Source organism: Schistocerca gregaria, chromosome 7 (genome assembly GCF_023897955.1).
Source record: "Schistocerca gregaria isolate iqSchGreg1 chromosome 7, iqSchGreg1.2, whole genome shotgun sequence".
Lineage (NCBI taxonomy): Eukaryota > Metazoa > Arthropoda > Insecta > Orthoptera > Acrididae > Schistocerca > Schistocerca gregaria.
This window is the reverse complement of record NC_064926.1, coordinates 27,770,750-27,842,838: the sequence shown is the minus strand read 5'-3', so window position 1 is coordinate 27,842,838 and position 72,089 is coordinate 27,770,750. Positions and strand designations below refer to the sequence as shown.

Below are 72,089 nucleotides of genomic sequence, written 5' to 3'. Positions count from 1 at the left end.
AAAAAAGAGACTGACAAAAGAGAAAGGTGAAAGAGTATTGCTGGGAGACGTAAAACATCGACAGGGGCAAGAAAAGCATTCGCAGCAGAGAGGCTAGAGTACATAAGCAGTAGGGCAACATTGCACAAGGCAATCGAAGAAACGACTTTTGCAGGGCAGCCAGGTTCTTCAGGAAAGGATGTAACGTAAGGATAGATGCGATCAGAGGTCAAGTTGGACAAATGTTAAGAGATAAAAAGAAAGCTAGTGAGGAATACGAAAATTAATTCGAAAATCACCTGAGTATGGACGAAACCGTAAACAGTGTTACGAAAGTAATGGAAGAATGGTAGTACTAACAGGAGATGATGGATTGTTGAACAAGGAAGAGATAAGAAAAGCCAGAAAAATGCTGGAGAAAGGAAAGGCACCTGGAATAGATGGAATACTTGCAGTGATGCTGAAAGAGAAAACCGGTATCCTGCAAAAGATATTGTACCATCTAATCTGTTTAATTTGGAGGAGATAAACGATCCCTGAAATCTGTCGTATGCGTGATGTCTAAAAAATTATACATAGTGAGATGCAGTAATTATAGAGGAATTACCTTACTATATTAGATTTGTAAGATCCTGAGCATGCTGCTGCTGGAGCAGTTAACACAGGCGTCGAGGAGGTACTAGGATTCGTGCAAGCAGGGTTTAGAAAGGGAAAATCAGCTGTAGATCTACTGCATACCATAAGGTAAGTGTTATGAAAGAGCTAATTTCGGAGATATGTTGACTGTCTTTTGTGGACTTCCAAAAAACATATGGAAACGTGAATAGGCAAGAAACACGGCAAGAACTGGAAATGGCGAAAGTTCCGAGAAAACTAATATGACCAACACAAACATATAAACAAGAAAAAACATTCACAGTGAAAGGCAATGGAACTTTACTGGAGAAGCACGAGCTGGGGATTGGAGTACGGCTGGGAAACTACCCCTTCTTCCCTCGTGTTTAATCTGGTATGATAGTTCTGAGAAAAGCAACCAGCCTGGAGACGCGAATAGAAAGACCAACGTCCTGACTTGCGTGGATAATGTATTTTTAACAGCACACAAAGAGCAAGGTTCGGTTCCGATGGTAAGAATGTTAGCGGAAGAAGAAATGAGAGTAGGCGTGAAGATGAATATAGATAAGACCAAATAAATTCTTCGTAGTGAGCAGAGAAGTGACAGACGTTTAGATGTGGATGGTAAAGTTGAAAAAGGGTAAATGAGTACCTTGGGACGGTACTCAATGAAAATAATGATGCAGACGAGGAAATAATGGAAGGAATTCGAGCACGAAACATGTCAAGGTTTGCACTCGGAAAGCTGCTCAAGTCACGAGATCCACGAAGATTAGGGTCTGGTGGTCCTATACGGAGCAGAGACCTGGACTCTCACCGAAAGATAGAAAGAAAACTTGTGACATTTGAGAATGCTCTTATGAGACAGATTTTTGGACCAGCAAAGGATAGAGACGGCTGGGAAAAAAGAGAAATCTGCGATCTTCGGGAGTTGTACAAAATCGCTGGACATTGTGGCAATTATTAAAGACAGGATATTGAAGTGTGGTGGGCACGTAATGCGTCAAGAAGACGAGATAACCAGGCAGGTGGTGAAAGAAGACATCACAGATAAAAGACCAAGAGGGAGATCACGTTTAAGATGGACTGATGGGATCAGAGAGGATATGAATACCATGCCACTAGCTGGAGACCGAAGCAGGTTGGTGAGGCCACAGACCGATTGCGTTATGTTTTGCCAACGTAAGTAAGTAACTTGTAACTCGTGTTGCTTCTGACAGAAATGTTTATGGTAAAGGAAGTTTATGCGTAGAGAGTGAGTGCAACTCAATGCAATAAGTAAAGTGTTAAGTAACAAGTAATTTTAAAAAATGGTTCAAATAGCTCTAAGCACTATGGGACTTATCATCTGAGGTCATCAATCCCCTAGACTTAGAACTACTTAAACCTAATTAACGTAAGGACGTCACACACGTCCATGCCAGAGGCAGGATTCGTACCTGCGACCGTAGCAGCAGCGCGGTTCCGCACTGAAGCGCCTAGAACCGCTCGGCCACAGCGGCCGGCAAAAGTAATTTTATTCAGGCTGAAGGTGTTACAGTATTATGTTGGTACAAAAGTTCGTAGTATTTTTGTACTGCACTTATTCCCGTTGCTGTGTGTTGATTTAACGATAGTAATTTTTTAATGTGTAGTTAATTGTTGCTGTTTGATATTACACAGTGTCCTCCTGTCATTTGGAGATGGTGAGTGGAGCTGTGGGCGCTAGAAAACGGAGTGCCAAGTGAAGAAATCGGAACTATAATTCTGTTTGAATTTGACAGAGGGAAGGCAGCGGCGGAGCAAGCCGGAAACGTTTGTGTGGCGTATGGGGATAGTACAGTTGGACAGACCACGACAAGAAAATTCTTTTCTCGCTTTAAGCAGGACCGTTTTCATATTAGCGACTTTTCACGTTCAGGGAGAGCTTCGAGGTTTGACGAAGCCCATTTAAGCGCATTAATCCACAATGGTCCACTCTAATGCACTCGAAAACTGTCGAACGTGATGAACTGTGATCATCCTACAGTTGTGCGACATCTGCATGCGATGGGGAAGTTTCATAAATAGTGTGTTTAGGCACCGCATGCTCTAAGCCAATATCTGTGCACGCTCGCCATCGGCTGGCTCATGAACAACACCGGCCACTCCTGTCCTGTACCGTTACTGGTGACGGGAAATAGCGTGTTTATGCTGACATAAGGAAGAAAAAGGAATGGTTGAGCTCAAACAAACCAGCAACTCGCCGTACAAAGAACTGCGCGCATCCCCAAAACATGATGTTGTGCATCTCGTGGAACAGCGACGATGTGGTCTACTAGGAACTACTTCACCGAGATGTAGCCATCACTACTGCTATTTCTTGTCAGCAACTGAGACGTTTGCAGACGTAATACAAGAACAACAACAAGGGAGACTAAGTGAAATAATGTTACTCCACGATAACGACCAGCCGCATTCTGCTAGATTGACAGAAGTCATTCAGGACTCATCGTATTTACCTGATCTTGCACCCTCAGATTTTCACCTTTTCCGTTCTTTAACGAATAACCTAGAAGTAACTTCCTTTCCGGATGAAAATGCGCTTCGAACGTGTCGAGTTCTTCGCCTCAAAACAACGCGATTTCTACTGTCGCGGTACCGAAAAGTTCCTTAGCGTTCGTAGACTGTTGTAAATAGTGGAGGAGAATGTATTATTGGTGACTAAAGTCTCTCGTATGTGTATCTGTTGTGATTATTAAAGTTTTGGAGAAACATTACCTACTAATGCACCAACGACAAAAATCGAGTTCTCAGAATGAGAAGCAATAATGTAATTTCCGTTTTCACCAGCTCTCTTCTTCTCGCTTTCTGTGCGTCAAAATATACGCTTGGTGTAAGGTAAGGACGAGCCAAGAAAGTACGTGCTAGATGCTGCTCGCCGACGAGCTTCGCTCATCGGGGACCTGCGCACATTAAAAAGACATTAGCCTGTGCGGAATAAATTTACATACATTTAGTCTGCGTCTGGGGCACCGGCGAGATAATGCCATCCTGGACTATGATAACTCCTCGCTGCTAGTACTACAATGTTAACAACGCACTAGCGTGAAGGAGGGGGGGGGGGAGGGGAAGGCGGAGCTTATTAGACGGCCTTTGAGCGAAATGACGCCCCGTGTTTTCAGCTCCACATTGTTGGCACGTTAAGGGTTTCCACGGTCGCTGGCGGGCCGCACCTCCCGAATCGATGCAGGAGGCGATATACGGTGTGGGAGGCACTCCGTTTGGAGTCCCATAGCGCTGCCGGCAATCTGGCGTGCGACCCAGTTCCCGGCGAGTGGAGTGCCCCATTATATTCACATTGCCGGGTTCCCAACCCCAGTAAGTGCCGCTCTCGGCCGCGCTGAATGCCGCCACTGTTTGCTGCAAGCCCTACGAGGTTTTCCCCTGAAAGTGTGACCAGCCAACGAAGCTCTCGACGTAGCAAAACTATTGCGCTGTTGCAACGCACAGTATCCTCCACGGTGCTATTATCGGGGTGGAGGATGCACGCTGTTCAACGATAAGTGGGTTCTTCTCTTGAGGTCATAGGTATTGGCATCCGAAAGCGAATTTTCTATCTCTTTCGGCGACGGCGTCATAAGCCACAGACTTTCTCCACCTGTCGTTTCATTCCGACTTTCGACATTTTCGTTTTAATACATTTGCCCCAAAAATGGCTCTGAGCACTATGGGACTTAACATCTTATGTCATCAGTCCCCTAGAACTTAGAACTACTTAAACCCAACTAACCTAAGGACATCACACACATCCATGCCCGAGGCAGGATTCGAACCTGCGACCGTAGCAGTCGCACGGTTCCGGACTGCGCGCCTAGAACCGCGAGACCACCGCGGCCGGCGAATGAGATCTTCGTTTTGCCATTACATACCTTGTTATTCGCGCAATGGTGATGTCTGATAACGGGAGCAACGTCATCTAGTACACAAATCGATATCGAAAATAGCTATACAGTGTCATTCATAAGCGTCTATGGGGCCTCAGAAGTCGACTGCGCGAAAACTACATGACATATAGAATAATGACAGAGAGTACCTCCAGGCTCTTAACCCATACAGCAGGTGTTCAGTATGGAAACCGCTTACGATGTAGAAAACATCAATCTGTGCATGAAATTCATTAAAGTCGCTGTCATTGCTACGTGGCAAGGGGCAACGAAAGTAGTCCACTTCTCAATACCCTTCATCGTGTTGTCCATCAGCAGGGGGAAACAAATTAGATACGGTAGTACAGAGTGGATAATTTGTGTATAGGCTATGCTTGAAGTAAGGTCCGATAGGTCGCGAAATTGGAACGACAATGGAAGTCCGATGACGCTACGCACAGAGGTGTTGGGCAGCGTCTCTAACATGCCTTCTGATCGCCTCACGTCGCTCTTTTTAGTTCTGAGCGTACAGTAAACACGTAAAGATGCCTGCGACAGTAGTGTCTCCCTCCAAGTATGGCTCCCGCTGCAAGATTCAGCCTGATTTCGTGCAACCCCACATAACTGTCATACATTTTCTTCTTCGTGACAGTTGTCAGCCTCACACTGCAGGGGCATTGTGGACACATCTGCAGCGTTTTCGATGGGAAGTGTTTCATCACCCACAACGCAGTCTGGACTTGGCACCCTCTGACATTCATTTGTGCTCGCATGAACCACCAGTTTGAAGACAAAGTTTTGGCACAGACAACGTGCTCCACTATGGCGCAGAAAATTGTCGGAAAGCACAGGCGGCTGCCTTCCATGATGAGGGTATTGGAACATTGGTACATCTCCCCGACCACAGTGGCGCACTCCGCAACTAAGCCACGCCGCGTGTACTAGGAAGCGAAACTTGGAGAGACCCTCTGTCGAGTGATACGTATCACTTTACTGTGTGTATTATATTTTGTCATGCAGAGATCGCTTTAAACCTCAGATGTACTTGCAAATAACTTTGTACGTGAGTTGGGACCAAGTTTACCGAAAGTACAAAAGCCGATCGAGGTCTTTCTGTGCTCCTATTTCCCTTCGGCGTCGTAGGCACAGCGCTACTTGACCTGTGCGAAAACCCGATCCTGTATCTAATGACTTCCACCTTTAGGGTAAAATCATGTGGGTGCTAAGGTCACATCGTATTCTTCGTAAACTTATCAAGTTTCGACATTCATACTGCTTTTCTGGGATCTTCTTCAGGCTTCTTGCTGTGTCCCTGGGTGTCTCACGCTGTCGAGAACGTTTCTCGTTCATTTATAAAAGTGTCTTTGCGAAGAAGTAAACTTGTTAGGTAAAACTCATGAAGATGTCATTCGTGGGGTAGCACCTCTATGTAGGAGATGAGATGTGGCAGTCAGACACCTGGATGTCAACAAACAACCGAAGTGGCCTCCTGATGGCTGTTAACGCTTGTTGCGCAGCTTTGAAGGTTGTTAGTGTAGGTGCTTAAATTTCCATAACAGGGTGGAGTGAAGGGTTCTCGGACTGACGCAAAGGTGGCGTTCCTTGTTGCTCTACTGTTACATATGGTGCAATAACATAACTCAACTATTAACTTCATCCATGAAACTGTGTCGTATTCTTTTGTGATTAGAGGAAACAGACTCTCGAAAGGCGTAAGAGACTGTTCCACGTGCGACTACTAATCAAATTACGATTAGAAGGAGTGTCTTGGAAAATATTGGTTGGATCAAAGTTGGTCTAGTGGAATTCAGAACTTTATTCTGGGTGGCGACAAGTCCGTATAAAAGAACTAACGTCCGGCATGCCTCGAGAAAACGAAATAGTTGTTCTGATGTTGAATTTGTGTAGTAGAATTTACAACACTGAATACAGCAAATTATCGCTGGTGGAAGACGGCAATAAAACACACAAAGACTTGGACATAATTTACACTTCCTAGTATGAATGGCCGCTCTCTTAAAATATATGTAAATGTAAGAAAACGCATGTAACAAAGTAAAAAAGCTCGATGGTATCCGATTACAAGGAAAAAGATGAACTTCTTGAGCACGTGAAATATTCTAACTACTTGGTGGTAATACTGAAAAGTGGTGTGAAATGTGTAAGGTAGCGACTTTGTCAGGCAAAAAACACACGCAGCAACGCCACATCATCTGCCCAGGCCTGTCCGCACCACAAAGGAGGACAGGATTCGGAGTCAAAAGAAAACTCCGAGTAAACTGGCTAGTCAATCAGTTAATTAACAATGAATAAAACTTAATTATTGAAGTGATGCTACTAAATTAATTTTCTGAAATCCACATACGTACCGAGGTATCGTCTACATACAAGTCCATCGGCTGGAGCGAGTTCTGCAGTTTCCGATACGATCGTTAGGTGGCGCCGCGCAATAACAGTCTGTTCTCTGACAAAGTCGTTTATGTGAGTGGATGTGGCCATTTGCAACGCCTAACGTCCCTAGACGTTCGTATCGTCTTTCCATAAGTTTAATAAATACAGCAGGAACAGATAACAGTGACTTTAGTCCCTAATAATACATCTTACTTCGCTGTATACAACAGACTGCAAACGTTAGGGTAACGTTAAGATTCCGAGGCTGTAGAAATCAGTTGGTTTTGAGGCGAAGAACTCGTCGAGCCACGATCGGAGCGCATTTTCAGCCGGAATGAAAGTTCCTTGAAGGCTGCTGGACAGGCAGCGGAAAGACTGAAAATCTGAGTGCTCGAGATCATGTGAATAAGGTGGGTGCGGAATGATTTACCAACCCAACTCCTGCGTAGTGTTTTCTTTTTCAATCTAGCAGAATACTGGCGGGCACCGAGCGAGGTGGCGCAGTGGTTACCACACTGGACTCGCATTCGGGAGAACCGTCTCCGGCCATCCTGATTTAGGTTTTCCGTGATTTCCCTAAATCGCTTCAGGCAAATGCCGGGATGGTTCCTTTGAAAGGGTACGGCCGATTTACTTTCCAATCCTTCCCTAACCCGAGCTTGCGCTCCGTCTCCAATGACCTCGTTGTCGACGGGACGTTAAACACTAACCACCACCACCACCAATACTGGCGGGCATTATCGTGGAGCAGTTCACGCAGTCTTCCTGGTTGATGTTCTTGTACAGCGACTGCATCACGTCTCAGTTGTCGACAATAAATGCCAGTAGTGATGTTTGGACGTCGGGGAAGCAATTCGTAGTACAGCACACTGTCGCTGTTCCACCAGATGCAGAACATCATCTTCTGTGGATGCGCGCAGTTCTTTGCACGGGGAGTTACTGCTTTGTCTGGGTTCAACCATTCCCCTTTTCGTCATACGTTAGCGTAAGGACGCCACTTCTCGTCACCAGTGCCGGTACAGGACAGGAATGGTCTCTGTTGTTCACGAGCCAACTGATGACGACCAGCAGAGACGCACATACGGCCACCCACTGATTTTTACGATTTTGGCTTAGACCGTGCCGTGCCTATACAGCCGATTTTTGAACCCACCCAATTGTACGCAAATACAAAATGAGGGAATGATCACAGTTCATCAGATTTCCCAGTTCTCGAGTACAGTGATGTCAGTCATTGGCGATTAATGCGATTAAACGATCTTCCTCAAACGGTGAAGGCCCTCCTAGAGGTGAAGAGTCACAAATGTCGAAACGACAAACCCATTTTTTCCGTGGTCTTTCCAATGGCATTTTCGCCATACACAACGCAAATGTCTCTCTCTACTCGCGCTGCGGATACCCCTCTAGTGCACTGAAACAGAAAAATTTGTCGGAAATGTTGCGATTTGCCCGCTTGGCACTCCATTTTCTAGCATCCAAAGCTCGACTCCCTATGTCCAAACAACAAAATGAAAATATGTAAACTCAAATAGCAACAGTGAACTTCAAATGAAAAAAAATGGCAATCGATAAATAAACCTATAGCAACAAGAATAACAGCGTGCAAAACAAAAACGCTACGAACATACGCACCGACCTAATACTTCCCTCACTGCGCCGTACGCCGGAAACGCCACCACGCTGCATTCGGTCTCACTGCGGGCAGTGCTGCAGAAAGGCAGTAGCTGTGTAGTCCTGACAACGCGATGGTAGAATTGGCGCGGACAGAATTCCCCTCAACGGCGGTGTGGGGCCGCGGGTTGGTGGGCCAGTGGGGCGAAGCAGACAGGGGCGGAGGACGGGAGGCCGGGCCGGCCGGTCATGCGCCTGAATTATCGACGGCCCTCGCGACAGCCGCCGGCGGCTGGCTGGCTGCGGGGGCGCGCCGCCTGCACTATTCAGCCGACACGCCGGCCGTGCGAGAGGGGCGCGGGTGGCCTCTGCACGGACTGCAGGTGACCCAGTGACAGTGTACGAGCTGCACAGTATCTGAAAAGTCAACAACAAATATTCACTTCTGAAGACCGAGGCAGGAGCAAAAATTGACAATTTTCAGTAGCGTACACTGCTCTGCAATCCTAAGAACGAGGCAGATAACGCACCATAACATACACTCCTGGAAATGGAAAAAAGAACACATTGACACCGGTGTGTCAGACCCACCATACTTGCTCCGGACACTGCGAGAGGGCTGTACAAGCAATGATCACACGCACGGAACAGCGGACACACCAGGAACTGCGGTGTTGGCCGTCGAATGGCGCTAGCTGCGCAGCATTTGTGCACCGCCGCCGTCAGTATCAGCCAGTTTGCCGTGGCATACGGAGCTCCATCGCAGTCTTTAACACTGGTAGCATGCCGCGGCAGCGTGGACGTGAACCGTATGTGCAGTTGACGGACTGAGCGAGGGCGTATAGTGGGCATGCGGGAGGCCGAGTGGACGTACCGCCGAATTGCTCAACACGTGGGGCGTGAGGTCTTCACAGTACATCGATGTTGTCGCCAGTGGTCGGCGGAAGGTGCACGTGCCCGTCGACCTGGGACCGGACCGCAGCGACGCACGGATGCACGCCAAGACGGTAGGATCCTACGCAGTGCCGTAGGGGACCGCACCGCCACTTCCCACCTCCTCTTTCTCACCTGCTCCTCCACGGAACTCAATGACGCCATCCAATGGATCCATCAGTATGGACGTAGCATTCTTAATGTCCGTAAATCGACTATGACGCACATTGGGCGCGGCCTCCCAGCTATGGTGCCGACCCCACTCCCAGTCAGTACCACCCTTCGTTACTTGGGTATCGAATTTACGTGCTCCACACACCGCACAGTGGCCCTGGCTTACCGGCGGCTTTTGCAGTCGCTTCGGCACCATGTCCGAGGGTCAAGTGCACCGTAACTTAAACCAACTCCAACGTGTGTCCTATGTCAACATGTATCTCGCACCTAAACTGGTACACGTCGCCCAGTTCCTCCCAATGCCGTTACTCCTTGGCCGCCGCATCCAATCAGCCTTTGGATCTTTCGTAGTCTTTCAAAGTCCGCTTCAACACTCTAACACTGACTCCTGCAAAAGGTGGCCTCGTACTCGTCAACGTGCGGGCACGATCTTCTGCACTCTTTGTCCACACTCTGTTGCAGCACTGGCAGGGGCCGGTCCCGTCCTTAACACGCAGTCTCTTAGATATCCTCCGACCAGCTTCTCTCGATCCATCGATCAATGTGGCACCTATTTCTCTATTACTGTACCACTACGCCAATTGTTTCATAGAACTCAGCTACGTTCGGGCCGATCTTCCAGTCACCCGTCCTCCCCGTACTAAAATTATTATCGTTTGTTTATGCTGTCCAACCCTTGCTACAGCATCCTGACATTAACTGGCGAACGGTTTGGGGGTGTGTGCATATGCCCTTTTTACCATCGTCTGTGTCTGCACTCTGGTACGTTTTAGTCTATGGAAAATTCCCGACTAATAGTCGACTTTATCGCATAGCACTGGCCACCTCCCCACTCCGCCCTGACTGTCAGCTCGAAGACACCGACTAGCACCGTCTTACGTGCCCCCTCAAACGAAACGCATGGCTCCTCATCCAACGAATCGTGGGATTTTACCTCCGTGCCTTGCCAACGACGGTAACCTCGGATTTCCTGTTGTTGCCCCAGACACTTCACTACCGTCTTGCTAAGCACCATACCCCCATCTGGTTTCGAGGACAGGCTTTAGAATACTTCTTTCAGAGTGGTCCGCATACAGTCCTTCTGGTACATAGTTGTGACCGCGCATAGCACCCTCACCCGAAAACCATTTTACCGACAAACTTTTGCCGGTTATCTCCGCAGCGTCTACCTCGACCCCCTTTAAAAGTTGGGGTGTGCCATGCCTACCTGTAACATGATGCAACACCCTTATCTACGTTCTTGTGCATCGACCAAAAAACAAATAAAAAAGGAAGAAGACAGAATATGTTATATTTTGCTGTATTTAATGTTTTTTTAATATTTTTCTTTTATTTATTTTTTTCTTTGTTTAACTAAGTCATTTGTATATGTTTAAATGGTGCCTTGAAGAACTCTTGCATAGAGAATATATAAGTACTTTTAGTTTGTTCAATAAAAATAAGAATGGTAGAGCACTTGCCCGCGAAAGGCAAAGGTCCCGAGCTCGAGTCTCGGTCGGGCACACAGTTTTAATCTGCCAGGAAGCCTTGTTCATTTATAATGGCAATTAAATTTTCGTGGTATCTTTTTCTGTTGAAAATCTGTTTGATCTTGGAGGATGTCTTTTGGGTATTTTTCTGTATGAGAAAGAGATTTAAAACATAAAAAGATATCTCAAATTTTTTAACTTTATAAAAGAAAAAGGGTAAATTTTAGCGATAAACACAAAACAATAGAACACTTATCATTTACATAAAAAATAACACAGACCAACGAAAAATTTTTTTGGAAAATCTATTTTTTTTTACTTTGATAGCTGATGTTTACAGATTTTTATGAGTTGAATCCAAATTTAGCCTTAGTTTTTTGTATCGCATGTAATTTTCGAGCAATATGCTTTTTATCATGTAGTATAAAAATCCTATGCTATACGGTAAATGGGGAAATTAATGAAACGCTTTCTTACAACATAAACATGGTTTGTATTTACAGTAAGCTACTTAAAACAATGATATGTGTTAATAGAGGTTTCACTTGTCAGCTGCAATTGGTTTGTATTTTCCTTCTCTTTTTTCTTTGAACTCTCTTGTGTAGCTTTTTCTGCGATGAGTCGCTTGCTGAACTTTACAGGTGAAGTGACCAACAGTGGTCCCCCCATCATGTTGGTGTTCCAGCGGCCTTGGTAGCGTTTTTCCATCACTTAATACCCTGGTGAAAACGCTCTGCTTGGTCCTCACTAACACCTCCCATATTGTGCGGGAAGTAATCAAGACGACTGTTCAAAAAGTGAACTTTCAGGCTCATTAAAAATCCTAATGTTTTCTTTAACATTGTAGCTATAACAGAAACATATTATGGGTCTTTTTCATGTCCTAAGAACTTTGTAACGACTTGCTTGAATGATACCCATGCCTCTTTCTCATTTAAGGACATTGTGGATTCAAAGTTAACATCAAACGTCAATTTTTAGTGTCAGGTCCAACAATGACGCCTTCTTTTAGATGTATACCTGTTACCATTGTGTAATAAAACAGCCTTTAAACTATTTTTGGATGAATCAATAAACAGCCTCCAGTGTTCCTTTTTGTATTCAATACAAAACTCATTTATCAGGCTGGGATTGTTTGAGCAGTACACTAAATCACCTTCTTGTTGAAAAAGCTTGGAAAATTGCTTCTCTCTCTTTCTATACATCTGTATGCTGGTTCCAACTGCCAACAAGTTCTTTTCCTTTAATCTAGAACCTAGAAATTCAGCTTTTTCTTTAGTTAGACCCAGATCCTAACGAAATCGTTAAGCTCGGTCTGAGTAAACAATTTGGGCTCTAGACTTTCTGTGTTTCAATGGAATTCATCATCATCCAGTTCATCTAAATCATACTGTACATCAGAAAATACTTCTGTTGAGAGAGAATTTGAATCATCTGGTGGTTCAGCAACCGGCAAATCTACAGTATGCCCTACTGGTCAGATGGTGGACGGAAGGTTAGGGTAGCTAATTACCTTCTTGTTTTTCGAATTATGAACAGTAATATCTACACTGCAAAAGAAGCAATCATTGGAATGATTTCTTGGCTCCCTCCATATCATAGGAACAACAAATCTAAAGGCTTTTTTTCTCGTTTTTGGACAATTTTATCAGATATTCAACTAACACATAACATACTTTATGTGGCACCCACGATTTATCTTGACCACCAAGTTTAGATCCAAAGTATGACAGATATACCTTTTTCACTAAGTTTGTAACGTTTCTTTTGTGTTTTTAATCACAAATTCACCACAAATAAAACAAAAACTGTCAACAGTGTTTTTACAACCACGATTAGACATTGTGCTGAGTACATGTACAGGAAACGGGAAAGTGAGGTTACGCTGACAGTAATCAAAACACCATCTGTTAACACAAAAATAGAATCGACCTTGTTTTGCCAGGAAATGTTTTTCAGCAGTGCTACCAACGTCATCTACATTCATTACACCTCCTTTTTAAGTTATTTTAACTTTATAAAAGCTGCTAAATTGTTTGAAAAAAAATGTCTTAATTTAATAAATTTAACTGTAAAATGTGAAGAAATGGTGGGTGATACAGTTTATTAAGAATCATATTTAGATTTCCCACCCTAAAAAACATAAGAATAAGGTATTTTCAGCAAAACGTTTTTCCATCGTTGGCCTGTGTAATATCTCTGAAAGTTAAATGTAGCCACTGACTTTCCACGAAACAGAAATTCCATTCTAAACATATAGCATCGCTGTAGCCGAAACTCTCAAAAATAACTTTACAAGACTGCGCAAATAAAAAGTAAACAAATAAACAAGATGGTCATGTCATAAGAAAAACACAGCCGACATTTATGTTCCAATATGCCATATGGAGCAAGTCATACCATCTAAGACGTAAGCATAAGGTGCCATATGTAGACATAGACTAATATAGATGCAAGGAACAATATTGTACCTATTATGCCATCTTCAGAGGTACACTTGATAATAGCAAAACACCGAAACCGGCTCATCGTGTAACTTGTATCGCCACGAGGCAAACAATAATTAGTGCAAAAGCATTTCCTTATACATAAATGCTTTGAATAGAACGTGGAAGTAAAAATAGAGTGATTCGAGCTCATAAGGATTTTTACGAACAGCTATTCTTTCTGCGCAATATTCGTGATTGTAACAAGATTACGGGAAGTGTGACTGGTACACAAAGTGCATTCCATCACACACCGTCAGGTTACCTGCGGAGTATACTTAATGCTGACATACTTCAAATGCAGAATCTTGCACATTCGCTATTCAGGTCAATGAGCATACAGATATGTTGAAAGCGAAAGAAACGCACACAACGTTAAGACGAAATAAAATATTCCATAAAATAAAATGCGACTACTATCGACAGCTAGTCATAGTTCATTCAACGTATACGGCAGACTCGAAGTCAGTTCGCTGCGCGCGCATGCCGTAGTCCCCGCAGGGAACACTGCTGCCCGCTATCTCATTGTTCGCTGCCAGTGATTTCGATCCGCGGAGTCTGGAGGCGCTCCGAGAAGAAAGCTGCGATAAATAAAATCCGTCCCGTCCGGCCAGCCCCCGCGCCACAATGTAATCCGCCACCAGAAAGTCGACGCTACACAATAGCTGCGAACCTCGTACAGGCCCGCCGCGTTCACCGACCGTTGCTACGGCTTCGCTTAGCAAGCCTCCAAAATGGCACGCGTGCGCTGTCTATACATAGCACTGAGCATACTGTGGTCACACTGTCCAGTCTTTGCAAAGTTTTCCAGTTTTCTCCCAAGAACAAAAGAATTTCAATATCGCATGTTTCGCACCGAAAACAAAGGCTTAGGAGCGTACACACTGTGTCCCAGTTCTGTTACTACTGCTACTGTGAAATTCCAAACTGCAGTGCTACTCGAGGCGAGGTGCAGCGTTACGATGCTTGAAGTGAAAAAAAAAAAGCTGTGTACGAAGTCAAACCGCCAGCACTGCTGCAGGAGGCGTCCTGGCCGCGAAAGTATCGGTACGTGTGCGACACTAGTAAGATGTTCCAAATGTGTCTGAATTCCTGAGGAACCATACTACTCAGATCATCGGCCCCTTCACTTACACACTACTTAAACTAACTTATCTTATGAACAACACACACACACACACACAGTCACAATACCCGAGGGAGGACTCGAACCTCCGGCGGGAGGGGTGGCGCAGTGCGTGCCATGGCGCCTCTAACCGCGCGGCCGACACTGGTCTGGAAATGGGAGTGGGGCAGTGAGGCAGAGTGACTTTTTTGAATCCTCCACCGATTGTGGGCAAGAATTCGTCGAATTCGACCCGAATACCGAGAGGCAGGTTCCTGGTTGTTCATCCAAGACGACATCCAGCCCAAAAAGAGAACACTGTGCACTAGGGTTTGGTAAACAAATGAATCACAGTCCTGAATCATCCACTGTATTAGTCTGATACGGCCCTAGCGGACTTCCGGTTGCTCCCCAAATTGAAACTGGCGATGAAAGGACAGCGTCATGACGAGTCAAGGACGTCCATGAAAACTGTACTGTAGTGTCCTAAAGGAACTGGGACATACTGTGTGGTTTGGATACGGTCTAATGACACATTAACATTAAACCACGTGTGCAGTTGTGGCTTGTGCCTCTTTCGGCTTAATGACGACGGGGATGTGTCGTTGAAAGAACACCAAGAGGTCCAGAAAGCTTTGGAAGGCTACACTGAAGCACGACTCCTTAGCCATACCCCACAACTTAATGCGATTGACATTGTGGAGCTGCCAATTCCTAACGGTCTGTTTCCGGATGCAGACGATGGCTGCGATCGCCCAATGAGGTTAATCTGAGATGTGGGCAATGAGCGCACGTTTCGGTCGACAAGGTGTCACATGTGCTCACTACGTCTACAGTCATTTGACTTGGTGGCCACAAAATCGTCCTTATGTCACTTAACTGTTCATCGAACAGTACTGGTTCTGCGCCGACAGAGACAGGTGTAGATTGACAGGAGTATGTGTCGTACACGAACAAACAGCGGTAGTCGGTCGAGCAATAGATTCGCGTATCGTTCCCCAATAAGAGATCGTGAAACGGATGACAGAGATTCCATGTCATCCCACGTACATCTCAGTACGGAAAAAACTGGAAAAAGCTTCTGTTTTGTGCAACACACAGGTAATTTAATTTTTATTGTACCCTCCTTTCTGAAATTTATGCGATATCTTTAATGATCCTTTTTATTACTTTGCTTCACATAACGCTATCAGCTATTTCCCTCAGACAGTGTCACATGTAGCATACTTTATTTAATTTTTCGTATTTTTAAGTGCTTCTATCTTGTTTACTATTGTACTGAACTTGTTAAACCTTATTTTGTTTGCCGGCCGTTTTGGCCGAGCGGTTCTAGGCGCTTCAGTCTGGAACCGCGCGACCGCTACGGTCGCAGGTTCGAATCCTGCCTCGGGCCTGGATGTGTGTGATGTCCTTAGATTAGTTAGTTTAAGTAGTTATAAGTTCTAGGGGAATGATGACCTCAGATTTTAAGTCCCATAGTGCTCAGATCCATTTGACCCTTATTTTGTTTACTATCGCTATATTAAGTATTACGCTGCCATATTAATGGTTCAAAATGGCTCTGAGCACTATGGGACTTAAACATCTATGGCCATCAGTCAACTAGAACTTTGGACAACTTAGACCTAACTAACCTAAGGACATCACACAACAGTCATCACGAGGCAGAGAAAATACGCCATATTAACGTTTTTAATGTAGATCGTGTTCTATTATAGCAATATGCAAACAGATACTGCTTGCAGGAACTTTTTGTTCAATGGTAAATTAAAAAAGACTACTATCATGGCAGTGTGATAGTTAAAACAGAAATGACAGACAAAATACGTTTCTTCACTCTTTTAGAACAACTACACTCCTGGAAATGGAAAAAAGAACACATTGACACCGGTGTGTCAGACCCACCATACTTGCTCCGGACACTGCGAGAGGGCTGTACAAGCAATGATCACACGCACGGCACAGCGGACACACCAGGAACCGCGGTGTTGGCCGTCGAATGGCGCTAGCTGCGCAGCATTTGTGCACCGCCGCCGTCAGAGTCAGCCAGTTTGCCGTGGCATACGGAGCTCCATCGCAGTCTTTAACACTGGTAGCATGCCGCGACAGCGTGGACGTGAACCGTATGTGCAATTGACGGACTTTGAGCGAGGGCGTATAGTGGGCATGCGGGAGGCCGGGTGGACGTATCGCCGAATTGCTCAACACGTGGGGGTGAGGTCTCCACAGTACATCGATGTTGTCGCCAGTGGTCGGCGGAAGGTGCACGTGCCCGTCGACCTGGGACCGGACCGCAGCGACGCACGGATGCACGCCAAGACCGTAGGATCCTACGCAGTGCCGTAGGGGACCGCACCGCCACTTCTCAGCAAATTAGGGACACTGTTGCTCCTGGGGTATCGGCGAGGACCATTCGCAACCGTCTCCATGAAGCTGGGCTAAGGTCCCGCACACCGTTAGGCCGTCTTCCGCTCACGCCCCAACATCGTGCAGCCCGCCTCCAGTGGTGTCGCGACAGGCGTGAATGGAGGGACGAATGGAGACGTTTCATCTTCAGCGATGAGAGTCGCTTCTGCCTTGGTGCCAATGATGGTCGTATGCGTGTTTGGCGCCGTGCAGATGAGCGCCACAATCAGGACTGCATACGACCGAGGCACACAGGGCCAACACCCGGCATCATGGTGTGGGGAGCGATCTCCTACACTGGCCGTACACCTCTGGTGATCGTCGATGGGACACTGAATAGTGCACGGTACATCCAAACCGTCATCGAACCCATCGTTCTACCATTCCTAGACCGGCAAGGGAACTTGCTGTTCCAACAGGACAATGCACGTCCGCATGTATCCCGTGCCACCCAACGTGCTCTAGAAGGTGTAAGTCAACTACCCTGGCCAGCAAGATCTCCGGATCTGTCCCCCATTGAGCATGTTTGGGACTGGATGAAGCGTCGTCTCACGCGGTCTGCACGTCCAGCACGAACGCTGGTCCAACTGAGGCGCCAGGTGGAAATGGCACGGCTAGCCGTTCCACAGGACTACATCCAGCATCTCTACGAACGTCTCCATGGGAGAATAGCAGCCTGCATTGCTGCGAAAGGTGGATATACACTGTACTAGTGCCGACATTGGGCATGCTCTGTTGCCTGTGTCTATGTGCCTGTGGTTCTGTCAGTGTGATCATGTGATGTATCTGACCCCAGGAATGTGTCAATAAAGTTTCCCCTTTCTGGGACAATGAATTCACGGTGTTCTTATTTCAATTTCCAGGAGTGTATAAGCAAGAAGACAGCGACTGAGAAATATGTTTCATGTGGCTCTACCAACATAAATGTCTGATACCGTTAAGTGAGGCAGAATAATAAAAAGCCACTGCAGTTAGTACATAAACTGCTGAAAACTTGTGGGTTAACTTGATGTAAGTACGTTCCATTTAGAGTTTTGACCTAATGGTCAATTCATGCTACAAGTTTTGATGTAAATTTTCATACATCGGACGGAAGATACAAGAAAAACACATGTCTCAGTTCTTGAGTAAGTAGAAACACCTTACGTATATTTGATTTTATACTGCATGTAACCCTAAATAATTACATTACAGTTTGTGTTACCTGAAGCACCAGCAGTGTTTAAGTGGTTTACGTATAATTTAAGGGTTTTAAGGAATCTGGTATTAACAGATGTAGCTCAATGGTGTGTTTTTAAGCAATGCCACAGTCATATTGCTGTTAGTTATATTATTATTGTTTATTATTTCGCAGTTATTATCATATTTCAGATTTTCAAAAAGGAAAAGCCTGGGTTAAAGTAATTGCAAGGAGAACTGGTCATCCACAATTGTCTCATGTGCTTGTTCCCACCACTTTCGTGAGGAAGGAATGGATGCAACAGGTGTGGCGACTTCGGGATGGAGCAGTTCCCCCGGCATTCCCCTCATATCTACTGCATTTTCAGAAAACGGCCACCTCAAGAAAGCCTGCTTGTTCGCAAAGGAGTCGCTGATAAAACTTTGTAAGTGTGTCGTCACAGTTGTTCATCAACTTGTGATGAGCCTGACGTAGGAGATCCGTCACCACGAGAAAGGAAACTGATGGAGAAGAAATTAATGAGTGCACAAAAAAGAATAAAAAAGATGTTAGAGCTGAAGGTTCGGAGAAATGAAAAGAGAATACAAACGGACAAGGAAGTTATTGGTGTACTTCTCAAATAGGATCATTAAAGAAGATAATGCAGAAACGTTAAAAAAATTCTTTAAATAATGTCAAATGTTTGTTGTTTTCTCGAGAAAGCAACACAGAATGTCGATATCCACGTAAGCAAACCGGATGTAAGGTATGGTCCTGATCTGAGATCATTTGCTTGAACATTATATTTTCTGTTTCCTAAAACGTATGACTTTGCTAGGCTGAAATTTAATAATGCTTCGTGCGGTAGCGTCTCGCTTCCCGCGCCCGGGTTCTCGGGTTCCATTCCCGGCGAGGATTTTCTCTGACTCGTGATGACTGGGTGTTGTGTGATTTAAGTAGTTCTAAGTTCTAGGGTACTGATGACCATAGATGTTAAGTTCCTTAGTGCTCAAAGCCATTTGAACATTTTTTTTTAATAATGCTCGTTATAAAAGTGCTCCTTCAAGCAGAACGTGCTATTGGTCATCCATGGGAAGTTTATTTATTCGTTTGAACATCCTTAGGAAAACTGCAGTCTGCTTTAAACGCGTGTGTATATAACCTGATGTTAATCTAATAATACGATTCTAGAATGTATGTCTTAACCTCCACAAGTGCACAAATATTAGCTCAACTGCAGAGCTGATTTAGAAGACCTCGTAAATCTTTAGAATATGTAGTAGAGTCTTCTACAACAGACAACATGAAAGCCTTCTCACCTGGTACTGAATGGTCTTCTTTGATGATCGTATACGATACATAATTCCCTATAAGAAATTAAAAGTTAATTCTACATCCAAATATCTAGAGAAATGAGTTTTTAATCTCTTTTAAGAGATCATTTTGGAAAGTTGAACAACTGCTACAATATTGTCGCCTACGACGAAGACACCATATTGTAAAATACAAATTCATGATGTACAACTCTTATTGATAAACTACGCTTTGTCGTGCGCGTGGGATGAAACATCGAAGTGCAACTGCAAAGTCTAGGGACAGTGTCACTGTTTAATATTGAAAAACGACTTTTTATTACTGCTGACGTATCGACCATTATCTCTAACGAGAATTTACTGGAATGAATAAAAATCGGGAGGCACGAGATCGCTGGCCCGGTAACATGCCATTGTTTTTTACGCCGCTCTCAATAAATGAAATGGACGATTGAAGGCCTGTTACAAACAATGTGGAAACGAAGTCCAGAGACATGCGCTTCATTCGTACTGGGACTGCACTTTGGGTGCAACTAGAATTTCTTTAGAGCAGTTCCGTTTGCAGTGAATCAAGAGTCAGCTTAATAAAGATGAACAGCGTTAAAAATGTTGTGTATGGTTAACGTAACAATTCAATATTGCTGTCTTTTCTAAAGTCCTTGATATCATTTGTGACGACTTGGTGAAAGGCGTTAAAGTTCCTTTGAATCAGTAGTCCTATGAAAGTTTAACGAAAATGTTAGAGAAACAGAACGTTTTCAGAATATCACCTCTCACCTTCCCTAAAAAAAGAAAAAAAAGGAGAGAGAGAGAGAGAGAGAGAGAGAGAGAGAGCTTTCTCGTTTCCAGTCGCGTGATAATGCTGAGATACAAGGAAGTTCTGACGAGTGTTATCTTCTGACAAAGATGATGATTATGACATAGGTCGAAACGTCACAGTATTGAATTTCCACACAGCTGGAAATCCGGGAGATCTTCGTTAGTGGTAGACTCCGGGGAAGACTATACTCAAGTTATTTTTCCTCTTCTACTTCGGTCTCTGCTGGGGATTAATAGGATTTAATTTTACGTGAAACGTAACTCTGCGACAAGATCACTACCGACGCGCATCCTTAAAAAGAAATTTCCCAAAATTTACCGTAAGTAATTTAGGGAAATGAGGCAAAGTCTCAACGAGGATAAAAAATTGATAGATGTTATAGGGAATGCTTTATTCGCACTAGTCTGTTCTACTAACTCCTAAGACATCGACTATTTTTCTTGAAACCCCCCGTATATAGAATAACTGTGTCCTTTTCTCGACATGTGTCCTCATCACCATCCCACTGCCTTCATTAGGTACCCTGTGTAAGTAAGTGCATACGGTTTCGTAGTGCTTTCTCTGATAGACGACTCTGCTTTTACACACCACCATGATGAATCAGCTGTAATCGAAATGGAGGAGCTTTAATCTTGGAGAGCGTATTGTGTACGATGGACTGTTTTAGCCATTAGACGTTCTGCGTTGGTTGACGCCATTTACCTCTGCTGTTTATGTCACGGCGGGAATGGAGAGCTGTAACGGGCGGCACTTCAGGCAGCTGTCCTGATTCGTGCCTTGGAAAAACTTGAACGAGCCGTCGGAAAGCACGTCTCTCAGTTTACGCGCGACGCGGAGATGACCGTCTCCGGAGTAACGGCCAGTGACGTGAGTAAAGGTCGTTAAGTGCGGGACGACGCAAAGGCCATGCAAGTGGTGGGGGCTGAGGGGCAGTCTCGGTTGCAGGCAGGAAAACAAAATGACTACGTGCTATGACGGGGACGGGCAAACAACGCTGCAGACGATGGCTGAGTTTTTAAAGCGAACTTCCGTCAGTCCCGCAGGTGTCAGAAGCAATCGCGTGGCGAGTTGTAGATTTGTTAGCAATGTAAACACCTGTCTTTACTCATCATCAGCAGTACTGTCATCACCGTAATCTTTATGGCTTAGCAGTGTCCGTGCCAAGGGAGATTGTCCTACCATTTGCTGAAGGACTTTCCCACATTTCGTCATCCTGTTAATTTTTACTTCAGGAGCCTCTTTCTATTCTATTGCGTGACTCGATATGTAAAAACGAAGCACTTTTAGGATCGCTTCGTTGTGCTTTTGTCCGTCTGTCCGACTGTAGATAACTGTAACCGGTAGACACATCAAGTTCTGCTTCATGTCATATGTTAAGGTCTATCGTCCCTTGGAGGCGTAAAACTTTTTCTTCTAAGTCATTTCAGTCAAAAATAAGCGTATTTATGTCACATATTTTCTTACTCTGAAACCCTCTCATCCAAACGTATAGGATGCTTCCCGTTGATCTAGAATCATGAAATTGGATAAAAAGCAAATTTTCACACTACAGGCAAAGGAAAAAATCCGAAAATTGTTAATCTGTAATTATATCAACGGAGAAAAAATTTGTCATTTTTTATCCGTTTGTCTGCCGTTATTTAAGACCCCTTATTTTGTGGAACATGATGGCTTATCAAGTTCAGATTTATGTGACGTGCTAAAATCTATGGTTCCCGGGCGGTGTAAAAAAAATTAACGTTGTAAGTCAATGCATTTGAAAGATTCCGTCATTTATGTTACGTTATTGATACTCGTAAACTGACCCATCAAAACCTAAAGGGTACTTCCCGTTGACCTAGAATCAAGAAATTCGGCAAGAAGCAGAGTTTCACAGTACAAGTAAAGTAAAAAATTAAAAACTTGTTAACTTGTAATTGTATCACATAAAAATACCTCTTCCTTTTGTGCGTCCGGAGAAGTCTGGGGAACTACTATAGTGAGTTAGATATGGTCTTGGAATTCCCGGAACCAAATCCTGTCGGTATTGCTATCGATAACAGGTAAAAATCGCTGAGGATCTCAATTCTCAGTCCTACTTCCACTTGGCCACTTTCTTCCCATTAACCTTACTACAGTTTAAGAATGTTTAGCGCTTTTATTTACACAGCATGTTGTAATTGGTGTTTTTCTCTGTTTTTTCCATTTTCTGAAGTTTTTTCTCTCGTGATAAAGGAAACTGAAGGCGAAAAGAAAGAGAAATAGACAACGCTTGGACGTTGACCTTTTCCGATTTTTAGGATTACGAACCTTCTTTTTCGTTTGCTGCAACCGTTTTCTTTGCACTTCAGTTCACTTTTCTAAATTTCAAAATAGTTGTTTTCATAGAAATAATGGTGTAATTTAACTTGTTGCAAGCTCAGCGCAGTGGTTTTGCTTGTACACGTTACAGATAACACTTATGTTATCCTATGTCAATACATACTTTTTTATATGAATACGCATTGATGTAATCGGTTCCCCTCGATGGACAATGAATCCATAACCCTCAGTGCGAATGCGCGATTACGTTCGACCTCCAGCAGCAATCTGAAATAAGCGAGCGTGGAAGAGACGGACAAGGACTGGGGACAGGTGTGGCCAGGTGGGAAAGTGGCGCGCCGAGGCAGTCCACGCATATGCGCTGCACACTGTGTCGTGGTGGGTCAGTGGTTAACGCAGCTGCCTAGTACGTGGGGCATCCCCGGGTTCGAGTCCCGGTGTGCTACACATTTTTACTCGTCGCCGCTGATTCCGCATGAAATCCTGATGCAGCTGATATCATTAGTTCCACCCTTTCTGCCCTCTCCACTTCTAACTTGCATAATACTTATTCTGCAACGTTGTTCAAAGCAATCGCTAAGAACCTTAAAGAATAATGTTTAAAAAGATCCTGTTTTCTCGTTTATTTTTATTACACGCATTCACAAGCAGATATCTACCGCAACCCAGAAACATATTCTAGTGTTATACAGCGCAGTTGTGTTCCATGCAACATGTAACTAATTGAACGAAACACTCACGTGTATTTCGGCATTTCGATCAAGTAACCTTACAGTCAAAAATGTTTTAATCGTGCAAAGAGATCCAATAGAGATTCCTCTAGTACTTTTCCAAACAGAAGCGCAGAACGTTTTAATGTACAGATATCTTCCAGTATGAGCTGTCTCAACATTATAAGCAGCAATTAGGTAACTATCGGATACCTATATTCCAAAATACTTCTAGAGGGGCAAGGCGCTTGAGAATTATGCCGCTCATCGAGGGGAAACTGCAACGTACAAAGAATGTGCAGGGTACTCAGTACAAGTCTCAATGATATTTGCCTTCCATTTTGTCACCTGTAACGGATTCGAAATAGATTCTGATACATGGGACAGTTTTCGCAATGTTAAGGGTGGTAAACAGCCTAAAAGCCACGTTTATTTGACCATTGGCGAGATTCGTATATTCAGTGTACGTTTTCACTGATTTCCTAGAATCACCTGTTTTAGATTTACATATTATCCAACAAGTATCACGTGTGTGATGAAAAGTATCTCGTATAAATCTTCTTTCCGTGGTTTCCCGAAACAAATTCAAGGTCGTATCGTCATCGTTCCTACGAAAAGGCAGTATGCGTTTCGAGGTTACGGTATGATAGCGTCATAGAAGGATCGGTAAACACTAACCTGCCCGCACCCTTTACAAATCTCCTTCATTAACACCAAGTCTCAGCGTGATATTTGCGTAGTATCAAGTAATTAGAAACGAGGACCCATTCTACTATCTGTAACGATAAATCTCTGCATCTAAAAGAAGTTGCTTTGTAGAGCGTATAATTACACTAATTACAGTCCACCCGCTGGATGGAGAAATGTCATTGGTTATCATCGAACAGACACAGCGCTACCTCACTTACGGTCAAGGATGAGAGGACGTATCTTTTGTGGTCTTTAACAGAATCTACTTCTGTATTTTGTGCATATTCGAAGTGGTGGCGACACACATGCTGCATTCGGGCGAAAAGTGTTTCAGATCCCCGTGCAACCAACCATATAAAGGTTTTACGCGGTTTAGATAAATGCACAGCACAAATAAGTTACCTCATTTTCCAAGTCCAGTTATTGTTTCCCATTGTGACTCTCAAAGGTGCCTACAACCTTCCTCTGAAATTGAGGAAAAGGGTGCCACAATGTGACGTCACCCTCGGGATCGGCGACACATCAAACGGCAAGGTGTCAATGCATATTGCAGTAACGGACAACGGCACAGGAGTTCGTGTGGGACGTAAGGTTGCTTAGTGATATCACATTGGCACCAATTTTGCCAAAGTTCCGCCCAACAGCATCGAAGACGTGTTACGCTATGGAAAGGTCGTCACACCCCCTCTTACCCACACTTCACCACTTCTTTTGGCGGCTCCGCAAGAGAGCTGAGAACCCCGACACCCAGCGTTGAAATCACGCATACTTCTAATACGGCCAAGAAGGAAACGCTGCTCGGCCGCAAAGCACGACTCTGTTGAATGAGTGTGGAAGGAACAGGAGGGCGGAAACTGCACGATTCGCTGCTTCGAATCACGTTCAAATTTCGTCAAACGGTTTTGAACGGTTCCTTGTTGTTCCATCCCACACTACACTCCAAAGGAGTCATATTGCGTCCAATGTGGTTGCAGCCCTACAGTGTCCTTAGTGTAAGATTGAACCATTCGATGGTGTCAGCAATGTAGAACATCGTCAAGAACGTCGTTCTGTTGCTCAGTGCACTGCGAACTGCACTGGGTATCAGTAGCCCAGTGGAAGGGATGGTTTCATTGACGCCCTTTCTGCCACCTCCTGAGGGCATTCAAATCGATTCAGAGCAGCGGAATGTCTCAAATGTTCTCCTCTGCCACCCACAACAAAAATGCGTGTTTTCAACGCTCGGTTCGCGGTTCCCACCTTTCTTGCAGAGTCGTCAAAAGTAGGGGATGAAATGTGGATAAGATTGGATGTGACGATCTTCGCGTCGTGTGACACGCATTCGATGGTGTTGGGTAGAATTGTGATGAAATGTGGATCCAGTGTGACGTCACTGAGGCACATTACGTGTCACCTGTACTTGTGAGCTGTGGTCTCTTTCTCGCGTGTGACGACATTTGCCGTCAGAAGCGTCGTCGAGCTCTAGAGTCATGTCACAGAGGAAACTTGTTAGCATCTTCCAACAGAAATTTAAACTTATGCTTTGCAATAGGAGATAATTAGGGGTATTGAAAATGGGATACGTTCTTCGCGGTGTAGTTTCAAGTAAATGCCGGAATGGTTCCTTTGGGAACCAGTCCTCCTTTAATGCGAGGTCGTGCTCCAACACTGATAACATCGACGTTGACCGAACTTTAAAACCCATTTTTCCTCTTTTTGGCCTGTAGCGGTTAAACGAAACCTCAAAAATCCTTGTAGGTGTCTGGAGGGGATCTGATGCATATCACTCGCAAGCGAAGTGACTGTCATATCTTTCTCCTTATCTAGTTCAACTAGTATAACGCTCCTACTCCTGCTGTTCAAACGACGTTTTCTTATTTCAGTATTAGTTACTAATTTCACAGAATAGTTTCGACTTCAGTATGATAGCTACCTTCAGCGCTTTTTTTCTGAAATAGTTTTGTCACTGCTTGTATTAGACATCAGTTTCAAAATACTTTATTTTATAACGTATCTTATAAATAAAAAGACGCTCGTTATCTTGCCTGTCTTGCTGCAAGCCATACTTCAACTCTGACTCATACTCATTTAGAAATCTTTAAATCAACGTATGTTTTGTGCGCTTTGTTTTGTGACTAGTACATTACGTGAATCAACTCAGTGGTAGTCTGGCAAGAACTGAAGTCTGATAACTCGCGAACTGTGGTATTTAATGACCGCGTCAAACAGTATACTCAAAACAAACTGTGAAACACAGAAATTTTCGAGACGAATATGTATCGAATTTTTGTAAGCATCGCGGAAATGTGTCTTTTAGCCCGTGACGATATAAAGGGAAGCGCAAAATTAGTCAGAACATGTTAGTCAACGGAAGTTTCAAAACCACACTAAAAAAGCTAAGCTCCGTCCGAACAGGTCTCGGATGGCCCAACGGTATCGACCGGCCGCCGTGTCATCCTCAGCCCACAGGCGTCACTGACTGCGGATATGGAGGGTCATGTGGTCAGCACACCGCTCTCCCGGCCGTATGCCAGTTTACGAGACCGGAGCCGCGACTTGTCAATCACGTAGCTCCTCAGTTTGCCTCACAAGGCCTGAGTGCACCCCGCTTGCAGCAGCGCTCGGCAGACCGGATGGTCACCCATCCAAGTACTAGCTCAGCCCGACAGCGCTTAACTTCGGTGATCTGACGGGAACCGGTGTTACCACTGCAGCAAGGCCGTTGGCTTCTAAATCACACTGCCTGACAAAAAAGTAAGGCACCGCAAGGACATGGGCGGTTGTCATGTAAGTTTGTACACATCCACATCAAAGGTTTATACGTAAATCATTGGAGTTGGAATTCTGTGTGACAAGTACAACGGCTACGAGAGTGCATTACTGTTGTTTGCTTTCAGTCTTTTTACCTAGTGTCACAGAGTAGGTAAGAGGCACGAACGGCGTCAGATAACTGTGAAGGACGTGAGGATGCCGCGTACTCATGTGAGACAGAATTACCTGCCCCTGACAGAGTTCGAAAGAGGCCTCTTTGTGGGTCTCCTCCGGCCAGCTGGTCGAATCGTGCAATATGCAGATTTGTGAGGCATTCTGACGTCACAGCGGCCCGCTGTTGGATTGCGCGGGTACACGAGGGCAGTCATCGTAGCCGTCGAGGTTTCGGCTCTCCACTTCTGACCGCCGCAAGGGAGGTTCGCTCTATTCTGCACCGAGCCTTGACATCTGCACCGGCCATCTGAGAACAGCTAATGGGCTCCCTGCAATCCCCTGCGTCATCCGTCACCATCGTGTGCAGACCACAGCAGCCGGATTAGGGAACTACCTTTCCATGCGTAGGCTGCCGTTGACACCACAAGGCAAACTGCAGCGTTCGGAGCGGTGCTGTGTGATCGTGGACTGCTGATGAATGGTGCTGCATAGCGTTCATTGATGAATTACGGGTCCGCGCTACCGCAGATTGTCGTCAGAGGGTATGGCATCAGACTCACTAGAAGTTTCATTCCTCCAATGTTTTGGACAGGCACAGTTAGTTGAGCCGTGGCTGGCTCATGCTATACGCTGGATTAAACCTTCATTGCGATTCTGTGTTTAGTCTCCCGTGGTTATCGCGATTATGCTGTTATCCTCTCCTTCCGCGGGTGGTAGCAGCGGTGTGGACCGATATTCGCCTCTTGGACTATCTTTGACCAGGCGCTTACAGTTTCCGGCTGGCCGGTGTGCGACCAGTCGGTCGGTTGGCGTGGAGCAGCGAAGCGGGCGTAGTTGGCAGGGCCCGCTGGCGGCGCCTGCGCGGTGTCGGAGTGTGTGGCCCTGTCCCCACTGCTACGAGGTCCGCGGCTGACCGATCCTGGGCACCAAAGTTGAGTTTTGATTTGAGCTACCAGCAAGTCGACACTGTTCACATTGTGTCGTTTAGAGTTCGTTGTCGGCTGTTGGGATATTCCCGTGAGCAACAACGTGGTTTTCAAGTTGGAAAATTGTAGCCACCCTTCGGTGGAGTTTCACTGTACTTGGTTATTTGAATTGAAGTGTACCAGCGGAAACTTCTGCCTTGTGGCCCTTAACGTTCCGGTTACCTGCCCTGGCCGTTGACGTAAATTTCAGGCAGTGTAGTGGTGGTGGTGGTGGTTAGTGTTTAACGTCCCGTCGACAACGAGGTCATTAGAGACGGAGTGCAAGCTCGGGTTAGGGAAGGATTGGGAAGGAAATCGGCCGTGTCCTTTCAAAGGAACCATCCCGGCATTTGCCTGAAACGATTTAGGGAAATCACGGAAAACCTATATCAGGATGGCCGGAGACGGGATTGAACCGTCGTCCTCCCGAATGCGAGTCCAGTGTGCTAACCACTGCGCCAACTCGGCAGTGTAGTATCCACATCGTGCTGTTGCCGTCCAACACAGTGTGTAGTTTGACAGCTCCGTATATGATTGGCTGTGGGTGCCAATATCTTTTACGTTGTTCCGTTGAACTCCCTGTTGTAGCACGGTCGGGTGAAGTGGAAGTTACCTTGTCGGTGGGTCCGCTGACTGTCGGTCGGTTGGGTTGTCGACGGATCCCGAATGGTCGGACCGACTGCCTGTCTCACCTAAGCGAGCGTCAGTGTTTGAACTACACGCCGACCCTCGGACATCTGGGCGCCCTTGTGTGCACTGCCCTATTCTTTTTAATTTGTTCTTCTTGTTTGTGCTTGTGTAGCTTCTAGCCGATTTTGTTTTAAATTAGAGTTATTTTCCTCTTAAGACCTTCAGCCTAATTTAAAATACTGTTTCACGTAAGCCCTTTGGCATTTAAAAAAAATAATGTTCCTGAATTTTTAAGTCTTGGGCCTTCAGCCAATTTTGTGTTTCAGTTGTTCTTAAGGCCTTCAGCCAAAGTAAAGAACTGTTTGACGTAGAGCCTTTCGTATTTTTTTTAAATTAATGTTTTGAAGTGTTAGGCCTTCAGCCGATATGAATTTAACTTGTATACTTAAGCCTAACTAAAGAACTGTTTTAAGATAAGACTTTCCTTTTAAATTTCTGATTATGCTTGGTTTTAAGTTATTGGCCTTCAGCCGTTTTTAAATTAAAGTGTCTTTCAGCCAGTAATTAAGTGCCAAAGGTTAAAACTCTGTGTTTAAAAAGAAAAATGTTTTTGGGTTCTTGTAATATTTGATCAAATAATAAAAGTTGTATGTTCGAGTGTAACTGACAGTCCCTTATTTTGGCCCCTTTCCACAATTTATACTATCTGTCCTGCCCTGCGGGTTAAGCAGGGCGTCTCAGTAGTGACTGAGAGAACTCTCACGGGACAACAGTACGTCACGGACACACTGTGTCCTCACGCCTTATCTGCAGTTCGACAGTATGGCGGAGTCATTTTTCAACAAAGCAATGCTTCTCCTTGTGACCCATGTCTCTAGGAGCGGTCTACGTTATGCTGAGGCAATGCAGCGGCCAGCAAGTGCTCTACCAGTAGAGCACTTGCAGTTTTAATCTGCCAGGAAGTTTCAAGAAAATTTATAATTTATTATTTCCTCGTATCTTAGAAGAGCTGTGAGTCAACGACACAAAAGCTGGATTTCTTTGAAATCTCCTGAATGTTCCCATTTTTATCACGAGGGGTTCCTTTAAAAATGATAGACTCATTGGTCAACAACAATACAAAGCTACTAATATTTATCAATGTTGTGAATAGTATTATCCCCTATAATTTTTATTATCGGACAATTCACAACTGCGCAACTTTATTGGTTAATCTATACTGCCTAAATCCATCAAAAACTTATCTCTCATAAAGAAACAGTGCATGCATCTTACCTTTCTGATTTATAACCTTGTGGAACTTGCGAATAGAGAGTACGAGCTGATGTAGATGTACTTTGACATGATCTTTGCAGTAGAAATGTGTTGACACAGAAGATACAGGTCTCTAGATATGCTGCTGGTCGCTTATGAAAGATCTGTCGCTTATTTAGAGTCACATGGGACTTATATATGGAGGATAAGAAGTAAACAGCAGCTGGTAATGGGTTCTTGTGCTGCGTAGTACGTGCAGTATTTAACAGAACGTCATCGGATCTGATTTGTTAACAGTAAAATATTTGTATTTAATCCGTCCTGGTAGTAGTTAACGGTAGAGAAGGCGCTCTTTAGTACCATCTGCAAGTTCATAATTTTAGATATGCCCACTTCGGCATCAGTTTTGTTAGTAATTACCTGGACACTCAATTTTTCTCCTCTGCACAACTTCACATATGATCGAAAGTGTTTGGCGTTCTTTGATAGCGCTGTATATAGACTTTTCCCTTCGGAGATTGGTCGAACTTTCTTCGCACAACTGTCCACCTAGTCCTTTTATTTCAAAGAACTTATGCTTGCCCTGAGTCCTATGAATACTGTTCTGCCTTCAGTGCAACTCTCTAACTCTCTCCCTTTTCGTCTCCGTGCCTCCTTCCTCTCCCTCCCCTACTCCCTCCACCCTCCCTCACTCTCTCTTCCTACCTCTCTCTTCTTCCTTGGCGGCCTGCTAGCTGATGTAATAAGTAAAGTACGACGGACTGGCCTTGCAACAACACAGGAAAAAAAAATTCAGCGTCTCCTTGTTAACTTACTTACGTTAACGAATAGTGGTTTCCGTGCAAAACGAGGGCAATGTAGGCAACTCGGAGACTTTAAATGAGGAGATGTTTTCTCCCAAAACGAGGGTTTGCTCTATGTGGTCAGGAGCCTCGTCAGGTGGCGCTCAACATCGACACTGAGTTAAGAGTGCGGTCACCGCTAAAAACAAGAACAGCAGCCAAAACACCAACACCATCGTGCAGACGTGATGCATCAGGGTCTCTTTGCCTCTGTAGTAAAGGTGAGATTTGATTATTTCTGTCATTAATTAACACGAAGCAAAATTCTTTTCCTCGTCTACTTAAAAATTTTTTCACAGTCGGAATAAATGATAGTGTCATAGATGTTTGAGCACGAAACGTCGTCACAGGAACATCCTAGCAACTTTCTGTTCTTAATGCCCCTGCTATGAAAACAAAACAAAAAGCTGTGAAAGCTTAAAGATAGTTATTCTAACTTGCATAATAACAGCTTGACTACAATGAAAAATATAAAACTGGTTGCCACTTTATAGTACTGCACTAACTCAAAATCTTGTTTTAAGGAGATTAAAAGCAGTCTACATCTTCTGGAATTTCAAGACAGAGAGAAGAGAGAGAGAGAGAGAGAGAGAGAGAGAGAGAGAGAGAGAGAGAGAGAGAGAACCCCAGGCGCTGAGATATTCTAACTGTGCTGTGGATCTTAAGGCCAGTAAATGAAGAACTGTAATGGCACACAAGTTCGCGATGACTCTTCTTTGTTACTCAAAGCATTGCGTCTTTAGTCAGTAACCAGTATTTAGAAACCATCGACATGCCAGGTCTGTCTTACCATTTTTTATCGTCTAATCTGTACTCAACACTCTTTCGGAGGATTTCGAGCTTCGTATCTACAGATGGCATTCATAGGAACGATTTGCGGATGTTGAACCGTAACAGCTTAGTCTGACGTTGACTTAACTAGGAAGCTGGCGACTTCTACCGAGACTTTAAGCGACTCCGTTTGATAGATTAGTCTCAGTTCCTTACTAATAGCTACTGACGGATATTTGGAAAGATCAGATTAAAAAAGGAATATAAAAATTGTCGTCGCAAAATTTCATATGGAGACCTACACAGCGCACACAACACATGCGGAGAAAACAGAAAAGGTGGGAAATAATGGTTTTCGTGGAAGTGTCCGCCACACACAGTAAGTGTAGTTCCAGATGTAATGAGTGTCCGAGACCTACACAGCGCACACAACACATGCGGAGAAAACAGAAAAGGTGGGAAATAATGGTTTTCGTGGAAGTGTCCGCCACACACAGTAAGTGTAGTTCCAGATGTAATGAGTGTCCGAGAGATTTTGCAACATAAGGTGTTATTCGTCTTTGTGCATATTTAATGGTGTACTCAGTTTACAACAGTGAGCACTCTACGACATGTGCCAAACACGATGAAGAGCATGCGAATAAGAAGCTTCTCATTCATTGTTCAAAAATTAAGAAAAGCAGATAGAGGTTAATCATCGTAACAACAGATACGTAAAGTACTGATGCCAGCTCTATCAGTATTAAAAATATACGTGCTGTTTAGTGCTGACTGTTACCTTACATTTTTTTAACATTGTTATATTAGCTGGTGTTTTCTCCAAAACTTGAGACATTAATACGAACGTGAGATGCTGTACAGAGTTCGTACCACAAACTTAGCACGTGTACCTCAGCAACAGATATGTATGAAAGAAATAAGTATATTGTTCTTTCTGGTCAATGCTGAATATTTCATCAGTGCAGTCAGTAGCTTTCTCTAGCAGAAAGAGCAACCAGTCGCCATTTATGCTCCTTAAATGTGTATTTTTCTGTTGGGGTAATAAGCTATCAAAATATCCATCAAGTACAACCTGATGATTAGCTCTTGCTGTAGCCTGAAAGTTACTTCAAATGGATCAAATCGCTCTGAGCACTATGGGATTTAACATCTGAGGTTATCAGTCACCTACAACTTAGAACTACTTAAACCTATCTAACCTGACATCACACACATCCATGCCCGAGTCAGGATTCGAACCTCCGACCGTAGCTGGCCCGCGGTACCAGACTAATGCGCCTAGAACCGCTCGGTCACACAGGCCGGCTGAAAGTTACATCTTGGGAGAATTAAAGACAAGAAAGCATGACCAATTGCTACCTCTACCTGAATCATCCTTCTTGAATATACTGTTATATAAATTTATTGCTAGTTTTCAGTCTAGGTTCTGTCTCTTTTAGATAACTATTTAAAAATAAATGATACAGCGAAGCGGACTCTATGACGTCACTGTTAATTTACAATCTTATGATAAAGAGCCTGCATGAAACTTCTACCGGTGTAAATTTACTCCGTTGCTTCGGTGTTAAAGCATCCGCTGATGTCAAAACAATATTCCTCCTAAGCGGCGTATACTTTTTTGTTTAGTAACTGGTGGTGTATAAAGAAAATACACTATGAATTGTAGTATAACGAAGGTCGTCATATGATACAAGTTATTTGAATACGATATCAACAGTTTTGGTCAGAGATGAAAGACGTTTTATAGAGAAAGGAACATTCGTAAAAATGGTAGATCGACGTTGAACATATTTAAACATCGGGTAGAAAAAGTTAATAAAAAATATACGTTCGTGTGTAAGCAATGGCTCTTGTAAGCGTACGGGAGGTATGCAAATGTATTGTAGCTCTGACACGTGTGTTGACTACCAGGGCAGCAGGACCATATACATACTGTTCGTAACCCAAACACTTTACTAACACCCGCCGTATTCATGTGTTCAGATGGCAGCACGGTACCACAGCGCCGATATAATCCATCATCACACAGGTAAACATGTTCCAGTAATGGTAGCATTTAAAAACCCGTTTCTTTCAAGCTAAGAATACTTTTTTATTAAATTTTACGTTTCGGCCACTTAACATCCCAACGCGTTTAATGTTGATCCACTGGTGTGACGAGTGTGTTACCTGTAAACAAAACTAGATTTGATCTCGCGCCTTGATTATTTCATGATTAAGAATGTTACGATATTTGCTGAAATGAACAGTGGACCGTTCGCAATTACAATTAACGTAGGCCAGCTCCTTTCAATGTATTCCCTATAGCTAAGTAGTTTTTAGTCTTAACTTTATCTTGCTGTAATCTATAGACTTGTTCAAATGGTTCAAATGGCTTGGAACACTATGGGTGGGACTTAACATCTGAGGTCATCTGTCCCCTACAACTTAGAACTACTTAAACCTAACTAACCTAAGGACATCACTAAGTTCCATTCCCGAGGCAGGATTCGAACCTGCGACGGCAGCGGTCACGCGGTTTCAGACTGACGCTTCTAGAACCGCACGGCCACACCGGCCAGCTTATAGACTTGTAATTCTTAATTACGTACTGAACGATTTAAAGTGACAAGGTAATATAAAAATAACTGGATAAATAGCAGATATTAGATTCAGATTCACTGGAAAAACCGCCTTCCACAGAAGCTGTAACTTACAAAACCATCACTGAGTCAAAACATAAATACTGCTCCTCCGTCTGGGACCTTTGCAAAGTAGGAATGACGGAGGAAATAGAGGTGCACTTCGTGACAAGTAAGGAGAACACGAGAGGTAAGATAGAATTTGATAACTAAGAGAAGTAGAATGTGTGAATACGTAGTGAACAGAGTAAGCTGCGGAGTTGTGTTGAGCAAATATACAGTCTCGGACAACTTCCCGCGATGCTTCGTGTTGACTGCTTCCCGTAACTCCGTCAGCAGATACTGGTGGTTTGTTCCGTACGACTATAATCTGTTAACACCACATCACGGTTATCCCAAAAATATGCAGAATCACCTTTCCCGATGGTTATTCGCGTAGTTCGGAGGTGGTGAACCTAATGGTTGCCTTACCCCTTCATGTCGGGCTGGTAGTTTTTCAGTGAACACTCGGCCGTGATAAAATTGTAAAAGAAGTTGTCATGACACAGTTGCAACATTTCTCCTAGTGGCTTCGTTCAGCAGTGTTTTTAATGGGTATGAGCGAAAACCACTGGACAGATCTTTGCCAAGTCCACAATGTATCGAAAAATTAGGAAACTGATTTTCACTATATCCTTGTCTGTGTGAGACGTTTGTTTTCGAGTGCCGGCCCCTCCTCTTCTGATTTCAAATTTGTCACAGATAGATGCCGCTTTTTCAGTTATTTGACCGCAATGGAAGTGTCTGCATCATGTAACAGCTGTATCGTAAGATGATGCACTATTTCCCCACACTTACACCAACTTAACATCGAATTTTGCAGTGGTATCCCGGATCGAATGCAGAAAAATAATTACCTCACGATGCACCCGTGTATGAGCGGCCTGCTCAGTTTTATTTCGCTCCTCTACTGGCGTGCTGCGGTTCTGTGGCTAGGGAACTTCAACTTATACCTGTACTGTAGACATCTGTCTACAAACAAACAAAAAATTTAATACGGCATTTTATTTTTCGAAGGTTATAGTTAATAATTTATGACCGCCTCTCGTCAAAGATTTGTAGGTTTGGAGGAATTTTGCACTTTGCTTATAATTTCGTCTCTCGAAAATTAGAGAAAAGGTATTGTAAATAAAATGAGTTTTAGTTGTCGAACAGAGTCATGTGGTCCATAGTGGCGTCATCATGTCGACGAGGCACGCATGCTTCGTGTTCCTAGGCGACGGGTACCTGGTGCTGACGGTCGCCCGTCGTTCCCTCGAATTTTACGGTGCGCGGCATCGACCCGGCGTGCCCCGGCTATCTGGCTGGAGGGTAATTTGAAAATGGCAGCTGTCACTGGTCGTATCGGATCTGATTGCGTCAGAGGCGGGCCCTCGACCCCTTTCCGACAGCAAGAGCTCCCTCCACGTCGGCCACAACGGCCACCGCGACTCTGCTGCCCTCCCGCAATTTACTTCCCAACTTACCAGAGACCCCGCCTAGATGCGTCTGGTTGTGTGACGCCGTCAAACGGCATTTCATTCCGCGATAATCAGTTTCCAGTCGGTAGGATAAGGAGCGTGACACAGGTTGGAGACTGCCACACAGGGTGTTATGTTTGTCCCGACAGCTCCAAATAATTTTTTGCACAGAAGCAAAATAAAAAATTAAGTGTCAAGCAAATTTTGCTTAGCTACCAGAGGGGCATTAACCGGAACGGTTGTCTTTCTTGTAACTTTCTTCGTTACGGAGTTATGAACAACGGTACATCTATTTCTATGACGATCCTGTGGTGTCACCGCCAGACACCACACTTGCCAGGCGGTAACCTTTAAATTGGCCGCGGTCCGTTAGTATACGTCGGACCCGCGACTCGTCACTATCAGTGATTGCAGACCGAGCGCCGCCACACGGCAGGCCTAGGGAGACTCCCTAGCACTCTCCCCAGTTATACAGCCGACTTTGCTAGCGATGGTTCACTGTCTACATACGCTCTCATTTGCAGAGACGACAGTTTAGCATAGCCTTCAGCTACGTAAGGCAGGTTACCTACGTAACAGCTGCAGACGACTCAAACAGTTTGAATGCATTTTGAGGCTGTGCACTGCCTACTCGAGGGTACCTGGACATCTAATGATGGACACTAACACGGGGTCAGTCCACTCTTCGTCTTTATGGCGGCTTGAACTCTACTGGGGACACTTTCAGTCAGGTGTTTTTAAGTATGTACAAGACTGGCAACCCATTCTTCGTCAAAAGTCGAAATCAGAAAAGATAATGATGTTAGAGGCTGAGTTCTATAGCGAAATCGACATTCTAACGCATTCCAAAGAGGTTCCACTGGGTTAAAGTCAGGACTCCGGGCAGGCCAGATCGTTTCAGAAATGTTATCGTCCACAAACGACTGCCTCGCAGATGCTGCTTCATTGAAGAGTACATTGTCACACTGATACAAAAAATGATATTCTTCTACTGTACACAGTATACAATGTTGTACAGTGTGTCCATATCATTCTGTCTTTATTTTTTTCTAATGTGGTGTTGTGCCATAACCACGAGAAACATTCACATACCGTAACATCACTCTTCTGCACTTCGCTGTTTCCCCTACACGTCGCGTCAGGTAACGTTCACCACTCACTCACGAAACGCAAACACATTCACCGGATTGCCACGTGGCACATAGTGCTTCATCACTCTACATCACTCGCTTTCAGGTATCCACTGGCCAGTGGCATCACTTTCTGCACCACCTACGGTGTCATTTAGTGCTGGCTGCAGAAATGTGTGGCTTATGAGGAGCTGCTCAACCGCTGTACAGCTGGTAATGGTCACTTCTTTTGCATTTTCAATCAATCCTGAGGTTGCAAATGCACACAGTTCATTAGTTCACTGCAGGCAGCACGATTAGGTATTGGACTTCATGCTTCCTACTAATATACCATAACCGTTCATATAAGAAATAGCGATGTGCTCGTATAGCGTAACATTCAGTGCCCTACTTGCGAGGCGAGCCATACCCAGACCGAATTCATGCTACAGGTTAAGGATCATGGACTGGTATACCGGCGAGTTTGAGCCTACTTTTTAGGTGGTTTTCCATGATTGTTTAGGCAAATGTTGGGTTGGTCAACGAACCAAGCCTCAGAAAATACGATACATAAATAGTTGAAATACGACCACACACAGAACACGAGTTTATACGATTCAATGAGAAGAGGTACATACGGTTTCCGTCACCTTGACGGCTCTAGCGTGAGGAAGCACACCTGGCCTCAGAATTAAATAAGAAATAAAATTCGCCAAATCCTGATAAAGTGGACCCCGTAATAGACAGTATACACTCTAAGGGGACGAAAAAGTTAATAATAACATAAGAATAATGTAATGATCGTACGCCGAGGGGAGATGCACCGAACCGGCTGAAAGCATTTGACCCCGGTGGCTACCCAGACAGATGACGTTCGTTTTCCTGATCTCGAGTCGTTCGCTCGTAACGAACAGCCAGTTCTGCTGCCAAGTGCGTTCCGCCCCTGGGAATGAAATCCGCCTTAGGAAGGCGTAGGCGGCGCTCGCTGCCGGCAATTTAGCCTCGCTTAGCGCTCCAGGGGGTTGCACTGAGGAGCTGGGGCCGTGTGAGATACTCTGCTTTCGAATGAAGCCGGCTACGATGCCGTACGTTAGCAAACAGAGGGCGCTGCCGCGCGAGGCTAATTCCCCGTCTTCAGAAAGGATGCGAAGCTATCGAACGTTGGAGGGACGTCGCAGAGAAATTTTACGGCTGCCTTCCTGCTGGGAAGCAGCGTTCGGTTGTTCATCTGAACAAGAAGCAGAACTGAGGAAGTAAAGGAAACTAACTCGTGCCGAGACGAAGAAAACAACAACGCCATGGAAGCGGAAGGGAAAGTTTCGGAGTTCGGTCTCGAACAATATCAAAGAGCCATTTCGTTCTCTTTCCGCATCGTAGACCGTTAGTGCGCTTCTGAACGTCCCGAACGTGTCCCACCCTCCTAGAAAGTAGTAACAGAGCTTTCGCGTTAGCTCCTGTCAGGAAAGACTCACAGAAATTAGCAGCACAGTTTAAGTCAGATACGCACGCAAGTTAGTTTTCTACGGGAACCTATCTTTATGTTACCGAAATTCGGTATAAGATGTTCTGTTTAACGGAACTATTTTAATTTTCAGTATAACACTATGCATATGACGCCACGGTGATCTCACAGGAGGAACGTGATAAAGACTAAAAGGGTGGAAGCCGCACCGCCATGAAAAAGGAAGGAGGATGTAAGCAGCTTCAGTTGTGCCACGATCATGTTGGAGCTGGCTTTCTGCACGTACAAGAAATAGTACCACCATTATCAGGTAGAAACGTGGGTGCTAACATGAGCGAATAGATCTGAAATTCATTAATGTAAGGTCATGAGCAGCTGGACTCAGAAAACCTACCTACAAGAGTTGGACAAAACCTTTGAAACACCGCGACAAATGCATTCTGGAACATAAATGGAGATGCTGTCGAAGATTGCAGATTGACCTGTGGTATTTTAGCGAGAACGGCACATCCACAATGTCCGCAATACAGTGGAAGTGTCAGTCTTGATTAGGGAAGTGTTCTGTGTAGTTTTGATTGCATTGTGTCGGAGCTAGGTGAATTCGAACGGGAGCAAATTGTTGGTGCTCATATGGTGGTTGCTTCCGTAACGAAGTATTTGGTGTTTCAAGAAGCATCGTATCGAAGATTTATGCAGTGTACAAGTAAAGCGGAAAATTATCATCCACTGGGCCACAATGCGGACGAGAGTGAATGTTGAGTGATCGTGACAGACGCTAATTGAAGAGGCTTGTGATGAAAAACAAGAGGACGAGAGCTGCAAAAGCCACTGCAGAACTGAATGTCGCTCTCCTGACTCTGTCAGAAGCAAAACAACGTGAAGGCAGCTCTGTAAGCTGCGAATTGCAAGGCGAAGTGGAATCCCGAAACCATTCATCACTGATTCAAATGGCCACAGCTGGAAAACATGGTGCCGAAGCCATACAACCTAGACCGTGAAGCAAGGGAAGAATATTATTTTGTCGAATGAGTCGTATTTCAGACACCGGCGTAGCACTCTGGAAAACGGCGATTCAAATGTCCGTGTGACTATGTAGCTTTAGGCTTTCCGTGAGTTTTCCAAATGAGTTAGGGAACATTCATAGATAGATTGTTTCAAAAGTATGCACCCGATTTTCTTGTCCATTATTTCACAGTCACAACTTTACCTCACGTTTATTGAACTCGTCCTGGAGAAGAAATCAAATTCACACACGTCCCAAAACTGGAACAAGTGTTTCAGAAGTTGGCCATCTTCATAATATCCCATTGATGCTATTCGAGAGACGTATTGTACATAATTTCTCAGAAAGAGAATTAAAAACTAATTGAAAGCATGGACAACTATAGCGAGCATGTAAACACAGGGGACATGCAGTCTGCCATGCCAACAAAATGATAGGTCGGCATAAACATGTTCAGCGGACAGCAATTAATGAGTCACTTTTATACAGACTCCTATCAATAAATGAAGCAGAAATGGCAACAGCGTATCATATTATACCGAACTCGTTTGAAAATCCTCTTCGCGTTGTGAACTGCTCCGCACGCAGCAATACTCGTAACAACCAAGTCCGCATCTGTGACTACCTGGACCTCAGACAGCAGCGCGTCCACCTCTCCAGTAGACTCAAGTCGAACATGCTCGCAGGCCAGACACGCCGTCCACTCTCTCAGATCTGCAGAGATTTTCTCAAACTTATTACGACACAGTTGGAGAAGGATAGGTACGAGCAATGTCCTTGTGATGTAACAGGTTGCTGTAAGCGGATGCACGTTATTAGGCTATAACTTCTGCACCATTCGCCACTGGGAAAGGATAGCAGACGACTCAGGAGTCCAGCTTCAGGAAATTTAAATATGTCTCACTTATCATTTCCAACGTTCTCGTACAGTACCACCGCGTGTACCAGCATATACCGCGATACAGCAGTCCAAGCAACCTTTTCTTATGCTTCTTCCTTAATTACAATGGTAATGTTGATCGTACGGCTTACTGGTCAGGAGACACCGTCAGGTGCTGTTCGGCTGCCAGGTGCAAGTCTTTCTGTTAGACCCTACATCGCCGTCTTTTCTGCTTCTGATGATGGGATGAATGATGAGAACCTCCCCCCCTCTCCCTCCCCCCCCCCCTCCCGCCACACACACACACACACACACACACACACACACACACACACACACACGCAGGAGTGCGCATACACACACACACACACACACACACACACACACACACACACACACACACACCGGAGAAAATTCCTGACCAGGGAGGGATTCGAATTCTGGGCTACATGATCTAGACGGAGGGATGCTAACGACAATTATTTTTGTCTCTTTATTTTGTTCTCATTATTGGGTCTGGGAAATCGAAAACACTCGCACTTCTTGAGGGCGGCTTTGACTTCCCATTGAACGGAAATGAAATGGATACCATTTCAAAGGTAGCGACCGTCTAGAATTGAACTGCTGGGCGATTTTGTTGCTTTGTGGCCCATCAGTCCACCGATACAATCCGCGGTAGCCACTGGACACTCTGTTTTCACTCATGTCAGTTTATACGTGGAGATTTGTCTTGAATCGAGGTACTTCTTTACACAAGAACACGTTAAAAGCCTATTGCGAGCTCTACCTCAGAGAATGATTGTCCCACTTACTGGGAACCCACGGTTTAGGAACAGCCATCTACTTTCGTTACAAGAATTGTCAGGTGACCAATTATTTCAACGTACACCTTGCAAAATAACGACTGAAAAATCATAGAAATTTGAGGTCAAGGGGAGGTTTAGCAATAGTCTTTCTTCCAGATAACGAATGATACACAAAATGGGGTAAATGATAGCGACATCATAAGTACCCTCCACAAAACACCGTAATGTATAGTTGTGGATGTGGATTTTAGACCTCTAGAAACTCAATCGAAACACCTGTCACACACACGTATTAAGCAAAGCACTATAGCAGGGCGGGCATCGGATTAGGGAAGGAAGGGGAAGAAAATCGGACGTGCCCTTTCAAAGGAACCATCCCGGCACTTGCCTGGAGTGATTTAGGGAAATCACAGAATACCCAAATCAGGATGGCCGGACACGGGATTGAACCGTCGTGCTCCCGAATGCGAGTCCAGTGTGCTAACCACTGCGGCACCTCTCTCGGTGGAATGCCCTATGTCTCTATATAATTGGAGAACAATAGCATCATCTGACAGAATCCAGCAGCTTGCGGCAATGAACTGTGCAAGGCGAGGAAGGTCGCCCGGTGTTCTCGTTATTATTTTGGTGCGGGCGCAACTGTCGACTGCACGAGCACGTGCGTATAAGGCGACAGCTCTGTGGCCCGTCCGCCCCCCCCCCCCCCCCCTACCTCCACAGACTTCTGTCAATAACGAAATTATTTTGTTCGAAGTAATTACCACTCATTACGACACTTAAGTTTCAAATGGTTCAAATGGTTCTGAGCACTATGGGACGTAACTTCTGAGGTCATCAGTCCCCTAGAACTTAGAACTACTTAAACCGAACTAACCTAAGGACATCACACACATCAATGCCCGAGGAAGGATTCGAACCTGCGTCGCGCTGTTCCAAACTGTAGCGCCTAGAACCGCTCTCGGCCACCCCGGCCGGCAACTTGTGTCAGATTTGGCATAAAGGTGCTTAACAATTTCCACTGTGATGGTGGAAAAACGTTGCGTCCTGTGACGTCACCCTCGAGCTCGGCGACGCTTCAAGCAGCGATTTGTGATCAAGCGCGTGGAAAACGCCACGGCTCTGGAATTCAAGTGTCACAAAATCTCACCGCAGTGCTCCCCGATGCCACCACGGAAAGTCGTCATAGACGCTCTTTTCTACATTTCAGTCCTTCTTTTGAAGTATCTGCGAACAAGGTCAGAAACCGCGACGTCCAGCATTTAAATAGCCAATAAGAGGCCACAGGGGTGGTATAAAGGGCGTTGGAGAAACCAACCTTTCCATGGAGTGTTGGTCCACATATATTTAGAAAACGACAGTTCGCAGTACGGTAGGAAATAGTAAGACGTTCTTCGGAACCTGTGACGCTGCTGACAGACTGGGGCGTTTCAACCCTTCGCTACGGACACTGTGGGGCTGTATCCCCATCGAATGTCATCGCGCACGTTCGGAGCGCAGTGCGACCAGAGTACTGGTTGGAAGCGCTAGGAGCCGCTCGAAACCATTTGAAAAATTTGAAGGTGACTGGAAGCAGCTAAAGATGCTCATGCTATTTCAATGCTCCTGTTTTGTATTGTAATGTGGCGTGATCACAGGAAGGATGGAGGGGGTGTGGAGAGGGGGGGGAGAGAGGGGGTGGCGACGTTGATACATGAAGGGTGAATAAAACGGCGAACGGTCTCTCTAGATCCCAGAATATCGCAAAAACTCGGCGCTATCCGCCTACCTTTAATGAGAATTTGAAAAGTGCGCTTGTAGAGACAAAATACGTGACGACGTGCTAGGCGCTAGCAGACCGACGACCGCTTTTACACTCGCCGATTCCACCTGGGCTGCTGCCAGGCGCAAGAACAGCATTGTAGCGGCGAAAGGGCAGCAGTGTAGCTCGTCTGCAGGCGCCTAGCAATCTCGTCACGGGTTCTGTCTGTGTAAGTGCAATTCTCAGTAAAGGTGGGCGAGTGCCACCGAGCCTTTTGTCAGCATGGGGGGTCTTAGAGGGCCACTTTGCCGTTTTATTGACGTATTTTTCAAAGCCACAATTCCCTCCCCTCCCCCCCCCACCCTGGCCCCCTCTCCGCCAATGATCACGTCATACGAGGACCCAAAATAGGGGAGCTGAGAAAGGATAAGCACAATTAGCTGCTTCTGCCGACCTTCAAATTTCGTCGAATGGTTCTGACCACTCCCTTGTGGTTCCAGAAACAGAAACAGAGGTCGCAGTGCGCTCCAAGCGATTGCTATCACCGTCGATGGCATGCATCCCCACAGTGTCCTCAGAGAAGGGCTCTAACTCCCGTGGGTGTCAGCAGAGAAAAAAAAAATGGTTCAAATGGCTCTGAGCACTACGGGACATAACTTCTGAGGTCATCAGTCCCCTAGAAGTTACAACTACTTACACCTAACTAACCTAAGGACATCACGCATCAATGCCCGAGGCAATATTCGAACCTGCGACCGTAGCGGTCGCGCGGTTCCAGACTGTAGGGCCTAGAACCGCTCGGCCGTGTTAGCAGTGACGAAGCTTGCGAAGAACGCCTTCCTGTTGGTCGCAGCACTGTGAAGTGTCGTTTTGGCCGCGAAATATGTGGGAATTAACGTCTCGAAGAAAGGGATGATTTCATTGAGGTTCATTGTGCGACTCTCTGCGGCCTTTTCGTGCTGATTCTGACCGGCAGAGTGATTGGAATGTTTTCCTCGACCAGTGATAAGAAAACCGAGTGACCTTAACGCTGGGCGTCACGATTCTGACCTCCATCACAGAGGCGTCAAGAAGAGGGTAAGAGGTGACATAACGACCTTCCGATCGAGTCACACGTTCTTGGTGGCACTGGGCACAATTGTAAAATGTGGTGCGTGTGTGACTTCATTAACCTACCATACACGTCACATGAACTTCTGAACTGTGGCCTTTATAATTCTGTTGCTCAGTGTATACTAGAGCTGTGGATCGGCGTAGTGGGCAGCATAACCGGTAGACAGCGAGATGGCCGCCAGCCGTCCGAGGCGGAACTCGTCACTGAGCATGAGGCCCGCGACCGCGGCCGGCCACATCGATTTACGCGCTGTGTCGGTGTTCTGGGAGACCTGTTGAGAGGCGTTGGACGGCGGCCAGTGGCGGCTGCCCTGCCAGCCTGCCACGTGCAATTATCCGGCGCCTGGCCCCGGCTGGCGCTATCTGGCCGTCTCCGGCCGTAGTCGTTAGACCGGCCATGCCAGCCAGATGGCCGCTCCGGCAAAAGGCCGGCCCTGTCAGTGATCACTCGGCCGTCACCGGCGGTAGCTCACTGCGTACTACATCAGAGCTCCCTGCGCCCACAACAAGCGTAAACTGTTAATTACCTTAAGTAACCAGAAATACGCACGTTAAAGGTCTGTACGACCATTTCTTGAACAGTGTTCAGGTATTTTATGTCAGTCCGACGCACAATGTCGAGAGATTTGGATGACAACCAAAAGTATTAAAAACAGTTTTATTCCCAGTCGCAAGCTATGCTTGATGTCAACGTTTCGGTCAACAGGTAGACAGTGCTGTTCTGGCTCTAGAGGATGTGGTTTTCACTAGCCTTCCAGAACTGAGCATACAATTGTTCTTTAGCTTCTGCTGAGGTGATTTTCTTTTTCGGTACTGCTAGAGGAATGATCTTTGACAGAGTCAAGTACTTTTCACCAAATACTTCTTATTTTATAAAAAAAGGAGAATTTCCTGCAGCTACGTGGATAGAAATTTAAAGAAAGGCTAAAAACGTTTTTCGTATTTAGTGTCCCCTGTATAATATAGAAACTCTGACACTGAGGAAGAGAGGCAGAGTTTTTGAAATGTGGACATGGCGGAGGATAGAAATAATAAGTTGGGTGGATAGACTGAAATGTGAACGGGTACTCAGAAGAGTAGGAGAGTAAAGGCAATTACTAGATGTAATAAAAAGATGGAAACCTAACTGTGTTGCATACACGTCAAGAATGAAGGAGGGGCTATAAAAACTGTCTGAAGAGGGTATGTGGGAGGAAAGACGAGGTGAGAGGGGAAGAGATTTCAAATCCCGGATGATGTGTTGGAGTGCAGCATATACATCGGCATTGGGAAGGGAGCAATGGATGTCATGAATTGGAGATGCAAAAGACCTGTTAATATAGCAGAAAACTGGTGATGATGGTCAAGTGGAATACTTGAGAAGGGAATTCCAGTTACTTCATTTGCCTGACAACCAAGAGAAACCGTCCAAAAACCATGGTTAGAATCTGGAGACTATTTTCAATTTTATTCTGCTATGTTTTGTCCCAGACAAAAAATATGAAAACCTAGATGTTTGTTAAAGTGAATTTATATATCCATATACAAAGACGATGACTTCCTCAGTACGTAAAGAGTACCTACGTCGCAGCTGCTGAGGTGAATTATGCAGAGCTCTTGAGGTAACACCGCACAAGTCCTGGGATGGTTGCTTTCAAAGGATACGGCCGATTTCTTTCCCCATCCTTCCCCTGACCGATGGAACCGATGACCTTGCTGTTTGGTCCCCTCCCACAAATCAGCAAACCAATCAATCTTGAGGTAACCGACGGGATTCTCAGTGGCCGCTGCGCGCCCTTTGTCAGAAGTTAAGCTATTTCCGTTTTTCACAAACGCTTTTCTCTGTATTGGCAGTCTGCATTTTATATCCTCTTTGCCTCTGCCATCATGAGTTATTTTGGTGCCAAATTGCTAAGCATATCATTTTATAAACTAATTTCTTCAAAATCCGCTGATATGACACTCCATTCGCTTATATTTACACTTTATTGTAATTCATGATATAGCCTATTTTCAAGAAACTACCAATTCCATCCAAGTCTTTTGCTACCTCTGATGGAAATATGAAATATGCTATCATCAGAAAAATTTAATCTTTTTCATTGTAGCCACTGAACGTAAATCCCTTTTACTTTGGCGCTTGCTTTATACACTGATCGAATAACCAGGACGAGAGACCGTAAACCTCTCTCACTTTCTTGTCGAGTGTTGCCTCCGTCTGAAATCTTCAGACTTCCGTAACTTCAGTCCGCTCTCTGTACAAGTTATGATAACATTGCGCTCTCTCTATTTTACACCTGACTGGTTCAGAATTCTACTTTTCTCAGAAAAAATGATCGATCAACGTCAAGACTGGTGGACTTCGTCGCCACTAAGTGGATTAAAATTCGCGAATTATATAGCGCGCCGCCCTATAGCGAAATGCTTTCTCATACGGTGAGAATACCAATCAATGTACAGTGCCTAAGGCGTATACGATACGTGATTTAAGCTTTCGCAGTGTGTTTGATCATGTCAATAAGCTGTGATAAACAAGATTTTAATGTTGTTACTGGGTAGCTGTCTCATCACCCTATGTTTTCTTTTCATTTCTTTTTCAGTGATCAGTATGAAACAGATCCCCGTTAGACTGATTTAACTGAAGTACTACAGTTTATTTGTAACCAAACAATGTATTCCAGATGTTACGTTAGAGAGAGTGCTGAGTATTGTTTGGCTGTGTGAAGATGTCTGAGTGCCTGTGAGTTAAACGCGACAGAGTTAATCGAACTTTTAATAAGGGCACTGAAGCGATACTTATCGAGAAAAAAAACTGTTTTGCATTTCGTATTTAACGCACCTCGTACATAAACACGCTGGATCTACCCAATAAACATTAAAATATATGTGGCTTAGTGCGGAAAGACCCTACTTAATTATAATTTATTACTAGAAAAAGAATGCGTGCAGTAGTGACGATAATTTGAATGCTGTGCCCTCCTTCTCAATTCAGTCGTCATTATTTTTATCATTTGTGACGTACTGGAATAAACGCGGTTCGGAAATATAAAATTTGTGCAGTGAAGCCACTGACGAGGCAGCCACGTCGCTTCCATACAGCCGGGGTAATAGGTCTCGTCCCTATTAGTACGCGGACAGCGGACAAGGCAGCTGAGAAACTCGTGACGACTTTCAGTGCTGCCGGAAAATTTGAAATAAAAGAGGGAGGAGTGTAGAGGGGAAGAGGGGAGTCCGTCTGCTTGCAGCGGCCGAGCGGACGCACTTGGGCAGCGGCGCGGCATGCATTAGCAGCTGCAATTAGCGGCTGGGTGAGGGGCGCTCTGGCGCATTGTCGTCGGCGGCGGCGGCAGCGGAGGGCCGGCGCGCACAGGCTGCCTGGCTGGCCCGCGAAACCCGGTCTAAAAAGGTAAGCGTACACCCAGCAGGTCGCCTGCTTTGCTCACTTTTCACGCGGCTGTAGTACGTACTTGCAGCAAATAGTTTGATGCATTTGTCATGCATTTTACAGGAACGGAGGATACAAGATGGCGCATGTTGACTGCCACACGAGACCGCCAACCGCTAATGACGGGCGTTATAGCAACTGACTAAGCCGGTAAACTAGTAGTCTGCTCGTACTCACACTTTAACGAAATAAAATCGCAACACCAAAAGATAATTGATGTATGGTGATGAAATTTCGGGAACGCATTTGTCTAGGCAACATATTTCAGTGATTAACATCGCAATATCGCAGGTTAATGTAACCGCGAGACACGCCATTCCAAATGCGAAATGCGGTGTAACCGCAAACGTGCATGCATTGCGTTGTACGGGTGCCGGTTGCCAGTTGTTTGGGATGCAGTTCCGTGCCTGTCGCACTTGGTCGCACGATTAATGTCGCTTGTGGATGATGCTGGAATTGTCATCCGATGGCGTTCCGTATGTGCGCGATCGGGACAGATCTGGTGATCGAGCAGGCGAAAGCAACATGTCGACGCCGTGTAGATCAGGTTAGGTTACAACAGCGGTGTGTGGGCGAGCGTTATCCTGTTGGGAAACACCCCCTCGGATGCTGTACATGAAAGGCACCATAAAAGGTCGACTCACCAGAGTGACATAGAGCCACGTTCTCGTCCGGAGGCCTGTCCCCTTGCCACCGTACTTTCGTGTGACCACCGCTGCCATCTCTCACGTACAGTGGCTACATTCCTGCCAAGTCTTTCTGCAGTATCGCGGAAGGAACATCCAGCTTCTCGTAACCGTATTAAAAAACCTAGTTCGAACTACGTGAGGAATTGATAGTGGCGTCTTTGTTGCCTTCGAGGCATTCTTGACTAACATCAACTCACCACGTCCAGTGTGAAAGGTAACTAAATATTAAGACCGTCACAGCGCGTATTTAAATCAAACCTGATTTGCATCCTCATTGTAGCGCTAATAGCTCAACTCTTACGCGATAATGGAAAAATTTGAGTTCATCATTTGCCAGATGTAGAAACACGCCTACCAATTTTCGTTCATGATGCACATCTCCTATTTGGTGTTGCGATTTTTTTCCGTCACTGTCTTTTCCTTTCTCTAATCGATGTGGAAGTTAGATTAGGTTACAAAACGAACAACTTATAGACAGTCTAGAGTTTGTAGACGACCTAGTTATTTTTTCTGATTCAGAGGAAACAGGCAATAAACAGACAGACTTGCTAGTAGAACAAGCTCAAGAATTAGGCTTATAGATCTCCTTTGAGGAAGATAAGCTTATAACAAATGTTAAGGCAAGCTGTAAGATAATGAAAATTGAATATGGAAAAATTGTGAAAAGCAACAAATTCTAGCACCTAGGAGTAGTTATTGAACAAGACATTTTGAACAAAAAGCCGTTGCAGCAAGATTCAGTAAGATGAAAACAGTGCGTATATAATTTGAAAGCTTACGCACTAGTCTACAGTGATTCGCCCAGAAGCACGTTAAGCAGCAGAACTGTTACCTCTAACCACATAGCCTATGTTGGAAGCACTGGAAATCACCGAAAGAAAACTGCTAGAAAAAAATTAGGGACCAGTGAAAGAGCAAACACAATAAGGAAGATATCATACTAGTCACCACATGTTGAAAAAACTATAGATATGATTAGGAAAAGAAGGATAGCTTTCTATGGCCACATCCAAAGGATGAATCCTAACAGAATGACGAAAAAAGTGTGCACTTTCTTCGGTAAAATAAAACTAGATAAGACATGGTTCAGAAATGATGGGTCATCCAAGGCCTCTAAATTACTTCACAGCATATTGAAGAATGACTGCCACTCAGAAAGGAATATAAGATCCCAAAGGTTTCCACGAAAATTTCAACAAGTAGGCTGGAACCACTTGGACACGAGCAGGAAGAGAGGTATACGGAGAAATGGTGAGAGAAATGTGGAAGAAAAAAAGGAGAAACAGTCCAAAAAACCATAGTCCATAGTGGCTCATACGTGACATATTAATAATAATAATTTTTAACACAATATAGCATACATCGCAGTTATGGAGAAAAAGAAAGTACGAACATCGATATTGCCTTGCCAGGTGATAGCAGAATCTTTGAAAAAATAACTTGAAAAACTTGACAGATACTAAGAAATGAAAACCGAACTCGAGCGACTCTGTCGTAAAGCACTGAAGGAGGTCCCAGTGGTTCTTGGCGCACTGGAGCAGTGTCGGAAGATTTTAGTGATCACTTGAAATCCATTGGCGATGAGGAAGTATCCAGCCGCCACCAACAAAAAGCCACGTTACTGTAGTCTGCACGAATAATCTAATGATCTGCCGAAACATCAGGTAGTGCTACACCCTTGGAAAATGCCCGACAAGTGATAAAGGACGATATCCACCATAGTGATATCATCTGCTGTGTTTACTGTTATGATAATGTAATAATAACAATCATTTTGGTACATTCGTGACGAAATTTTAATGGAAGTATGCTAAGAATTTGTGATAAGGTGAATATTTACGTACTGATACATTCCAGCGCGTTTTGTGAAATTATCGCAGTGAAGTCATTATAGTTATTATTTATTCCTTGTGGTCACTGTTAGACCTCCTGCAATTGTAGTGGGATCGATTATAAAAACATCAAAACATAACACAGACTTGCACCAAGCACTTTTTATGAATGCTACTTTCTGCGACACACACTGTGTCGTTAACAATGTCAGCTGAAAAAATATTTCATCAACATTTAAAAGAATGGCCGTTGAGGTATACACACAGTGATTACCAATATTATTATTTTTATTGTTTCCTTCCAAAGACGCATAAGCCTTTGTAGTGGTACTGGTAAAAGTGTTTGGTGCAAGATAACAAGAAAAAAAAGAAAAACGACACTCTCAACCAGTACGCGAAAATTTATAGTCTGCCTCGTTAGGTGGTTGCGCTAACATTACTGCTCAACTACAGCCCTCGCACCGCGATCTCCAGCACTTTCGTGAAACTTTTAACTTCGAAAACGCTTAAGCCACACAACGTGCTAGAACAGCATATTACGTAACATCTAAGTATGAACTACAGTCGTCCGAAAGATGAGCTAAGTCAGTGACCTGCTGGCTGTATGATTCACTTATAAGGCACCAAGAACGGTTTTGCATCTAGTCCGACGGCTGCACTGTGTTACCGTTGTTGCCTTCAGTCATATAACTGGTTTGTTTCAGGCCTCCACTCTAGCGAGGAACACAAGCCCAAACCATGTGCATTTGCAGTACCTTGTTGTCTTTCTGACTTTGAGAATGATCGATTCACTGGCAATATGGACGTGAGAGCATCATAGTGACAGATCGCACAAGACAATTTTATGCGGAATGAGTGGTGACTAGAAACCCTTAGGCTAAGAGTGTGTCAAAAAGCGTTGGGACGGGCTGTTCCAAAGAGGCCACGCCACGAGAAGATCTAAAAGGGAAACGTTGCGACGAGCTGTTCCAGAGGGGCCACGCCACGAGAAGATCGTAAAATTGCTCGACTGTGTTTGACACACACGTGGATAGCAACAGTAACCGAGGTTATAGCCAGAGTTTCACCACGAACCGTCAGGAGGACATTACTGGAAAGTGGATAGAGATGTGGAGTTTCCACGCGTCGTTTATCGACGACACCGTTCCACAAAGTACGAGAGATTTGGATAGTGTAAGCCATAGTCGGCTGGAGCATTGTGTGCTACTAGGGGGCAATAAGTCTGGGTTCTGTTTACGGCTGTCAGAGGTAGGCCATCGCGTTCGTAGGCGACATGGTGTGAGGTCGCAGGAAGCGGTGAATCTCGAGAGCCGTACCTCTCCAGTTCCTACAATGAACTTTCTATGAAGCTGAATGATGGAATGGTCATGTTGGGAGCTACTGGATATGATAAAACGACTAAATTAGCAGTTCCACCATAATGTGGATTGACTGGTAAACCGTGTTGTCTTATCGTTCTTAACCAAGGTAGCAAATGACATATATCAGAAAGACGCATTGCCCCAGACTGCAGATCACACCGCAAACGGTATCAGGACTGTACAGATCCTTGACTGACCTACCGGATCCTCAGATTTGTGACCTGTGGAGCATCTCTGGGATGCGATGGGGAGACTTATGAGGGTAGTGATAAAGTTTTAATTTAATGACTTTCATTACGATTTTTTTCTGTTTACAGGTAACTGGTTGCTGTCCTGGTACACTTTGAAATTCATCGACACAGCACCGTATCGACCTGCCAGAGGCCCAAAAGAAAATGGCGCGGCCTCTTGAACTTTGACCAAGGCTTCCTTACAACAGTGGTACTGTACTTTGGCACGAAGATCCCAATGTGTACCAGGGCTGTAGACACGTACCTAAAAAGAATAAAATAAATAACTGTTAACTGATAGTTTATGACTACCTTCGTATCTTCAAAGCAGTTCCAAGCCAACTATTTTCAGGACTTTACCCAAAAGACGATTCAGAAGTGGTAAAAGTTTCCTCAGAATGACATTTCGAGGGAGTTATTGATGACGGGCATCAGCTCTGAATGGAGTGAAAGTTTATTTATCTAATACCGTCAATGTCACGAAGAACTGATCAAGCAATCAAGCAAATGATACAATAAGAAACCTACGACACAAGCGGGTATCGATTCTTCAGTTACATAAAAATGACTTTGTATAAATACGTGTTCATAATAACTTTTTATTTCATCCTAAAATATTCCTAGTCTGCATAAGATGATTAAATTTGAGTAATTTTACTTAGGACTGACGAAGAAACATAGACAAATCTACATTATTATTGTTTTTATGTCGTCTATAGAATGTTCTCGATCATTAAAGGAAAGAGTTTCCTTTTACTATTACTATTAATAAGTGCTACAGTTTTTTTATAAATAACAGAAGCATGTTTTATATAAGCTCGACGTGGTATTGACGCGATGATTTATATCTTTACGCTGTGTATTTTTTGAAATTACATCCTTTTCTTTAGAAATTACGTTTCCTAACTATATATATTTACAGCAAAATTGAAACTCATTATTTAGTTCAGGTTTTATTCGAAAACTGTTGATTTGTAACGTGAAATACACCTGAACTACATATACACCTGAACTACATATTGAAAGTTTCAATTTTGCTGTAAAGACTGTTTCCTTTAAGTAACAAACAGAAGGATAACTACCTCGAACAAACAAGCTCCATAGGTTACATGACCTGTTATATACAGGGTGTTACAAAAAGGTACGGCCAAAACGTTCAGGAAACATTCCTCACACACAAATAAAGAAAAAATGTTATGTGGACATGTGTCCGGAAACGCTTAGTTTCCATGTTAGAGCTCAGTTTAGTTTCGTCAGTATGTACTGTACTTCCCCGATTCACCGCCATGATTTCATACGGGATTCTCTACCTGTGCTGCTAGAACATGTGCCTTTACAATTACGACACAACATGTGGTTCATGCACGATGGAGCTCCTGCACATTTCAGTCGAAGTGTTCGTACGCTTCTCAACAGCAGATTCGGTGACCGATGGATTGGTAGAGGCGGACCAATTCCGTGGCCTCCACGCTCTCCTGACCTGAACCCCCTTGACTTTCATTTATGGGGGCATTTGAAAGCTCTTGTCTACGCAACCCCAGTACCAAATGTAGAGACTCTACGTGCTCGTATTGTGGACGGCTGTGATACAATACGCCATTCTCCAGGGCTGCATAAGCGCATCAGGGATTCCATGCGGCGGAGGGTAGATGCATGTATCCTCGCTAACGGAGGAGATTTTGAACATTTCCTGTAACAAGGCGTTTGAAGTCACGCTGGTACGTTCTGTTACTGTGTGTTTCCATTCCACGATTAATGTGATTTGAAGAGAAGTAATAAAATGAGCTCTAACATGGAAAGTAAGCGTTTCCGTGATTTAAAGAGAAGCAATAAAATGAGCTCTAACATGGAAAGTAAGCGTTTCCGGACAGATAACATATTTTCTTTCTTTGTGTGTGAGGAATGTTTCCTGAAAGTTTGGCCGTACCTTTTTGTAACACCCTGCATACTGTTACTCGATTTCCAGACGGCTCACTGCTTCCGTTTTCTAGGGGAATTCAGTGACACTGATCGGATATGCAAACAAAGCGTTCGAAATGCAACACACACAACATAAGATAGTGTAGTTACGAACTTAAATGGCCAAAGCAAAAACTGTTGAAATGTCTGTGAATTGATAAGGGACCAAACTGCGAACGTCATCGGTCACTAGTCTTACACACTACTTAAACTAACTTGACTAACTTACGCTAAGGACAACACAAGACCCATGACTGAGGGAGGATTCGAACCTCCGACGGGCAGCCGGGCAGCCGCACAGAATGTGTCAACACGCCCTTGACCGCGCGGGTTTGCCGCGCGGCAGACCAAAGCGAAGGAGTCCACACTTACTTGAGACAGTCTACGGTAGCCTACGGTAGTTTTACAGCTCTAAGTGTACTTCGGGATGGTAAAGTGTCAACGAACATGTGGAATGAAACCCTTCAGAATTACGCAGCTGCCCAAAAGGTGATAAAGAGTCGAAATGGATGGTGGTTGCTCACCAAATTTGCTAAAGTGAGCGAAAATACCCTGGGCTGTCAGATATCTGGAGCTTCCCGCAAGCCGGGTATTAAATGTGGCGCGGAATGGGGCTGAGGACAGGACAGAGGCTGCGGCGACGTCAGGCAGGGGAGACGCTGGGCGCCGCGGCCCGCCTCGCCACGACAAATTGGCGGTTGCGCGCCGTTGCCCGGACTACGGCCGCGTGGGCGCGCATCAGGCAGCCAGCGAATCACCGGAGATTTCATTTCTGGCGGGCCGCGTCCGTCTCTGGCGCCGGCGCTAAGCGCGCCGACAGCCAGTGGCGCGAGGCGTCGCGACGCCGGCAGACGAGAGGAGGGGCAGAGTGGCGCCGGCTGCCGGCTGCAGGCTCGCTTCCTTTTTGTGTGCCCACAGCTGACGGACTGGCAATAAAAAGCGTGCTCCGCAGAAGTTGCCGAGTTGCTTTCTGAAGGATTTTTCCCGAGTCCCGTTTTATTTTTTTCCGTGCGGCGAAGACCCGCACCCGGGCCGTCTGTGGCAGGAGAGTGCGGTCGAGACTTGGCGGTTTCAGGAGGTGTTACTACGGACGAAACGCCGTCTGGCTTTCCTCCTCTTGGCCAACTGTCACTGTCAATTTTCCTCTGTGGACGTACTACATGTACCACCACCCACAAAGGAAGCGACATTTGCCCAGCAGCGGAGCAGGCGGGAACTAGTTTAAAAGGTCAGATGCAGTAGCTGGCATTTGTAGATAGAGACATGCGCATTGGTGAGAGAGAATCTGCACTCCGTGAGAATAAACGTGTTCGTAAGACTTTTCTGTAGCTATCTGTCTGGAGCGTAGCCTTGTGCAGAAGTGAAATGTGGGTATTGAAAGTTGACACAATAGACAATAGAATCGTTAATTTGATAATGGAGGCAACGATGTCGTGAGGGTGAAAATTAAAGGGTTCACTAGAGTTAGGAGATCCAGTTGCAATTGTTATGCAGAAATGGAGATTCTTCCACAGGTTACACTAGCTTGGAGGGCAGCGTCAAACCAGTTTTGTGACTGAAGACCACGACAAAAATAGATCTCTCCACGTATATAGCGTGTTGCTACGACATAGGACAACAAAAATGTTCTAATTGTGCTGACATTCTGTGCCACTAGCAGGAAGGCATGCTTTCACCGAGCGTCAGTATTGCAACGGTCATTCTGTATCAAAACCGAGGGGACAAAACTAGCTCATCTGAGGCGCTTAGCAGTTTCAGTCAATTTCAGTACACATGTGTACCTCACAGTCTGGGAAAGTAAGTCGCACGTGGTCAAGGTACTCCTAGCACCTGTATTATACTTGAAAGTTGTGGGGAGGGTTAAACAGAACTCAGGTACACGTGAGAAATTTCTACCATCTCGATAGATATGATTTACTCTCTGGAAAGAAAATATTTAGGAATAAGACGTAGACTACCTAGTACCCATACGTGAGCGGTGTGGACTTGGGGAGGGTGAGGTAAAAATAACCGAAAATCATCAGTACTAACAGTGCAGCCACAGTTTTCCGGATGATTGGACTGATTTGTAACATTACTGACGACAAATACCCTAGGTATGGGTTACCGTAGGGAGGGGAATGCTTGGAGGATTTTCAAATAAACTTAATATACATAAGAAGTACTCTCTATAATACTTGCTGTAGGACTGTATTTACGACTTTAAAAACATATAAATTATGTGGATTTCGCTTTCCTCTACTGACAGATTTCATTCCACACGCAGCTGTCACTGCCGCAGTATTCGAACGTGCGGAAACTCTCGTTCGAGAGGTGATCGACAGACCACAGTCGAACACCTTGCTGCACAACTTCACGTCTTTGTTGGTAGCGCTGACACTTTCGTCCACCAACTAGGGTACTCAAACTTGGTTCCTCGCCACCTGTCAGAAGACCATAAGGAGCAACTAAGGACCACCTTGCGCAGGAAGCAGTGCATGAATGGTGGAGAGGTTCCTGATGCAGAAAGACCTCGGCTCAGACGTCGAGCAGCAGAGTGGTACGACGCAGGTGCACAGGCACTGACAGTAACGTGACGCAGGGCCTCAAGATTGTGCTGGAAAATAGAGTTTTGTCCCCAAAAGAGTGGGCAGTAACACGATGCATTGGAGTCCTTGATAAAAACAAGTTGCTTTCAGAAAAAAATGTGTTAAGACACTTATTGAACGGCCCTTGTAATCTCTTGTTACTGTGGGCTTCAGTCTGAAGACTGGTTTGATGCATCTCACCAAGCTAGCCTGTCCTGTACAGCCATCTCCATCTCTGCTTAAGAACTGCAACCTACAGGCCATAAATGTCCAAGACTTTTGCTAATGACATTCACAAAATTATCCAGCAGTGGTAATTAGAATATAAATTTTGATATTACGCTGTTTGCTACAATGGTTTGCTCCAAATCCACGGGCGTGAAATTTATATTCTCGTGACCAATATCATATAACTGCACAATTATATGAATGTTATCAGCACATGTCTATGGAACGACATAAAAACGAGTATATATGAAACGCTACTGAAGTCTGATAACTGAATAAAAGTATACGCTATTTAGTTCGAAAGTCATCACATGGGAAACAACTATTGTTAGAGTTATATGTGTGCTGACGCTTCCTGGTGAAGCTAGAATGTTTTATTATTGGTCCCTGGGAGGCAGCAGGGTGTAGGGACTCTGTGGCATTCGTATGGCATGTCTGATCCAATCGTATGCTCCATCTGAAAGGTCGTAGACAGAGTGAAATTAACATTGTCGATGTGCTTGTATAAAATATTTCTCGAGTTTAAGAAATTCGTTCTTTAGGTTTTCTATCTGAAAATCACTGTACCAGCTTACTGTGTTAGGTAGTACGAGATGCAGCACAGCTGGTTAGGTGTCTCTCATGAAAGTCGTCAGGCGCTTCTTCTCTGGTGTTGCGTCAGATATTTGTAATTTCTTTTCTTTTCTTTTTTGGTATGCGTAGTTGCAATCGGCCCAAATATACAGCCCGTCCAATATTTCATGCAGCGCACGAAAAGCGTCAGTTTGTGTGTCTTTACAATCGAAATTATTTTTAAAGTGGAATATCATATTCGCATTCAACAGAGTGGCCCCGTATCAGTCTAATGTAGAGTTGCTCTCTAGCAAACCTATGGTTCGGTAGTAAATGCTAAGTAAATTACATTATGTAAGTAAGAAAAACTCTTTTATTGCGTAAGGTCTGCGCTCTTACAAAACCAAAGCAATTACTTTTGATGTAAGTAGGATTTTCATGGACAAACTCCACACGGAGTGGCTGCGCGGTATGAGGCGCCATTTCACGGACTGTGTGGCCCCTCCCGCCGGAGGTTCAAGTCCTTCCTCGGGCATGGGTGTGTGTGCTGTCCTTAGCGTAAGTTAGTCTAAGGTAGTTTAAGTAGTGTGTAAGTCTAGGGACCGATGACCTCAGTAGTTTGTCCCCTTAGGAATTCACAAATATTAGAACATGGACAAACGTAAATAAAATCTATTTAACTATTAGTATTATTTTGTAATCAATATAACGTTCATTACGATCACAAGAGTTTTTTTGTTAATATTGGTAAGTGCGGTACACTACAAAAATTTTATATAGGCTCGACGAAGTACTATAACGGTGTTTGATGCGCTTTGTTTTGTGATTTTTTATTTGTTTTGCATTTATTTTGATGATAGTGCGTCTTAAAGCGCTACATGATAGATATAAATTGTTTTTTTCTTTATTTTGTTTTTACTACAACATTGCTCTGAACTAACGGTTGACAATTTCAATTCTGCTGTAACAGAGACGAGGATGACTATTTGGAACAAAGATGTGCCGTGGATAACGCTCGCCCTTAATGTACAGTTCAGTGCTTCCAGTTTATAGAGAAATTTAGTAAGATACTGACTGCATACGTGAACAATTCAATGAGGTAGCAAGCGACAGATATACAACACACGTAACGTACAAGTAACGCGATTACCATCTTAGTTGGCCACAACTACTACGAAAAATCCGGTAGTGTACGCTTGCTTTTGATGAACTACGGCAGTTTTACAACTCTAGTCTCGTGCGATGTTCATTTTATCGATATGTGTCAACACGGAGATCTGAACAAGAAAAATAACAGGAACCAAATGGTTCAAATGACTCTGAGCACTATGGGACTTGACATCTCAGGTCATCAGTCCCCTAGAACTTCGAACTACTTAAACCTAACTAACCTAAGGACATCACCCACATCCATTCCCGAGGCACGATTCGAACCTGCGTCCGTAGCGGTCGCGCGGTTCCAGACTGAAGTGCCTAGAACCGCTCGGTCACCAGCGGCCGGCTAACAGGAACTCTAGCAGTTACTGAGTACCCCGCCTCGGTTGCTGGCCTGCACATCGCTGCTTGCTACCGCCATGCAGCAGCGCTAGTCAGTCGCTGCGGTAATAGATGGCGACCAGCTGCACTCCCAAAACATCGTCGAGGTATTGGCGCACTACACAGAAAACGTTTAAAGCTTCAGCAGCAGATTATCGATGGAACATAAACACCGCATCGAAAAACAGCCACTGCGAAGAAAAACGAAAGTAAATTGTTCGGGGCGACACGGCGGAAAACATAAAAGTGTAGGAAGAGAAACGATAGTCTCTGGCCGAGACGTAGGCGTCGGCCTCGCTTCAACCTCTCAGGTGGAAACGGCTGCCGGCGGCGCTGCCGAAATCCCTGCCAGTAAACAGGCGGTCGGACGCTCGCCCTGTATTATTCACAGCCCGATTTATTCCGATCGGTTTTCACGGTCCGGGACAGCGCGTTCCACGGCGCAGATCCCCGATACGGCCGGCCAGAGCGAGGGAAAGCGGTGGACCGACTGCCTCGCGACGTGAGACCTCTGCACCGTCGCAGGAGACTACCAGGCGGCTGCCGCCACCCGTAAAACACGTCGGGGGTCCGTCGCTACGGCGCCCCTTTATTAGTTGTAATCATGACTTCTTCCCATGCGATAAACTTGATTAAGCTAAACTAATTAATAGATATGTGCAGATTGAAGCGACGACCTCATCTCACCTCTGCTTGCGCACCTTCATCACTATCATAGTGAAGTCCTTGAGAGCTCTGGAAATAGGTGATGCGGCCAGGTTGGAACATTATGGAGGAAGATTGATGACGGTGAACTAAAGACGTAGAATTGTTACATACGTCGCAGCGTTTGTGTGCGGTCTGGCATTGTCATTGTCAACGGGAAGGTGCCCCATGTGTGGGTGGCCAGACACACGACCACAGCACACTCTTTCTCACTCACTCACACAGTTACATTGCACATCGCCATGTTACACTTTACAATTAGGAGACCTCCAGTGGTAGTTGGTTGCAACTTGCATTAGCGAAGCGGAAAGTTGACCGAGTAACATGGGTGACATGTACACTCTAAGATTAAAAAAGGGACGCACATGAGGGACTTACCCGAAAGGGAGGGAAATAGGTAGCTGTGGTGTACAATGATTACAATTTCAGAAACGTTTAATGATTTGTTCAAGAAAAGGGGCTACCAAAATTGAAAAAATTAATAAGGCGTTGTTCCACGCGTGGCCCTTATGGGAGAAGTTATTCGGCTTGGCACTGATTGACAGACTTTTCGTACGTCCACCTAATGTATATTGTGCCAGATTCTGTCCAACTGGCGAGTTAGGTCGTCAGAATCCCAAGACATTTGTAAGGCCCTGCCCATAATGCTCCAAACTTTCTCAGTCGGGGAAAGATCCGGCGACCTTGCTGATGAAGGTTGACAAGCACGATGAGAAGAAGTAGAAACTCTCGCCATGTGAGGGCGGGCATTATCTTGCTGAAATACAAGCCCAGGATGACTTGCTATTAAGGAGAACAAATTGGGACGTAGAATATGCTCGACGAACCGTTGTCGACGGGTGCGGTAGATGACAGCTGAAAGGAGTCCAGCTATGAAAAGAAATGGTATCCCACACCGACAGTCCTGGTTGTCGGGCGGGCCGTATGGCGGGCGACATTCAGGTTGGCGTAACCGTGGCTGATGGTCTGGGATGCCATGCGTCATAGAGCAACATTTTCATCTAATGATTTCCGTCCTATCCGGATAATTCCTTCGTGGTGCGTTTTTTTTTCTTTTTTTTTAAAGAGCGTAATACCTTAACTGAGATTGAGAATGGAATAAAAAACTCAGTGCCATTTCTTTTCAGCACGCCACAGTACACAATCCGCTAACCACTGTCCAGGAAATTTCAATCTGCACACGCCTGTGTACTATGTCTAAGATTTCGTATCTAATTCCGATGAACCATGTACTAGCTACATGTTGGAGGCAGAATACTGGTCGAATATCCTTCTTCGAAAGGATGTTATCTGAATGTACTTAGCAGCGTTCAGAAAACGCTAAATTCTTGTGACTGGCAGGATATATGTCGGCTTAATGCATCGACTCAACAAGTACAAAACTCTAGACATTTTATATTCCTCAGGTTTATATTTCTTTAGCTACCACTAAATAAATTGTTAACCTTCATTACAATTTGATTCACGCACAATTTTAAGTAAAAACCTAGTTGGGAAAGCAAAGTGCTCAAATAATTCTCCGAGTTCCCCAGTCGTACCTATGCTATGGAAAAACTTGTTTCATATTGTCTCTATATATCTTGTTTTATTCTTCATGTATCACTAAATTACCAGTTTTTGTGGACTGAAAAGAGGTAATGAACTGAAGACATCAAAGACGATGTTGAGTTTCACCGACAATTGGACCGTACAAAAAGGCACTTCGTTTGCAGTTAGTTTCATCAAAACTTCAAAAAGCGTAATTTACGTCAATGTTTGGCAGCGCAACTGGAACAGATAATCACTAGGCCATAGCAAGCGTTTTAATCCGTCCAAAATAACACAGACTCAAAGGTGATTAATAATTATCTGTTAATTATCAGTTTTAATTTCTAGTGCAAAACGCCAGAATACATCAATCGCAGGTCTTAAATTTTGTGCAATGTAATGAGCGAACCTGTATTAAAAAATTTCAGAATAACGTATAAAATTGCTTTTTATTTAAATTAATAGTACAGTGTGTTTTATTTACGGCAAAATCGCTGTTGGGACTGCGACAGGTGGCTGGTCAGGTTTAGCAAAGCAGACGATTTAGGAGCGGTCTTGGGAATACGTTTTAGAAAGTCGCTGCACCGGTTAGCACTTTAGACTGGTACATAATGTAATACTGTGACAAACAAAAACACCTATAGCCGTGCTTATGATTTCAATTTATTTTGTCGCTATCAGTTTCAACTTCCCAAAGACCTCCTGCTAAAAGAATGGACATACAAAAGCTTAAAGTAATATTTGTTGTTACAGTCTAATGTCGCACTTGTCTTTGTAATGATTACTGGTTATATTAAAAATTTTTGAATAACTTCAGATCTGGACAGACGAGTAAAAGACATGGCAGATTCGATCTTATATACCTTACTTGAAACACTCACCACGATAAATGTAAAAATGTCTACGATACCCATTGTAGATGCAGAACAATCCGTCGGGTTTATGTCCAGTCCGCAACCTTGACAATTCAGTAACGAATAATCAATTCACAGTCAGCGAGCATGTTAGGAATTGTCATTCTGTATTTGTAGTGCATAAAGATGAAAAGTAAATTTGTTAAAACAAAACAGTTACGAAGTTAAAATAAAATTACTGTCAGTGTAAAAAGATTAAAAGTAGAATGGAGTATACTGTCGCAGTTCACATTTTTAATGTGTTTCTTTTGCGAACATTCCGCCAGAGAGCGTTCCCTTCTCGTAACCTGCGAATAGGCACAGAGTGCAGCGCACTTCCTCCGCTCGCCTGTCCTTGTCACCGCCCACACGCTTTGCCTTTACAATTCCTGGCTTCGTAAACCACCCACATTAGTGACACATTAGAGCTGCTCACAGCACATAAATCTGACAGCTTGCTTTGCAACTAGAATGGGTGTCGTGTACAGTTTACATTTATGATAAGTGTGTGTTACAATAGGTACGTAAGATCAAACTAACAACGTATTTTATTGGTTTTTACAGATATGAAGATGTTCACAGTTTGAATGAGGCCTTAAATATCATAATTACAAAACCGACAATACTCTGAAATACAAAATATTATATTAATAATCCGGGGTGGCGGATATAGAGGAGTTGAAGAAAAATATGGAAGCACCGCAAAAAAAGCGTGCCTCAACATATATGCAGATGCTACCCAAGCCTACAGGTTGTGTTCGACCACGGACGGCTCCTCAGCAACATGCTCAGTGAGTTACGTGTCAGCTGTGGTAAGAACAGTGCTGTGACCTGTGGTGAGTACATTATGTCGGAGCTCAGTGATTTCGAACGTGAGCAAATTGCTGGTGGTTGCTTCTATAACAAAGGTATCGGAAATTTATTACGCGTACAGGGAAAGCGGAAGAATATCATGCTTTTTAAGTCACAATGTGGACGAAAGTCTGTGACGAGTGATCGTGGCAGATGATCATTGAAGTGTATTTTGATGAAAAATAACAGGAAGACAGCTGCAAAATTCAGTGCGGAACTGAATGCCGCCCTCGCGAACCCTGTCAACACCGAAACGACATGGAGCGAATTCTAGAAAGAGGAACTGCACGGCGAGTTGGATTTCCAAATGTATTCTTCAGTCATGCAAACACACTTAACGGGAAAGGGTTATACTGACGCCAAAAAACCTGGACCATGGAGCAATGGATGAATGTCATCTCATTTCGCACTGTTTACAATTACTGGCAGAGTTTTGCGTCCAAAGAATGAAACATGGCTCGGGCTGGGCGATTATTTGTGCAGCCATGTCAGCTGTTACAATGTTTTCTTTCTTTCTGACACATCGCGTTTTATGGCACAATCATAACTAGTTTCGGCCTACAATGGTCATCTTCAGACGCGTTGGTCGGCATTTGCTGAACATCTGTTCATGCGTTGTCCTTGGTTTAACCAAGCATGAACATTTGTTTACCAAATGTCGCCCGTACCGTTGAAAGAGGGCCATTGTCGATCGAAACCAGTTGCGAATGCGTCGTTAAAAGGGGTTCTGTCAAAAATAAGCAAAACTCTGTAGTAACTCGGTCACCCGCACGCTTAACTGAATGTTCTGTTTCCCCAAGAAGACACTTAACAGTTTTCAGCGTCTTACGCGACATTTTGCACACGACCGAGTCCTGTCACTTCTCACGCATCCCGAAAGCGCGGCGAACGCATAAGCGGAAGTGTTGCAGCTGTGGCAGGCCAATCCAAATGACGTCCTTAGTCCCCTAATAATGATGATCGAGTGCAGGGTGCTTCACTGTGACTCCAAGAAAAAGGGACAAAGCGAGCAGCGGGGATATGTGCACTCGCCAGAGCTGAAAAACACGAATATACGCAACCAAAGTGATGCTGTGCTTTTTCGGAACTGCCATGGAGTGGTGCTGACAGATTATGCTTGTAAGACGCAAACTGTTACAGAGAGCATACTGTGGTATCTCCTGCCCTGGTTACGTGAGCCTGTGAAAACTGCGTCCCCAGAAGCACTCTGAGGCGCTGTTTTATTCCGCAACAACACCACAACTCATTCTACAGCGGATACAGTCACACATCGTGCTTCTATGAGCTACCAAATTGTGCCTCACTCCCTGTGCTCTCGTAACACCCCTATTCCTGGTATGAAGAAAGTATTCTGTTGCAGGCATTTCTTGAATGATGGCGAGATCATTGTATACATGTAATGTTTTCTTGACAGCGAAAATTCATAATTAAGCTACCAAGGTCTGCAATGAAGCAGAGGTAGAATGCTGTACCATCCCGTCTTTTCCGCCGTACAAAACACGGTGAGTTACGTGGGGATCGTACTGGAAAATATTAATATACCTATTCTGGTCTGTTAGTGATCATATCCTATACAGCAAATAGATACGTGTTTTTTTTCATAAGGAGTGTCCAGACTCGCTGCTGTGTGATAATAATTTTCATTTCTTTCACTGTCACTACAGATCTGTTTCGGCTCAATTGTCACTATCGAGTGAACTGCCGGACAATGTGGGTGACCCTACTTTGGTAATATGTCTTTATGTTATAGTCGAACATTGAACATTTATCCTTACTTACGTACATACAGCCTACGTGGATTGACATACATATAATATCTTTGGTAACTGCATTTTGATTGTCGTTCTACATTTGCTGGATTAAGGTAGTTATGACAGAAATTTGACAGCTTCAGAACTACGATGGAATGTGTTTACGAAGTATAAGCACTGTTACACAGATGAGATACATACTATTTTTTTGCGCGTGTACTTATGGTTGTTGTTTTACGTTCATAGTAGTTCACGCTTCTGGCGACCGTAGATGCCACTAATTTAGAGGTGTTTTCTGGGTAGGAGTTTATTACTTGACCAGTGTGCTTTTGTTAACTGTTGTTTGCGATAATTTTTCGTAAATTGTGACATTCTCGAACTAATTGTATTAACTCACTGCCGTATGTTTCCAGGGTGTGTGTGTATGAGCAACGGTGTTAACGCTTGATTTTGGTCTACGCCATCTTTGGCTGTGCACTGTCCTTTGAATTTATTCGTCTTTAATCTGAATTTAAAAAAATGATGTTTAAGATCCGTCTATTCGTTATATGTCTTGTCCTTGGTTTCTTATATACGTATAAATTTCAAGTTCCTCAAGAATGTTCATGGTTGCACCCTTCGCAATTTAATGGAGTAGCTGCAATGTATGTTCAGTTGTATCTGCCGTGTGTCGACTATGTTGTACGCAGACAAAAAAATTTTGATTGGTTTTATTCGCTATTCCGAATGTGTTCTTTAAACCGTGTGAGAAGTTTCTTCAGATCTGGCCTATGTAGATATTATTACAGTTGTTACATGTGATTATGTATATAGCACGGCTAGGTTAGATTGGTGGTCTTGTGTTACGTGATCGTAATTTCTGTTTCACGTCGTTAGTGGTTCGAAAAGCTAGCTGTATATCTGTTAGGTCTGAATAATGTGTTAACTTAGTTCGAGATTGGACCCATATAAGCAGTTGCTATGTATTTTATTTTTTTATTGTTCGTATTTCCTTATGTACTGTGTTGGGGTTGGGAGTCATGTAATTATTGTATAATTTAGTAACAATATTAGTTTGCGTTATTTACTGAAGTGTGTCTGTCTATTTCTGAACTGTATGCTTCTAAGGTAGATTTTGCGGTCTCATAAGCATACTCTGAAGTAAATATCTACTAATATCTATGATTTGTGAAAGTTACGATTGCTGGCATTCAATTCAGGAAATACGGGAGTTTTTTTGAAGGATTGCTTCCAAACATTATACAGAAATGCGAGTTCCGTAAGCATCAGTACTGAGGTAATTATTTTGCGAATATAAGTCAGAATTTTATATGTGTTTAAATGATATTTTATTGCCTACTATGACATAGACATTAGCTGTGACTTTGGAGTGTCGAAACAAAGAATCAGCAACAACTTAAAAACTAAATAAACAGCAATTTTTGGGCTGCTATTACAAGAATAAAACGCTAAGAAGCTCGAGCCCTCGACGATGCGTGCGATTAATAGAACCTACGGCACTAATACAGCTGTAGCGGTTCGCGCCTGGCATGGGGGCAGGTTAATGTAGCAGCAGATGCACGAAAACCACAGTACATTGCAGGGTGAGTATGCAGAGAAGGACTAACAATCATTACCAATTTTCACGGTCACTGCTCGATTTTTTTGACACGGCGATTAAAACTTTGTGACTACCCCTCGTAGTACGTTAAAGTTTGGAGGATGGGGCATTAACACGGGAGAGGGTGGCGACCAGATGACAGAAGTGTGGCGGTCGCGGCTCCGACTGTAGCGCTCCGTAATGAGAGGAACAAGTTTCGGACCAGCCGGCGGCGCCATCTTCGGGAGACAGTGGCCCGCATGCGAAACACGCGCGCCGGCGCGATTGTAATGCAGGAGGGGCCGGGCGCAGCCAGTGATTTCTCAGCCCGCCGGACGCTATCGGAATCCGATCCAATCTGCTGCGGTGCGTTACCTGCAGCGAGCGCACGCCGACGCGCCGCTAATGTCTTCACCTCTGCGGGCGCCCGGGACGGCCACGGCTGCCGCCGGCTGCTGCCTCGAGGGCGCAATCTGCCACCGCGGCACCCAGCGCATGTGACTGTGCTCCAGCCAGGGGTTACGTGCCGTAGAACTCGTAATGCAGCGGAACTAGTAATTCCACATCTCTACTCCGGATGCCAGAGTGAAGTACACAGCTGACATTACTTCCCACTCGCCTGTTATTAGGCCTTCCTTCCTTTCCATTCCACGGAGCGAATGAGTGCTTAAATGTCTCAGTGAGTGCTATAATTAGTGTTAAGCTTCGGGAGCTATAAGGAAGGATTCGTACACTGAAGACCCAAAGAAACTAGTATACCTGCCTAATGTCGTGTAGGGCCTCCTCGAGCACGCAGAAGTGCCGCAACACGACGCGACACGGACTCGACTAATGTCTGAAGTAGTGCTGGAAGAACTGACACCACGAATCCTGGAGGGCTCTCCGCAAATCCGTAAGAGTACGACAGGGTGTAGATCTCTTCTGAACAGCTCGTTACAAGGCATCCAGATATGCTGAATAATGTTCACGTTTGAGGCCTGTAACACCATGTTCAAATTCACTTAAATCTTAATCTTAATAACCTGCCATTGTAGCAGCAGTAACCGTCTTATATAGGTGTTGCCGACTGCAACGCCATATTCTGACTGTTTAGATATCTCTGTATTTGAATACGCACACCTATATAAGTTTCTTTGGCTCTTCAGAGTAGTTTGTTTATACATTCCCCACTTGCAGCTCGTTCTTGAAACTTTGTGATCAGGTTTTCACGGGCTAGTTCGCCTCAGTCATCTAACTTCCCTACTTCACCTAAACGCAATGCTACAGTATTAGTAACCCACGCGGTCTGAATGAAAAGAGGAGATGAATATTGAAAGGTCATCGGTACCTCATGTTATTATTCTATCTAGTATCAGACCGTCGGAGGTCAGGGATCACGACCCTACTTGCAGGGAGCTACTGATTTGAACGGATACTGGCGGAAAGGTGGTAGAAATCGCGACACAAGTAAAACACCAAGAGATATATTCTGAAATTAGCACAGAACGACGTACAGCCTCCAATGACATAGACACATTCACAGAACGACATATAGAAATAGCATTCAGCTGTAACTACGCAAGTTTAACTCAGAACAATTTGCAGAGAGAATACTGAATCATGAGAACGAGGTTTCGCCAGTAAATAAAGGATACGGGAGGGGTGGGGGGAGGGGCGTTGCCAGACTTTCCGCATGATAGGCGCTGCTGTTCTTCGGAAGTATCGCGAAATACTCCCGGTCGGCAAACGAAACGGCGGTCAAATCCGAGAATCATTACTAGACTGTGCCCGAAGTAAAATACCGTTAAACTTTACCGTAGCATGGCGGAGCGTACCTACAGACAAGAGGCTGTCGCGGGCCAGACGTATCTGGTGGACCTTCAAGAAGGCTTTGCAGAACGTGCTGCCGGAGCAGAGGTACTCACGGCTTTTGTCAGCTCGTGGCGACCTCACACTAGCGTGCTTACGGCTGAGAAAAGTAGTTGTACTACCAACTTTCTCAGTGATCAGTCGGCTAGCTCTCGCTTGCTGGGCCCTAGAACTCGCCGCTTTCATTTTACAGCAGACGTTTCGTAACCTGGCATAATCTCGGCCACTTGAACAGATACTTTTTCTGTGTTGGTACGCACATGAAGCCCAAGAAGACAGTCCATTTAGGCCTAAATATTTTTAATGGACGCCGCCATATTGAACAGTTTATTAACACCTCTCTATTTGACGCCAGCCGAAATCTGTTTACCGATTTCGGTTCCTCTGTATCTACAGAATTATTATTACTAGTTTTTTCTCGTTTCTGTAACTATTTAGATGCTTTAATTTGCGGTTGAATCTTCAATTATTTCGAAATAAAACTGAGACGCAAATTATCGATAGAGCAGTGGTTTGCTCCTCATCGAAAGATCCCAAATCTGTCACCTGATTTCACAGTCATTAATGACTGCTTGATGAATCCTATATTTCCGGCCTTGCGCTCCCGCCCTCGTGGCGTTCTTGGGAGGATTCATGACACCATGTGTCATAAAATGCCTCTCAGTTCAGTGTCATCTGCATATCTATATCTACATGACAAATCTGCAATTCAAACTTAAGTGCTTGACAGAAAGTTCATGGAACCACCTTCATCCGGCCGTGGTGGCCGAGCGGTTCTAGGCGCTACAGTCGGAACCGCGCGACCGCTACCGTCGGAGGTTCGAATCCTGCCACGGGCATGGATGTGTGTGATGCCCTTACGTTAGTTAGGTTTAAGTAGTTCTCAGTTCTAGGTGACTGATGACCTCAGAAGTTAAGTCTCATAGTGCTCAGAGGTATTTGAACCATTTTTGAACCACCTTCATACTATTTTTGTACGTTACATTCGCGGATAGCACGTAGGAAAAACGAACATTTTAATCTTTTTTACAAAGTTCCAACATACCGATGGAGGATAGGACTAGCAACTAGGGTGCTAATATTTTTCATTTTCTTCCAATGTGCGTCACAATCAGCAAACTGCTCACTGCATTGATTGGAAAGAAATGGCATTGTGTGTTCATGAGAAGTTTGTCATTTTGTATTTATGTAATGGCTACTAGTGGAGAGTAATGTCTGTTTCGTTACTTGTTCATTGGCGGATCTCTATGATAACCTGGTGGTCCGAAACTGGTCACCACAAACAAATGACTATTATCGCAACTGTGACATATACTGGAACGAAATTAAAGAGAAAAATTAATTTTTTTCCTCCGAGCTCTGATTTCTCTTAATTTATTACCATGATCATTTCTCCCCATGTTCGTCGGCATCAGACCTGTCACCATTTATAATGCGCTTCTCTGCATACATTCAATTACAACTATTAGTCGTATTTGATACGCACTTGAGCAGTACTCTAAAATGGGTCGCACCAGTGTTTACAAAGCAACATCGGTTGTAGAACGATCGAATTTTTCGAAGTATCCTGCCAATGGACCTAATTCTGCCTCCAGCCTTACCTAAGAATAAGCCTATGAGGCCATTCTGTTTCACATCCCAAAAAACTGTTAGACCGAGGTCTTTCTGTGTGTTGATTGACTGACTCATGATATTGTCGTTAAAGGACGCTATACTTCGTCTTTTTTGAAGTGTTGTTTTTTAAAGCAATTCTTCAGTTGTTGCATTACTTTGAAATATTATCAAGATCTGATTGAATGTTTATGCAGCTCTTACCTATATAATCGCATCATTTGGGAATAGTCTGAAGTTAATATTAATAGTGTCTGCAAGGGCATTTATAATCAACAACAACAGCGCGGGTACCAACACACGTTACGGGAAACACCTGAGTTTGCTTCTACGGTTGTCCATGAATGACTCTCCAGCCAAGATAACAAGGTGCGTCCTCTACATCTACATCTAGATGCATACTCCGCAAATCAAATTCAAGTGCCTGGCAGAGGGTTCATCGAACCACCTTCACAATTCTCTAATATTCCAATCTCGTATAGCTCGCGGAAAAAATGAACACCTGTATCTTTCCGTACGAGCTCTGATATCCCTTATTTTATCGTGCTGATCGTTCCTCCCTATGTAGGTAGGTGTCAACAAAATATTTTCGCATTCGGAGGATAAAGTTGGTGACTGGAATTTCGTGAGAAGATTCCGTCGCAGCGAAATACGCCTTTCTTTTAATGATTTCCAGCCCAAATACTGTATCCTTTCTGTGACACTTTCTTTGAACTTTTTAGATGTAGTCCGTCAGTCCTATATGGTAAGGATCACACACCGCGCAGCAGTATTCTAAAAGAGGACGGACAAGCGTAGTGAAGGCAGTCTCCTTAGTAGGTCTGTTACATTTTCTAAGTCTTTGGTTAGCCTTCCCCACAACATTTTCTATGTGTTCCTTCCAATTTAAGTTGTTCGTAATTGTAATACCTATTTAGTCGAATTTACGGCTTTTATATTAGACTGATTAATCATGTAACCGACGTTTAACGAGTTCGTTTTAGCACTCTTGTGGATGACCTCACACTTTTGGTTATTTAGGGTCAACTACCACTTTTCGCACCATTCAGATATCTTTTCTAAATCGTTTTGCAGTTTGTTTTGATCTTCTGATGACTTTATTAGTCGATAAATGAGAGCGTCATCTGCAAACAACCAAAGACGGCTGCTCAGATTGTCTCCAAAATCGTTTATATAGATAAGGAACAGCAAAGGGCCTATAACACTACCTTGGGGAACGCCAGAAATCACTTCTGTTTTATTCGATGACTTTCCGTCAGTTACGAACTGTGACCTCCCTGACAGGAGGTCACAAATCCAGTCACATAGCTGAGACGATATTGTATAAGCACACAATTTCACTACAAGCCGTGTGTGTGGTACAGTGTCAAAAGCCCTCCGGATATCCAGAAATACGGTATCGATCTGAAGTCCCTTGTCAATAGCACTCAACACTTCATGTAAATAAAGAGCTAGTTGTGTTTCACAGGTACAATGTTTTCTAAACCCATGTTGACCGCCGGCCGCTGTGGTCTAGCGGTTAAGGCGCCCAGTCCGGAACCGCGCGACTGCTACGGTCGCAGTTTCGAATCCTGCCTCGGGCATGGATGTGTGTGATGTCCTTGGGTTAGCTAGGTTTAAGTAGTTCTAAGTTCTAGGGGACTGATGACCACAGCAGTTATGTCCCATAGTGCTCAGAGCCATTTGAACCATTTTGAACCATGTTGACTGTGAGTAAATAGACCGTTTTCTTCGAGATAATTCATAATGTTCGAACACAATATATGTTCTGAAATCTGAAGCAAATCGACGTTAACGATATGGGCCTCTAATTTAGTGGATTACTCCTATTACCTTTCTTGAATATTCGTGTGACCAGTGCAGCTTGCCAGTCTTTGGGTACGGATCTATCGTCGAGCGAACGGTTGTATATGATTGTTAAGTATGGAGCTAATGCATCAACATACTCCGAAAGGAACGTAATTGGTATACAGTCTGGACCAGAAGACTTGCTTTTATTATGTGATTTAAGTTGCTTCACTACTCCGAGGATATTTACTTCTACGCTACTCATGTTGGCAGCTGTTCTCGATTCGAATTCTGGGATATTTACTTCGTCTTCTTTTCTCAAAACATATCGGAAGGCTGTGTTTAGTAACTCTGCTTTGGCAGTACTGTCTTCGTTATCATCACCATTGCTATCGCGCAGAGAAGGCATTGATTGTTTCTTGCCGCTAACATACTTCACACACGATTAGAATCTGATTGGATTTCTGCCAAGATTTCGAGACAAAGTTTCGTTGTGTTATAAGCATCTTGCATTGAAGTCCGTGCTAAATTTCGATCACCAATCTTGGGAATTTTGCGTCTGTTTAAATTTGGCATGTTTGTTTCGTTGTTTCTGCAACAGTGTTCAAAGCTGTTTTGTGTACCAAGTAGGATCAGCTCTTTCGTTTGTTAATCTATTTGGTGTAAATCTCTCTACTGCTGCCGATACTATTTCTTTGAATTTAAGCCACATCTGGTCTACACTTATATTATTGATTTGGAGATTGTCTCTTAAGAAGACGTCAAGTGAATTTTTATCTGCTTTTTTAAATAGGTATATTTTTCGCTTATTTTTCGAGGACTTGGGGATTACAATATTCAATCTTGCTACTACAACTCTGTGTTCACTAATCCCTGAATCGGTTTTGATGCTCGTTATTAACTCAGGATTATATATTTCTAAGAGGTCAAGGGTGTTTTCACAACCGTTTACTATTCGCGTGGGCTCATGAACTAACTGCTCGAGATAATTTTCAGAGAATGCGTTTAGCACAATTTTGGGGTGATATTTTATGTGTACCTCCGGAATTAAACATGTATTTTCTCCAACATGTCGAGGGTAAATTAAAGTCACCACCAACTATTATCGTATGAGTCGGGTACGTGTTTCAAATTTAACTCAAGTTTTCTTTGAACCTTTCAGCAATTGTATCATCTGAATTGGGAGATCGGTAAAAGGATCCAGTTATTATTTTATTCCGGTTGCCAACAATGCCCCCCCCCCCCTTCCCCGCTACTAACTCACAGAAAGTATCTACTTCAATTTTGAGACAAGATAAACTACTTCTGACAGCAACAAATCCTCAGCGAGCCACAAATTTCGCTTCACACCAATATAAAATCGTGCTTCCGATAATTATTAGGGCTACAGCAAGTTTGAATGCCTGTAGCTGTGGTTGATCCCAAAATTTGTGGCAGCACCGGTTCAGAAGCTGGAATTACTGACGAGACGTGTGCACGGCAGTCAAGGAACTGTTGGTATTTCTGACCGACGC

At 44.3% G+C, this 72,089-nt stretch overlaps 1 long non-coding RNA gene across 1 annotated transcript; it reads left to right on the top strand.

The window, feature by feature from the left end:
- The first annotated feature begins 46,948 nt into the window (after window positions 1-46,948).
- LOC126282186 (uncharacterized) lies at window positions 46,949-51,514 on the top strand. The gene is made up of 3 exons (XR_007551344.1): window positions 46,949-47,028; window positions 47,131-47,217; window positions 51,267-51,514. It is a non-coding gene; the product is annotated as an uncharacterized LOC126282186 (long non-coding RNA).
- Window positions 51,515-72,089: the final 20,575 nt, after the last annotated feature.